The sequence below is a fragment of the Pholis gunnellus genome (assembly GCF_910591455.1).
Source record: "Pholis gunnellus genome assembly, chromosome: 19".
NCBI lineage: Eukaryota > Metazoa > Chordata > Actinopteri > Perciformes > Pholidae > Pholis > Pholis gunnellus.
In genome coordinates this window covers 17,703,653-17,775,741 of record NC_136546.1, presented here as the reverse complement: position 1 = coordinate 17,775,741, position 72,089 = coordinate 17,703,653, and the positions used below count along the sequence as shown (strand labels likewise).

Genomic DNA, 72,089 nt, shown 5'->3' with positions numbered 1-72,089 from the left:
ACGGACATTAAATATAACTCACTTTGTTTACTACCTTTCTCGATTCAAAATAACATTTTGGTTACTATAGTCCAAATAAATATCATTTTAAATACATCAGAGACGGCTCCTAAAAGTGTATTTTTCATACATACGGCAATAAACAACCCCTCAACCCACAGATGTATTGATGAATCTTTTCTTTTCCCTTTACAAAACTAACAAATGTGATGCAGCCATTGTGGATGCCCTGTCGGACCCAAAGAAGTTCTTGACCATAGCAGAAAAAAGAGCTGACCAGATGAAGGCGTTGGGGATCGACACGGTACACACACACACACACGTGAAGCTTCAGTTTGAGTTAACAGGGAATGCTGAGCTCCATACTGGTTTGAAGAATTGTAGCTAAGCTTTTAACTCGGATATACCTGCTTCCTAAAATATAAAAACAGTGTCCCGTACCAACCAAGTGAATAATTTCCCTTTTTGTAGAACGACATAGCAGACGTTCCCAGTGGAAGCTCAAAGAACGACAAGAAGGGAAAGGGTAAAGGAGACACCGTGAAGGCCAGTGTGACACCGCAGACCAGCTCTGACATGGCCCAGACCTCCAACTCCGCCCAAAACAACACAGCAGAAACCAAGAAGGGTAGATACCGACGTCAAACATACACATTTTAAAAACAGACATGTGTACACTATGTGCACACAGTATTAAACTTGACTTTTCTCTGCTGTTTCAGATACTGCACTCGTGCCTAATGTCAGCATTGATGACTTAAAACTAATGAAGGTAAACAAACACCATAGCGAGGCTGCTACGGCTCAGTCTGTAAGGCTTAGTAAATGTGGAAGAGTTAAGTAATAATGCAGTTTATTATTGTTTAATTAAGTACCAAGAATGTATGCTTTTATCAGATAACTATACATATTTACAAAGCAGTATTTATCAGAGTTATTGCTAAATGATGATATTGGTGTAATGTACAACAAAAGGTCACTTTACGTTTCTGTTTGAAGAAATGTCCACGAATTAAACTACTGTAACCACCCTTTTGAAGCAACAATGATCCCATAAGATAACTACTGTACTAACTACTGATACCCAGCTATTGTGCCTAAAAGACTATTCTCAACATGACTTGCACAAGATCAATAAATACATTTCTCTCCCACTGCAGACGTACCTTAAACTGATTAAAAAGCAACAGAAGGAGCTCAACTCTCTAAAGAAGAAACAGTCAAAGGTGGGTGAGAGGCCGCCATTGATGCTCAGAGGGGACGGCTCCTCCTTTCATCTCCCCCTGACCACCGCTTACACAATCTGTTCATTACAAAACATGCATAAATGCAGCCACATAATTAATGATTTGTTAGAAATTAGACTTGCTAAAGCTGCTTTTCCTTTGACCGGAGCTTACCATAGAGACCGTGGCGGAAGCCGGCTCAACCATTATCATCGTATTAAGTCCTATTGCATAACCCATGTATAATAGCACCATCCAGTCTCCATCTGTTGACTGAACATAGACATGAACAATGTTGATACAAAAGCATCAACATTTATTTAAATAATCATAGTTTTGTATTGAAGCTGCCTGTTTTGCTACGATATATGTTTTAGGCTTAATTCTCATATTGTTCATGGAGGAGGTGAATACAGTTTGGGTATTGGTTACAACTGCATTTCCATAGTAGAAATACTTGTACTAATACATGTTATTTTTTCCAATAGGATCAAAATACAATGCAGAAATCCCACTGCACCCAGGTAGACAAGATGGTGTCTCAGCATGAGAAGGAGAAGGCAACCCTGGAGAAACTGTTGGAGAAAGCCATCAAGAAGAGAGGGTAATTCAAGATGTATCATACAGACAGACATAATCGCATTGCTCAGGTTTCTCAAAACATATCATGAAATAAGTCATAGGGCAGTATGTTGAGAAAAAATCTAGTATGTCATTAAAAAGTCTTGTTTATTGAAAAATGCACACACTCAAAAATCTTTAATCATAAAATACTTGTCTATATGTCGAAAAATGAGATGAAATAAAGTCATAGTGTGGTGAAAAAACCCGTCTTAATATGTGGAGAGTCTTTGTACAGTATAGAGAAAGAAGTCATGAATACAAGTCAGAGTAAAGTGTGGTGAAAAAAAATATTTTTTAAAAAGTCACAGTATAGAATGTGAAAATAATTCACGAAAGAGTTTAGAAGGTCAGAAAATGTAATGAAAAAAGTCATAAAAAATATTTGAAAGAAATGACTAGTATGTAAAAAATATTCAACCAAATTCTCTTCTCCTTGAGTCCAAGTTGACATTTGGGCCAAATTTGAACAATTCCCGTCCCGGTCGTCCTGAGGTATTGTGTTCATGAGACAATCAACATTATTCCTCCGGCTCAATTCCAAGCACAACACTTTTACACAAGCTTTTGTAAAAACCCCAAGAGGCCTTTAGCTTGAGATCAACAACACAGGCCTCGTAGAAACCTCTACCGTCCCTTTAAACGCACATGCTTTTAAAATGCATTTGGTTTTCCTCACAGGGAAAACAACTGCCAAGAGCTAAAGAAAGAGACGGAGGATAAGATCCAAACACTGATCGCCGATCACAAAGTCAAGGTAACGCAAAACTTCTCACCCCAAAAACCTTTACACGGTCATTAGCTGTGAAGATGACAAGTGCCTCCGATGTGCACAATCATCTGAGGTGTGTGTGTTTGTAACTTGTGTGCATGTTGCAGGTGAAGGAAATCACAGCGCAGCACACTAAAGAGTGGTCAGAGCTGATTAGCAGTCACAGCAGCGAGGAGCAGTTGATGAAGGACAGCCACGTCACTCAGCAGTGCGAACACCTCAAGAAACTCCTGACCAGCGTCCAGGAGCAGCAGACCATGCAGCTAAAACTCATCCATGAACGGTGAGAGTTTCCAACACACACATGCGGATGTATGTGGACAGTATACATGGATTTACTGTAGGGGGACCAGACCCCCAGAAGGGGCAGCAACTCTGGGAGTTGCTGTTCGCTATAAATGCAGGTCGTTTGTTACACTACATGTGGCTTTTTTTTGGTTCCTCAATTTTAGGAATAGCAAAGAGATGCGTGCCAACCAGGCCAAGATGTCCATGGAAAACAGTAAAGCCATTAGCCAGGACAAGTCCATAAAAAACAAGGCAGAGAGAGAGAGGTGGGTCACACATACGTTATCCATCGTTCTCACGTAATCAGGAGGCTGGGCTGGCTTTTAAACCGTTGTCACACTTGTATCCCCCACGGTGCTGCTCTTTGTAATATTTAGGAGAGTACGAGAGTTAAACAGCAGCAACACCAAGAAGTTCCTGGATGAGAGGAAGAGGGTAGGTTGTGTTTAATTGACTTTTTAAAGAAAACACCAAGAATTCTCCTATTTTAATGCATAACCGATCGTACAAAGGTTTTGGCAAACTATCGCTACTACCGTTTCTTACTCCTACAGTAAAAATGCAAAGAGACAAAGAGACAGAATGAGTGTAATATTGTGTCCCTGGTGTTTTTGCAGCTGGCCATGAAGCATCAGAAGGAGATGGAGCAGCTAGAGAAAAACCAGAGAGAACAGTTGGAGAAACTGGAGAAGTTCAACGAGCAGGTATAGGACCAATAAAAGAAACTCAACCTTACAGCCAATAAACTGCAGATAACGGGCATGTCTGCCATCAGCTGCCTGCTGGTCTCCATCTCAACAGCTGATGATGTTCAACCACAGCATGTATTAGACCCACTTCCTGCATAAACCAGAACACCTCTCAGTGTATGGTCCTTTGAGCTCCACTGGGTTTTTAAAGTGTAAATAAAGGTTCTCTGGCTGATTTCTTCCTCAGATCATGGCTGCAGTCTCCGTCATCTGTGATGTAAACTGTAATTAGTTTAGCAGGAAGTGTTCCACATCGCTGGTCAGAATCGCCTCAAGAGGCTCTACAGACAAACAGTCAAAATGCACAATGTCTCTATACAGTAGAATGACTTGGTATTGAACTATTTCTTCATTAACAGTTGTCTGGACCGTCTCTCTGCCCTACATGCTTTAAGTGTACACAACAAATAGTAGAAAGTAACGTTCACTTGGCACAGGACGGTCTCGTATCTCCATCTGTACATTTTATTTTGCCATCTGCTACACACCATTACCTGTACGTGTCTCACATGTTCATTCGTTTTTTAATATGATTTGCTTTTTCCGGCACAGCATTTGAAATCACACCATGCAAACAAACATGTTCAAGGTAGGCATCTCCATCTCACTCAACTCTGCCTCTGAACCCTCCCGTCTGTCAGTGCATCACCTGGTGATGACGTTTCCTTCCATGTCTTTCCTCTTCTACCTCCGTTATTGTTCCTCCTTTGTTCTGTATCCTAATTCTTGTGCTGAGCCTGTAAATCTGTATTTTGCTGTTATTTAAATAACCCCTATAATGAGCATTCTTGAAGTGATTTACCACAGGGAAATAGTTCACCACTAATCTCCCTTTGAAGAGCAAAAAAGGAAATAAAGTGATTCACTTTTCTTTGTGTTGTGGAATCTCATTCCCACATTAGTAGTCTGCAGCTCTCAGGGTGTCAGCGGTGCCAACGAGCAGCTTGAGTCATTTATCACCATGACTCACCAGCTAGAAGCAAAAACCAGCCAGCTCACAACCTGCCCCACTGTGCTTTCACTCCAGCTCATAATCATTTGCTTTCATAGTATGTGACAGAGTCCCACTGCAGACATTTTGTGGAAACAATTACGTGACACTGCCGACTAACAATGGGGTTTATATTACCTGCAAGGAAAAGCGTAATCTAAATAATCTCTTACTGACAAACTGATTTTAAAAAAAAGGCACTATATGAATGCAAATCCATGCACCGTAACTGAAGATCAAACTTGCACATCTGGTAACAAAAGACAAAATAGGGTTCTTCGTCAAGTGCTACACGTCTGCATTTAGTTGCTGTGTGTTTGTCTAACTGTGTTTTCTGTCTCCTGGAAGGCCAAGGACATGCAGCAGATGGTGAAGTTGGAGGAGGAGATGGACCGCAGACCTGCCACGGTGGTGTGAGCGACTGAGACCAGAAGCGCGCGCGCGCACACACACACACACACACACACACACACACACACACACACATACATACATACACGTGCGCGCAGGTGCAGAAACACTCCACCGCTGATAGCCCTCTACAGCCCAGAGACATTAACCCTGCCTACATCTCTCTGTGCTTTTCTGTCATTCTCTCACACACACACACACACAGTAGCCCTCTGCACCTTTACCCCACACACTAACTGTATACCACTGAGCCACTGGTGCTTATCACTGTTTGACAGGCGGTTTAACCACTGAGAGAGAGAGAAGCAGCACAGAATCAGATGTATCCCCTCCTCCACTGGATGTAGATCACCTTCAATGTTCTCTGCATCCTTCTGGCAACACAAGCTGCAGCTTTGGTGGGCACACACACACGCACACACACACATTCATTCACAGGAGGTGGATTTCCATTTTTCCTTTCTTTTTTTTTATTTCTTTAAAAAAAAAAATCTGTACCCGATTTAAACACTCCAGAAATAGTGTGGAAGAGGGGAGAAGAATACGTATATAAGATTTAATGTCATGTCAGCAAAGATGAAGAAACACTTTGTGAAATACACTGTATGCTACACACCAGTCCTGTCCTGAGCACCTTGTATGTGATCATAACAATGTGGAAAATGTAGCAGTGCACTACTGTAGGTTTTCTGTATTTCAGTAAGAATGTATTTAAAAAAAAAAAAAAGAAATCACTGTATGAAGGAGTGGCAAACCCCGAGTGTCACCTGTACCTACATGCAAGTTGTGACTACAAAGATGTATCACTGACTTTTTTGTTGTTCGTGTAACAGCCAAATATAAAAAAGGCTTCTTATCTTGCTGAGTCAGAAAACTATAAAGGGATCACGATGGATAGATGTTTATTATGGCCCTGTGAAATTGTTTTAATTAGGAGGAAATACCCAAGAGATTGTGTAACAGCAGTCCTAAACCTTTACTTGAAAGTAACATGTGATGTGTCATTTTGTGCTCAATCCTCTCAAGTTTACACCTGCAAAACTCATTTTATACTCCTCAAAATCATGTATACTATGCAAAAAAACAAACATGATTCCCTCAAAGTTCAAGGTGTACAAAGAGACCAAGAGGAGTATCAGTAAAAATACTACAGCAGTAACAAAATGGAGTTGATTTTTTTTTTTGTGATAAAATTGTTGATCACTACAAACCAAGACAACGACATGAGTAGTTCCAAACCTTATTGAAAGTATGATGATCTAATAAAAGGACATCTACCAGTAAATTAAGATGGACTAAATGGATAAACTAAATGAATCCACTCGTGGCAGCACTGTAATACATTGTGATAATTGACCAGCACGTCACCACCAGACTAGAACTTCTGCAGACAAGAAGTCAAAGCCACCTCGTCGAGTCGGTGTCCCGCTCATTAAGGGCGTTGTTCAAGTGAAGTGCTCCCTTAATAGCTTCTTGACTGCACGACAGCAACCTCAGCTTGTAATCCTCATTGTTTCCTCAGACTGAATAACAAAGCCCGCGACACGGCTCGCCACGCACTTTCCACACGAGGCCCGTATCCGTCTGTGTCCCAAACCGGTTCCCACTGACTTACAGAGATGGCTGAAGGAAGCACGATTGTGCACAGCCCCGGTGACGCTGACAAAAAAAGCCACTGCAGAGAAAGAAATGTGGGGTGAAGCACTATTATGAAGTAATCCTTTGGGTAATAGCATTTGTGCACATATGCTCATGCCAGGCATTCACATTGCATGGCACACCACTAACAAATGAAGTGACCAAAAGTCATAATGATATAAAAGACACAAACATTGGGATAAAAGCACCTCGAGGTATTTTTGGCCTTGTTAAACGTTGTTTTTCTGTATTATCCTGCTGTAACACACTCAAAAGGGTTGACGGGATGTTCTTGTATATACTGGAATGTATGTAGTCTAATTTACTTTGTGTCATACAAGGGCTCAGGGGGTGGAGTGGGTCTGTTGGGATGTTGGGGAAAGACATTTATCAACCACTGGGTTTTCCTCTTTGTTCTATTTGTCTGTTTTTTTTTTAGTCGGCCCTTACTGCACCACACAACACAGTATAAAGCTCTCACCACATATCTAGTGCAGAGATAAACGAGTAAAAAGTGCTTTTAAATTTTATTCCATCGCTTTCAAAATGTGCCACTCGGTGTATGTTAGGATGGTAAAATTATTTTATGAATGACAAAATGCCAAATTAAGGGGTTATTTATATGAAGATATATATATATAAATGAATATATATATTAGATATAGTGTAGTTTAAGATTATTATGTTTGTTAGAGGCTTTTTTGCACTAGTTGAATGTTTCCGTTATGTGATTACATGTAACCTTTGGCTCTCTAGTTTGTCGAAAAAGCCGATTATTTTTGCAGTGCAAGTCACCGATTTGATTTCCTCAGTTTATACTGTGTCTCCTCTTTGTTTTCTATTTGAACTGTAGCTTGTCAACAAACCATTCTGTGCGTGTTTTTGTATTTATATTGTATTGTTGAACTTAAAGCAATGAAAATACTGTTGTTATCCAGCTCCTTTAATACTGTTTTATAGTATGTGTACCAATAAATCCAGGTGTAAAATGGGACATAACCCTGTGGCTCATTTGTTTCTTCAAAGTACAATTGTAAGTCATTTAGTTTTTTCCATTTATTAAATTTGAGACAGCCATCAATAATGTCATTATATATGGAAGATTAAGTATAGTATAGCATTTAAATATTCTGTCTGGCCCCAAATACTACATAGTATGTAATCAAAAAAGTAATTAAAAACGACAAAGTATAGTATGTCATCCAAAATCAAAGTTAAGAAGTCAAAGTATGTCAGAGAGTTTGTCATTTAGAAAGTCATGGGTTTAGTAGACGTGTAGTATGTAAGAAAACCCATAATATAATATGTCATAAAAAAAGGTCATGGTGTAAATGTGACTTATGTCATGAAAAATAATCTCATTGTATAGTATTTCAAAAAATGCAATGCAAATAGTAATAGTATAACATATAGCCTCAGTTTTCTGCTGAGCCTGTAAAAATGTGTATTTTCCTGTAATGACAATTCTTGAGGTGAATCACCACCGACTTCACTGACGAAAGCAGGGAAATAGTACACCACTAATCTGCCTTTGAAGAGAATACAAGATGTAAAAAAAAAAAGGAAATAAAGTGATTCACTTGTCTTTGTATTGTGGAATCTCATTCCCACATTAGTAGTCTGCAGCTCTCAGGGTGTCAGCGGTGCCAACGAGCAGCTGGAGTCATTTATCACCATGACTCACCAGCTATTACTAAGCAGAAAAGCAGCCAGCTCACAACCTCACTGTGCTTTCACTCCAGCTCATAATCATTTGCTTTCATAGTATGTGACAGAGTCCCACCGCAGACATTGCAACAATTGCGTCACCAACACGCTCTCATTCCAAATAGCTTTGTCAGACCCCTTGGCGTCACTTTCTAACGCCAAGGGGTAGCCCGGTCCCATGAACAGGTGGTTAACACTTCGATTTAGGAAAAACATCGTGTATGGAAACTAATCAAACACGTTACACGTTACGGAAAACACGCCACAACCATCACTAACGTAAGTTTGGGACTCAAACAGCCGTCTTGAACACGTCTCCTGGTTGAAAGTCCTGCGTTTGACCACCTCCCACACACCCTGTGTGGCTTTGTGATCTCTTCACACTTCTCTGAGTGTTCAATAATGACAGAGGGGTTTACATTGTAGTCACTTAACTTGTGAGTCTCATACAGACGCTAAAAGGCACCTTGTGCGTCGCATCAGACGCCGAGGGGCCTGACAAAGCGTTTGGTATTTGAGGCCCTGGGAATGAAAACGGACTGAAGTCACTGCCTGCTGAGCTTGTGGTTTATGTCACCTGCAAAGGTAATCAAGGAAATACCCCAATATATAGAGGAAATAATCGCTTACTGATAAACTGATGAGCAATAGAACATTCAGAACTTTAGCTAAAAGATCAAAATTGCACATGTTCTTCTGCAGGTGCTACATGCGTGTATTTAGTGTCTGTATCTGTGCTTTCTGTCTCCTGGAAGGCCAAGGACATACAGCGGATGGGGAAGTTGCACGGTGGTGTGAGCAACGGAGACAGAGACACAAGCGTGCGCGCACACGTGCACGCTGATGGCCCTGTACAACCCAGAGACATTAACCATGCTGTCTCTGGATAGATGTTCCCTTTGTTCACTAGGATTATGAGTGGGATACCGTGATTGCTTGTAGCCTTTAGATCTCTGGTTTCTCAAAGAAAGCCAATTATATTTTGCAGAGCAAGTCACTGATTTGATTTCCTCAGTTGATGTTGTATGTCCTCTTTGTTTTCTATTTGAACTGTTGCTTGTTTGTATTAATATTGTACTGATGAACTTAAAGCAATGAAAATGCGGTTGTTATCAGTTATTTTAATACAGTTACATGATTTGTGTACCAATAAATCCAGGTGTGAATGAGACTAATCGTGTGGCTCATTCGTGTTTCTCCAAAGAAAAACTGAGTACAAACCTCCTGTTTGGTTTATCCATTTGTTTAATTTAAGATAACCATGAGATCAACATTTTTTACATTTTATATAAAAAAATAAAGTTTGGTGTTTGGGGCAAGCCGGAATATCTAAAGGGCTTAAAAGGGCTTTGTGTACCTTAGCAGCACCACCAATTACTTTATTCTAACGCTAACAATATCGTTCATCCCGTCGGTCTGGTCCCTTCTGACATCAGATCACTTTGCATTGAAAACGTCTCGAGTGGGGACACGCTGTGCGGAGGCCAGATGTATACACAAGCGCAGCGCGCACACACCGCCCGCGCACTTATTTCCCAAACAATGACCACTGCTGACTAATCCCATTCAACAAGTGCAGGATGAATTCATATCCCACATGCACTCTTTTTGACACAGGCGGCTCCAGCGCAGAAGCTCCTTGTTGTCATTATAAGCAACGTATTTCCATTACAAAGGGGAACAAAGCGCAGTTATTGTGTTGCCCAGCAACTCGCTGGCTTCCCTCTTTACTATATAACAGAGTAATGGGTCTGTGTTGTCAGCACTCGTTTCAGGGAAAGGTTTTCCAAACCTGCTCTGTGTTATAGAGAGGCGGCATTACTCCGATAGGTTTTTAATCCATTTAAAAATCATGCTCAAGGCTAAGGGGAAGTCCGATGGGCAAACCGGCACTAAGATCCTCCTGGAGGCGATGTCAAAGGATAAAGTCCACCTGGCTAGGTTCGTTCTGGACGCGCTGGATGGGGAAATAGTGGACTCCAGAACGGAGAGCGCACAGACCCCCCTCATCTCTTCTATCCTGCTGCCCGATAGTAAGACTCGGTGTAAGTTTGCAGAGCTTTTGCTGCAGAAAGGGGCCAGTGTCAACTGTCGGGACGGTAACGGGCGCACCGCGCTCAGTTACGCCTGTGAGAAGGGCTACCTGGACGCTGTGAAGATCCTGGTCCGAAACAATGCAGACCCGGAGATTGTGGACGCCTGGGAGAACACCGCCCTAATGTACGCCGCCGTAGCAGGTCACTCGCCTGTGGTTGAGTTTTTGGTGAGAGCTTTCAAGATGCTGGGTCTCCGGATAGACCGGCAGAATAAAGTTGGCAACTCTGCTGTTGAAGTGGCGAAGTTTCTCGGCCACACAGAGTGCATCTTTGCGCTCACTCACAACTCCAGGAAGGGCCGGGAGGATGAGGGAGGCGCTCAGGGAAAGGCGCAGACGCGACTTAGTTTGGGATGTGGTGATGGAAATGACAAGTTTGAGAGCAGAGTTGGACATTTAGTGAACACACTTGAGGACCTTCAAACGTGTAATCATACAGATTGTCTATTGGTCCAAAAGTGTACCTGGCAACCAAGACCACGGGTAAAGCAGAGTATGTTGGCATCGATGGACTCAATAGATGAGTTTGAAAGAGAGAATGACGGCTCCTCCTCACCTCCAGCGCTGGTATTCTCCGAAATCCTAACCCCTAAAGCCCCTCCGCGGATTTCCGACCAGTCTCAAAACTATGAGCATCCTAAAACCGGAGATGACCATCTCCCCCCTCCTAAACAGAGCTGCGAGGCTCAAAAATCGATTTTCTTCTCACCCAGTAACACCCCCAAACCCAGCGCGCCCTCTGCCCTGGACATCTTACTGGCTCCCATTATTTCCAACAAAAGAGAGAATAAACCAGGGACAGAAAAATCAAAAATGTCAGACTATAGTGCGTGTAGATTTCACGAGAAAAGATGTAGTCTGCCAACCAGTATCCTCAGCCCCACGCCTCGGGACCGCACACTGGTGCCCCTGCGTAAATCCAGAACCGTAAGGAGGCAAGAAGCGTCTCCGTGCAACGCCGAACCTCCTCTGTTTACCGCACCAACTGTCGCTACTTCAACCATGACTTTCTCGGTGTTGAGCAACAAACTCTTACGCCGAATTACCTCCCCGGAGTTTAAAACCGGCGCAAAAGAATTGGAGGAGAATCCGATGATGACTTCAGGGCAGATTCCGCGATCAGAAACTTTTCCTCGGGGAATAAAACATCCCCAGGTGGACAGTAAACTCAGCATCGAAAGCATCAGCTCCGTCAAGTGCGAGTTTGGCATTCTGAAATGAAAACCAAAGTGCCCAATGCGTAAAAAAGTGTTTATCCGTATCGGCCACTAATCTCAACACCATCTATATCTAAAGCTCTCAACAATAGAGTGGTGACATTATATCCGTCCTGCAAAAGTTTCTGCCATTTCACAAACTAAAACGCGAGTAAAACGAACCAAAACGGGTTTTTTAACTACCACTGAATTACTAAAAATTCGACAGCAACTCAGACTACTATGCGTAAAGTGCGTCGATGCCAGCACCTTCCAGTTGGATTCTGCTGCTACAGAGTGAAACGCAAGGTGTAACTTCTAGTTTTAGTATATGTGCTCTTTTGCTCCCGTGTTCAGCAGCATTTGCCACTCCTTTTGGAGAGGGTGGGGGTCACGAAGGTGGAGGGGTGATCAGAAATTCTGAATTATTTAACACAGCATATTTGTGTTGTGCTACTATCTTGTATACGTTTCGGTTTCTTTCAGCACATCATTTCTGTTAGATAGTCTGCCTTCTTCAATTACTGATTTGAATGGTTATAATCGATTAATAAAATCTCAAAATCGAAAATGAACATGTGTCCTGTGTTGGATGAGAGAGAGAGAGAGAGAGAATGAGAGAGCGAGGGAGATCCTCCATTAGGGGACAATATGGTGAACAGTATTTACATTATTATCAAAAAGGGTCAGTTTGTCATTCTGCATGTCGTTTTTGTTCTCTGATTGCGGAGTTTGGTCTATAGCCGAGCACGTGCCATTAGTGTGTGTGTGTGTGTAATTAGTACCAAAATTACGATTCATAAAGCAATGCACAAAATCTGCCCTAGTGGTTCCAGTGCCAGTTTCACTTGTGCCATAACGTTTTCTAACGAGACAAGTGTATTTGTAGAATACATTAAATAGAATATCACTCCATTGAACAGCACATTTAAAAAATCAGATTTTAAGTCGAAGTGATTTTTATCAGCCCTCATTCTCACTAACTCTCAGCTGCAACCCTGCAGAAGTGGAGTTTGAGAGAGGGAGGGAGGGGGTGTTGTCGGCGTTTCCCTCCAGACATACATCATTTCAGCCCAACCTACAGCTGCTACCACAGAGATGGAGACTACAGCATTGCGGGAATAACTTAAGACGGTGGCCGAGTCCTTACAAGAGACAAATTCAGGTGACGGACTTTTTCTTTCAAGAAGGATCTTTATTCCTGATGCTAATGATGTGTTGAAGGAGCTCAGTCCTGCAGCTGTCACTGGGTTAAACCCCGTCAACCTTGGAGAGGGCGGTCTGTTAGGACGGCCAGAAGTCCTCGGAGCCGGCTGCTTCTGCACAGCAACCCGGATCTCACGTCCAAACTGGAGTCATGTTTTGCTGCATTCACGATGATCTGAGCGTGACTACTGGGCGCTGAGCAGAGGAATCCCTCCTCTCTCTCTCTCTTTTCCTTTCTTCCTCTCCCGCCTCCCTCTTTTGCTTTTCTGTCTCTCTTTTCTTGTCGCGGGTTCAGCACAGGCTGCCCAGTCATTTAGCCCCCTTTTTTTACAGCACTGAGGAAGCTGAAAGCGATGGGACGACTCGGTTTCAGCACCACGGAGAGCGCCCGGCTTCTGCTGCTCGGCGTGTTCGGTAAGAGAGAGCGTGTGCGTGTGTGTGCATGTGCAGCTGTCGTGACTCCTTACTGCAGTGAGTGTGTGTGTGTGTGTGTGTGTGTGTGTGTGTGTGTGTGTGTGTGTGTGTGTGTGTGTGTGTGTGTGTGTGTGTGTGCATGCGTGCGTGTGCACCTTCTGTGCGTGTTTAGGCATGACAGAGTCTCTGAGTTCTGGCATATTTCACCGGTTATTTTCCTCTTCAAACATATATATAAATGTCGTTGGAACATGTTGCAGTTCATCACTTTCTGACGTGGTTGAGACTGCAGCCAGTGGCGTGCTGTTGCTCCCCTGATACTGCAGATTGCAGACTCACAGTGTTTTCACCTGATTTCGACTTTGCCGTGAGGAAACAAAAGGTGACATGCCAGTGATCTAAAGGTGTGAGCTAAACTAAGAGTACAACCATGATGTCGCTGTTTCTGCTGACTCTGCATGTTTTGGTGTGCGTGTGTGCCATATCTGTTACCCCGCTGACATAAGTGCCCCCACCGCCAACTTCTCTGTTGTCAGGTGTGCTGGCGCTGTCCGTGGTGCTGGCGGAGCAGGAAGGTGAGAACCTGTCCGGTCTCTCCACCAACCCAGACAAAGCCATCTTCGCAGTCCGGGAGAACGGCACGACATGCTTGATGGTGGAGTTCGCCGTGAGATTCCTCGTGCCATTTGACGTGCTCGCGCTCAATGGGATAGACGTAAGGAATCCCCGTGCATTTTAATACACGAGGATGCTTAAAAAGAAATGAAACGCAATGGACATTTCAAGCATGTAAGATGCATCGAATGTTGCTTTGTGTTGAAGACAATGGTCGTTTCGCTGTGCGTAAAGCTGGTTGCAGCACTAGAAACATTTGTTTTGTGTGAAAAACAATTTGTCATTTATTCAAATCGAGAATGTTTGCTCTTATTAAAAAGGACAGTGTATGTTGAGTACATAATTGTTTTTTGAAACCGCTTTTGTAGTGTGTAGTCGTGCGTAAAATGCTAACGTCGTTGGACCCATAGCTACATACATTTTTCGATATGAAACTTTTTAAGCATCGATTAAATTGAATCTTAATTGTTTCTGCTTCTAAGTCCAATTTATTAAATAATCTCACCTGTATCTGGATATTTGGTTACACCAAATTCGTGCGTAAAAGTGGAATGCTAAAAAAAGTTAAACTCGACCGACAATACCAACCGTAATCTGTCCATTTTGTGTCAACTTTTTTCACGCGCTTGCTGTATCCGTTTGCAGCTGATCACCGAGCAGGCGGCGTTCACTCTGCCCCGTGGTGCAGAAATCGAGGGGAAATGTGGGAGCACGGAGTCAGAGATCCACATAACCTGGAAGAACAACGCCTACACGCTTCGCATCTACTTCTCTAAGGTGGGCGAGACAGCGCCGGAAGCGACAATAATGCATATACTATATCATCCCAGGCAATTTGTAAAGTCTGAATCATCTGCTGGGAGAATCAAGACGCAAACGCATCCAAATCAATTACCTAAATATAAGTTCTCAAATTCACTTTGAATATATTGTTTGTTGAGTCATTTGACATGAGGAAATACAATATCTTGAGTTTCACATTTCTGTCAAAGTTTGAATTATTTCCCCTGAATAAAATGCTAATACTGATTGTATAGTGCAATCATGTCACTTTTATGTCTTTAATTAAGGGAATGTTGTAGTTAAAGTTGTTACTTGTCATCGCTAGAATATATTCATGTTTCAACAGTGGACAGGAGCCTAAAATGACTCGTCAAGATGGCGTTGCTCCTCAGTATAGGCCAACCAGCCCTCTCCATGCAGTGGAAGAGCCCAGTTTGACGCGTGCGTGTGTGTGTGTGTGTGTTGCAGGAGTTCCGTGACAAGGGCATTGAGGTGTGGAAGATTAGCAAGGTTCAGTTCGTCTATGATACCTCGGAGACATCGCATTTCATCAACGCGTACAACCGTGAGTCTTCCGCAGAGGCATGCGTACAGTAGCCACTCAGCACATTTCCATCCCGCCTGCTTTGATCGCAACTTGCTCTCATTCATGTCACATTTGCATTCAGATGGAATTAGAGGGTTGATTCGCGCATGAATTTGCCATTTTCGCCCACGTTTATCGAAAAATTCACAGGAATTATTGCAGATTTTAGATGCGCCCGGTACGTTACAGCATGCCTTTGAGAGGAAAAAGACCCCAATAGAAATATACAAAGTTGTTTTATTATCAATATCATTAGTATCCTTTATTATTATGACAAAACGTTTTGTGTCGAAACTATTCCAACACACTTTTATAAATTACAATTTACACGTTTTAATAATTTTATCTTAAATTTTAAGTATATTAAAGTTTGTTATATTATTTCATTTGTATTTTATTTTGGAGGGGTATTTCCTGTTATTTTGCCCTTTCTATTGCTTTTGGTCACAATGGATCCCCCCTGATTATATATTGAGAATCCTCTCAAATTATGGAATTTGCATGAATCTCCCTTTTAGCCAGAAGGATCTCACTCACTCACTCACACTCACACGGTCGTGTTTTTATGACTTTTGGGGACATTACATTGACTTATTGATTCATTACCTGCAGACTTACCCTAACCATACCAACCTAGTCAAACTCCTCCTTTCTCTCCAGCTGGGAAGCACACAGCCAACACCCACCGCCTGTCGGCCCTGGTGACCCCCGCCGGGCGCTCCTATGTGTGCATAGCGCAGCAGACGCTCACCCTCATCTCGAGCGACCACCAGAAGGGCGTCACCGTCTCCATGTATGACACCCAGATCCAGCCCTTTGACATCACCTCCGACTTCATATTCAGCGAACGTAAGAACAACCAACCCACCTACAAATCTCACACTGCCACGAGAAAGCCAAGTCAACCTTTGCCATATACTGCCACTGTGATAATGATAATGATGAGAAATCCTGGGGTGAGGGCTTAAGAACTATACATCTATGTCTCTCTCTGACTCACACACCTCTCTCTGGGGGGTTATTGCTGGAGTATGAGGAGAAGCTATAGGACTGCAGAGAGGGACAAGAGGAGGTGGGGGGGGGGGGGGAGGTGGGGATGCAAGGGGGACAAAAGAGACAAAGAGAGAAAGAGAAGGGGTGGGGGTTAGGACTTTATGAGTGCAGTCATATCCTTGCCCTCAATGCAGCTTTTATAGACATACTCAATGTACCCGGCTGTCCTCTGAAGCCAATCACCTTGGAAGAATAATTTGCTCTGAGCTGCTGTAAACTAGGCTGTGCTATGCTTCACTGCCTCCCTCCTAGTGTGCATAACTGCCTTCCACAAGGAGAACCACCGACTTTAAACCCCAGACTGTACAGCCAGTTGTGGTTTTAGGTGTCCTCCTTCCTGCACCAGAGGCGTAAATATAGACAGTGCAGGCAGTGCGGTTGCACAGGGGCCTGTGGCGTGGGGGGGATGCCTACGCTTTGAGTATCAACAGATATCTACTGATCAAGCGCTACCAGTGTTTTATTAATAAGCATATGCCTCACAGTGGGAAAGTGACTGGGATCATCAATACACTTAAAAAAAAAAAATACTAAACAGCTGACATGTTTGTTTTTAGCTCCCTTAGCTATGCGATCTGACAGCGTGCTGCTGACGCATGACGTAGTAACCTCCCATCAGACACACATACTGTATATAAAGATAGAATAGATTTGAATAGGTTGGCCGCATTGTCACAATATCTATTTGAGTCGGTATTGGACTGATATCCAATATCAGTGTTGGATTGGTGCATCCCTATTCATAATTAAAAGCAGTGTCGTAACTACCCAACGACACCCATGCATGAAAAGATGTGTGCACGCTAACCTTTAACCGAACACATAATAGAGGGGAAAAAACAGTGACTGACTCATTGTACAACTGAAAGAGAGAAGAAGCATCTGTGTGAAATGTGTGTCCTTTAGTGAATAACAACCTCAACGGTTGCTTCTGTGCAAACACACACAGATGCTCCCTCCTTTTTTCACTCATACTACTCACAGATGCATGCACACAACTATGCACAGTGCACATACGGAACGTAAACCTCCATCGACCAATGCTGAAGCCTGCAAGGGGGCACATGATGAGTGTGGGGTTCATACTAAAATCTACACCATACATATAATAACCAAGACTGTAGCACTGAGCGATATCATAAACATATATTCAAATAAAAGACATGCAAACGATCACACTGAGGTTCAATTGCATCAAGAAAAAAAACACTTTACTTGTGCAACAAAAACGTAAGCATTTTAGTTAGTTGCAGCTTCTAAAATGTGAATATTTGCTTGTTTCTTGATTTTTTCCAGAGGAGTAAACTTAACATAATTGGGTTGTGGACCCCACAACACATACATCTGAAGACATTACTTTGGGCATTACCTTTTTGGAAAAATGATATGCTGAACAATTAATAAAGAACGTAAACAGTTAAAGATTTAACAACAATAAAATTATTGTGTGCTGCAGCCTATAATTTAGACATCATTTTGTAAAACAACATGATCTGATCATACCGCCTCAATCCGATTCCATTAGAAAAGAATACTGAATCATCATCCGGCCCGAAAGGAATAAAGGAAATGAATAAATCTACACAATATCTTCTGGGACCCTCGGCAGTCATGTTCAGTCACCTCTGCATGCTGACTGTGTTCATTATTTCCCTTTTCTTGCAGCCTACAAGTGCATCACTGACCAGCGGGAGCGCCTGGAGGAGACCCTCCCCCTCATTCTGGGTTTCATTTTGGCCCTCATAATCGTCATCACACTCACCGTCTACCACTTCCACCTGAAGCTGACGGCGCCCCAGCCCCAGCTGCCCAGAGATCGCTCCATGTACAAGAACATGTAGCCAGCGGCTCCCTCAGCTCTCTCCAAAGCTAACCTGAAAAAAATAAATAAAAAAAAGACTTGTCTCCTCGATGTCCCAGGCCTAACACCACAGAGGAAAGAACCATGCGATGGACTGAATCCCTGACGGAGAAATGTGTGCAGCTTGTACTGAAGGCCTACTGGAACCTTTGAACAGCTAAAACACAAGTTAATGGGACGGCTTGGGGCCTAGCATGGATGTAGTTGCAGGGTAAACCCACCAAAACCTAATTTTCCCGGCTACTGAATTGAATCTTAATGCCATAAATTCATAGTCTGTATTACAGTAATTAGAATTTTAATGAAAAGAAATTTATGCTTTTATGAAAATATAATAGATTTTTGTTCAGACTGGTGGGCTTCTGAAAATCTCCAACTTGAGGTTACAGTGTTTATTTACCTATTTATTTTTCCATAACATTACTGGGATCCAGTTTATCACCTCAGCTACTTTTATCCGACTTGTCTTTGAAAGAAATGTCAGAATTTGCCAGAGCTTCTGCTGTCATTCGTCAACCGTTTGTTGTCTCCTCCTCTCTTTCTCTCTCTGAAAGTGCTGCTAAATAATTTGAATACCTATTGTTGGTTCTGTATTTGCTAATCTTGATTTTATTTTTGTTCCAAGAATCCCTTTTATTAAATGTTTTGAATGCAGCCATAGTGTTTCACAGTGGACAAGTCTTGTAGTGTGTGCAGTGCAGTGGCATTCAGAGTTGCGATGTTCTTGCTTTGACTTCAACAAATCCTTTCTCCACACCGATGTATGGAACATATCAAAAAAAGGAAGAAAGAAATACATAAACATCTGACAAAAATTCTGTACTAAAAAAGGGAAGAATTTTATCAGACTGCCATATGAGAGTGTTTATGAAAAGAGAGGTTAACAAATTGAAAAAAGAATATGTGTATAATATTTTCAGAATCAAAGTCTATGCATAAACCTCTGCTGATGCAATCTTGTGCAGTATTCTTCTGTTCATTGAAATAAATTGCTGGAATCATCTCTACACACCTGTCAAGTTATTCTCATTATCTATCACATTACAGCACACCGTCTTCAATCTTTTAAACCTTTACATAAAAAAAATGTTTTAAAGAAATGTAAAAAGACTACAAATTAAATAGCACAATGATTAATAGAGGTGACCGATCCTCCCGTCAGAGGAGGAGACAGGGATGAGGTATTGATTTTGTCGACTGACTCTGGGACTTTGAAGGAAATGCAATATGAAAAAGTCTAAATTGGAAATAAATAGAGCATTTGTGTCAGCTACACCTATTTGTTTCAGCAGCGTGGGCGTGATGCATCATCCTCAGTCACAAGTCATCAAAGTCAAAGCCCTTCATCTAGTTCTTACACTCAGATGAGACACGTCATCGTTGGAAATGATCTTGAAGAAATGGTCTTTGTGTTGAGAAAGTGGGTCGGAAATCAATCACTTTCCGACCGCATCCTTTCCAACTTGAACAAGATTTTATATGATACCCTAAGAGAGAGTGTTAGAACATAGTTAACCAGAATGACCAACCATTCAGGAGGCAGGGGCCCTCAAAGTTGACTCATAATGGACACATATCTTCAAAAATGACCATATCAGTTTGTTCTTTTTGACAGAAAGCTAACAAACAAACAAGGTTATTCACAATTTCAATACCTTTGGTCGAAAATAACTAAATATGCACATTTTGTGATTTTCTTTTGTCCTTAATTTGCAAAAGAAATCCTGCTGATTTGGTTGATTTGCTCACATCAGTGGAGCCATACACAGCAACAGGCAGAACAAACCGTCTGAGTCCAAATGAGATAAAAAGTCAAACAAATCTTTTAATCCTTCAGGCTCATGTTATCGGTGTGCATGCAGGGGTCTGTGAGTGAGTGAGTGTACACCTCTGTGTCTGTCCACGGCTAATCTCGCATTCTGTATGCAGCAAACTGCATTATATTTTGGGTGGCCAGTTATGGCTGCATGTTCAAGGACCTCTTCTAGTTGCAGTGACTCTCACTTCCTCCAAAACACCTTTTATCGCCAGTTTTATACTGCAAGTTACTGCTGACTGCCAACTCTTCACTCACTACACTCAATCCTCGTGATAACAGCTCATCGCTGACCCCCAGCCGCTAACCTGAGTCCAGAGACACAGTGGAAGGAAGACATTTTACTCACTTTTAGTGTTTGGCTAACAAGTAACAGCGAACAGGACTACCAGTACACACACTGCTGAGTACATCACTGCCACTCAGTCGCTGCTAAGCTGCTGGACAGCAGCTTAGTGAGGTTAATTTGTTTTGGCAAGATTGTATCACGCGTCTCGTCTTATACGATGACCTCAAGACAATTTTGGTTTGCACTCATTCAATCGCATAATACAGCAGTGTGTCTGCAATGACCACTCTGGAACGCACCGTGCTCGTGAGTCATGCGATGATAAACAAATGGAAAAACTAAAGTACAATTGAGATGAAGTAGAAAATCATTTGCAACGTTAAGGATTTGCATTTTAAGACTGACCCACCATCTACTCGGAAGTCTGCAGTTGGAGAGATGTAGAGAAGTGTCCTAAAACATTTGAGTTTACGTGTTTTTTGTAAATTAAGATTTAAGGTTAAAAATAAAAAACACATAATTAGCATATTTACATATTTTGGACCCAAAGAACTGAAATTGTGGATAACCTTGTTCTTCAGCTTTCCAATAGACAGAAAACCTTACTAATATGTTTATTTTTTAAGATGCGTCTTTAGGTGGAGTGGTCGTCCAATATGGGTACACTTTTAGGGCCTCATGCCTCATGTTGAACACTCTCTCAAATGTAAATTAAAAATTATTGAAATCAAAAGAGATGAGGCCTGACTTGGTCTCTATCTGACTTTAGTTGTTACTGCCAACTCTTACTTAATTAAAAAAAAAAACTCACCTGTTGCTGAGCTTCATTCATTTCCAACAGTGGAGCCGCTGTGTGTTCAGTTTGTTTAGTCTCCGGGTGTTCACTGTTGGCTTATATCCGTTTTTCTCCTCATTTTGAAACACGTTTCAAGAGCTTTTGAACGGTGACATGGTTTAGGTTTCTCCAGCAACAGTCCTTGCGCATCACACGGAAGTAGCCATTTCCCCCCTAGAATAACTGGCTAATTGAGCTTAAAAAAAAGGTAAATAAAAATCATAATATTCCATATTTTGACATTGTCTATCATGAAACTCGTTGATGAATGTGTGTGAAAATCCAGCGTCCGCGACCTTTTCCCCGGCAGATATTCAGAAGCTTGACGTAGCAGGAAACACACTCAGGTGTAACAAATATCGTTAATGAAGACAGCCCGTGTGACGTTCAGGTGACCCGGTAAACAATGCCGCTGAGCCATGCAGTCATATGGTCAAAACCCACCAGAGACGTCTCCACACTGCTTAAAATACAATTTTGAGAAAGAAACACTAAATGTCTTGTTATTTAATTTTAATTCAACTTAATTGCTTTGACTAAAAACAGACACATTTAAAAATAATGACTCAAAAAACAGCTTAAAATCACAGAGCATGACCTCATTGGCTTCAATTACATTGCCCTGAATGAAGCTATTAATTAATGATATTAATTACACCTGCCCTTTTCCTTTAGTGAGGTGTCAAAGGGTAATGAAAATGATTTGAAATCTATAAAAATATATGTATATATATTAATTATGGCATTTGAAGCTTGTGTAAGACCAACAACGCAAATTCACTGTCTTGAGTCACCTGTGCCTTTAATGTGATGCTGACTTCCTGTGTTTGGAGCAGTTAGCCTGTTGAGAATGTGTGGATGTATTACACTATTCACCTTAATGGTAACTCAGTGACTCTACAGTCTTCAGTTTTTATATGCTCAGTGATGCCCTGCAGACACTGGCCCCCAGTACTTGTGCTTTTATTTACTGGGCCGTCAGCAGAGGTATCTCTCTCTCTCTCTCTCTCTGAGAAAGAAGCTCCATTGTCTGTCCAAGCTAAATCAATATCCCATTATAGTGTTTCAGAGGGAAATGGCTTAGAGGGAAGAAAGAGAAATAACCTCATATATTACGGCGACGCCGATCCACGGACGTGTCTTTCTGCTTCTCTGTTCGGAGGTAAAGTTAGGGTGAAATAGTTGGAAATGAGAACTGTTGAATTTAGAGAATATGGAAGACCCAAACAACAAAGAGAAAATAAAACTGTTGATGGCTGAAAGGGACTCCCTTGAATAATCTGACAGTGTGCTGTTAAAAAAAAAGGTAGAGAGAGAGGGAGAGAGAGAGGGAGAGAGAGAGAGGAGAAGAAGAGGAGACTAGAGGGTGATGAAGGAAAAATCCATGCAACACATCTCAATGTTTTTATGGGCGTTTTTTAATTGAAACCAGCTTCACTGAAAACAAACATGCAATATCACTGTACAAGCCAACACCACAGATAAGTGTTACTCATTCAAGTCTTGACACATTGTCAAGGATTAGCCAGCAGCACACGCACACACACTTTCAGATGTTGTACAGAGATAAACACGCTCTACCTCTTTTGCTCTTTGACATACACAGACACACACACACACACACACACACACACACACACACACACACACACACACACACACAAACACACACACACACGTATGCACAGTCGTATTTACATATCACAGTGAATGATGGGTAAAAAACGATGCGGGGAGGAGGATTACACTGTTCTCCCGGTTCCGACCAGAGATGAGAATGGCAGCACAGTTCCAGTGATAGCGAGTAGTGTGTCTGACTGAGGTGAGGATAAGGAGTGAGATGATGACAGTGAGGATGCGAGTAGAAAACGAGACCTTTTATCGGCATCCTAAAATCTGTGCGGGAGGCGGGCGTCTTGGATGGGCGCCTCTTGGCATTTATAGAAACAGGATGAGACTCCTAATATAAAAGAAAACAGGTCTGCGTCGATTAAATCTTTTCTTTTCTTTTCTTTTTCTCCCCAGTCAAATCCACTCCTTCTTTGCTACATTTAAATGCATGGTGTAAATACAGTATCATAAATACAGGGCTTCATAAATAGGATCGGGGTATTGCTTGGATGATATAACAACTGATAGCACTGTCTGTTTTAGAAATGTAAAATCAAAACAAACAAAAACAGAAAAGGCCGCACTACCAAAAAAAGAATCCTTCTATTCCAATAAATAAATAAATACTTTAAAACGTCATACAAAATTCTGACATTACCCTTTTTTCCCAACATTTAATGGAAGTTCTGTCTACAAATGTAAGATAATAAATATATTTAGTATTTTTAGTAACAGTTAGGTTTAGGTGGGTTTATTTGGGATATTTCTTATATCTTTAAGCAAAAACTGGATTATAAACAGTAGGAAAGATCTCTGCAGAAACTCTATTTAATACTGCTCATATCACAATGGTTACGACACGATAAAATACTGCAAATTATCAAAACTGTACAGAAAAACTTACAAGTTTCTCTAAAATACATTTTCACTGTTAGTGTGTGAGAGGAGAGATACAAGAGAGCTCGTCTCTGTTTGACCAGCAGCCGTCCAAACAGTCAGCACCAGTCAAAGACCACCTCTTCCGCACGCAGCTGATTGCTCTGCCCTCCGCTGCTCTGGTCTGGAGCAGAGCGCCGCACCCCAAGGTTCCCTCCACCACGTCGGCAGCTCGCCACACCCCTCCGGAGCTCTATCGCCGATGGCTACTACAACTCTACGTGGAGCAGAGGACTCACAGTCTAGGAAGAGAGAAGACGAGGCGAGCCAGCCCACACGTTTCTACTGGACGTCTAGTGAGTTCCTCTGGCACTCCTCTACTCAAGTTCATTTCTAAATGGATTTTTTTTTATTTTATTCTTTTCTCTGTCGTGTGTCTTTTTTTTTTTAAAGTGTAATTTCTTAGATATTCCTCTAGCTAATCTACTTCACGGTTACAGGTGTGAGTGTTAGTGGCGCTCCACCGGGCGGTGGGGTGGTTGGTTTCGGCTGGGTGAGGGCAGTGCCACCCTGGTAGTGTGTGTGTATGTGTGGGGGTTTTTCTTTTTTTGTGTGGAGGAGGGCAGGTTTCGGGGGCCAGCAGGTCAGCGGTGGCGATAGTGTCTCATGAGGGGCACGATGCAGGACGGGGGTCCAGACAGCTTGAGGAAGGGGTGCTGGAGGAGTTCCTGGGCAGTGGCTCTCTGCGAGGGCTCCCTCACCAGCATCAGGTCCAGGAAGGACCGCAGCACCGAGGACACCTGAGGACGTAATGAAACGCTTTCATTCTAGTCCCAGGGTTCCCACACATTTTCACTAATTACATACTTTTCCAGACAAATCTGTTGATGTTTAGACCACATTTGAGCTAAATGTATATTATGCAAACAAATATAAATGTAAAAGAAGTAAACTAAATTAGAAAAGTCATATTTTTTTGTACCTTGTGCGACTCTTTTAGCCGAGGGGGCAGGTTGTCTCGTATCCTCCTCATGGCCTGCAGAGGGGGTTCGTTGAAGTAGGGCGGCTCTCCGTCCACCATCTCGATCACCATGATGCCTAAAGACCAGATATCCACCTGGATACACGAAAAACAGTACGCAATCATACAGTACGCCGTGAAGTCTCTCACTGTTAATCTATGTGCGTGTGTGTGTGTGTGTGTGTGTGTGGTCCTCACCTCGGTCCCATAAGGTAGTCTAGAGATGACCTCCGGTGCCATCCAGTAGGGCGTGCCCACGAGCGACTTCCTCTTGGGCACCTCTTTGGAAACTTGGGCACAAAAGCCGAAGTCTGATAGCTTGATCTGCAAAATACACGAGCAAACAACGCGCCGCCTTCAGGTTCCACTCTCTACCGTGCAGGTGTGTGGACGTACAGTACAGATTGCATTAGTGCAGAACCTCTGTGCCTGATGTCAAGAAGTGCACTGACCCATTGTGAGGAATCGCTTTCATAGAAGACACTAATCTCCTGTATTAGCTGTTAATTAGCCTTCAATTAATCACGTCTTATCAGCTCGTTAGGAGGCATTAGGCGGGATTTAATTACTGGGGCATGAGTGGTAATTGATGATGATGAGTTTCTGGCACTGGCTGTTGACAAGTGGCACCCATGGAGAAGGTCAGTGAGAGTCTGTGTGTGTGTGTGTGTGTTAGACCGAAATCCTCAGTGACAGGAACAAGGGAGTAACATTGGTTATTAATACCTGATGTAACAGGGATATCCGGGTTTAATAACATCCCAATGGGAGGAGTGTGAATGAATAATATATCTATCTTCGTGTGCACTTACCCTGCCGTCACTGGTCAGGAGAATGGAGTCGCTCTTGATGTCGCGGTGGATGACGCCCTGCGTGTGCAGGTAGGACAGAGCCCTCAGCACCGACAAACACACCGTGGCGATCTGCTCCTCGTTCATCCTGCGAGGAGAAACGCACATAAATACGCGTCAGCAACGAGTTTAGACTTTCAGTTTAGACTGCCTTGCAATATGAAACATTGAATCTGGACAGAAATACACAAAATAACTGGATGAATCAGAGCGGATGCTTTATAACTTTCTGTGTTTTTCAGGCGTTGTAAACCCCGACAACCTGTAAATGTGAGAGGCGTTTAAGGACTGTACAAAAACAGAGGGGGAGTCATAAAAGAGGAACGATACTGCAGTTTTTATTTGGGCTGAGGTGAGGATAGATAGAGTAAGAACAAGTAAAAACAAACTAGTTTTCTAATCACTAGTTTTCTAATCACTTATTCATCAAATTATATTTATTTGATAGCTACTTACAGCATCAAGTTTCTTTTTGTAGTTTTATTGTTTTAATCCATGTGTTGTTATGTAATTTTCCTGTGCTGTCTTTTTTTGTGGTGCATTGTGGGAAGGGTAAAAGTAAGATAAGTGGTTTGTGAGTGAGGAAGATCAGATTTTTTTTTTTTTTAAGGAAAAAAGAAAAGTTGAGTGTCTTAATTCAATTGTATTGAATCAATTTGTATTTATAAATCTACACGTCACACAACAAAAGGACCATACAGCCAATTCCTAAAGAAGATATAATTTAGCTTTACACTTTTCTTTGGTGGTAGAAATATCACTGTTCCAGATTTTGCTGTAATATTAAAGAGATTACAGTTCAACTCAACTAAGATGGAGCAGAAATGCTCCCCTGTAGCCGGCAGCGACTGGAGCTGTGATGTACAGGCGGGCGGGGGGGGGGGGGGGGGGGGGGGGGGTCCCATATGGACAGACAGGGCGATGCAGTGCGTCTGACTGAGCTCACACAGAAACTCCCAGCTCCACTGAACATTAACATCCAGACCCAGCTGGCCGGGTCGTGTGTTTGAGTGTGTGCGCTCTGAGCTGCCGTCACATACATGTACAGAAATAGAGAAATGCTCATTGGCGAGCATAGGAAACATATAAATATGTAGTGCGTGTACATGCTCATATGCATATAGAGTACACGCACAGTATACATATATACATATATATACACATCGTTAACTCGCTCAACACACACACACACACACACCTCTCTTTTATATTTCATTGCTCAGTTTAAAACACCCCATTGTTGGAGGAGTCACTTATAAACTTGCATTATGAGAAACAACCCCCAGGCCACACACACAGACACACACACACACACACACACACACACACACACACACATATAGAAACACACGTACACACTGCAGATCGCAGCAGGTTTTATAGTCACACATGTATGCATTTACAATCACAAGAGATAAATGAGCCTTCTGCTGATGGAAAAACAACTGGCTAACTCAAAGTGAACGGGATGGAGACGTGTATGCAAAAACAATCCACCTCTTACTGCACCGTCTTACCCCACCCCCTCCACCCCTCACGTACACACACACACACACACACACACACACACAGAAGTTAACACACACACACACTAAACAGGATCGCTGATATAGAAAATTGTTTCAAACACAAAGTGAAAAACATTTAATGAGCCTGAAAAGGTTGTCATTGGGAGGAGAATTACACACACACACACACACACACACACACACACACACACACACACACACACACACATTTGCTTTTGCACTTATTTTGGTTAAAATCCCTGTGAAGTGCAGCTCATTAACAAACTCTTCAGTATAATTGAAATCTAAACGCGATTGCAATAGTTCAAGAAGACGGATGCCCATTCTACCACTGCTAACGTGCATGTGTGTGTGTGTGTGTGTGTGTGTGTGTGTTAGATGTATGTGTGTGTGTGTGTGTGTTCATGCTGATGAGGCTTGCACGACGCGAGGCAGGCAGCATTTATTTCCACAACAAAAGGCTTAACAGAAATAGCACAAAGCCGTCACCTGGACAAATATGGCTGAAATTATAAAGTAAAAAAACACACTCCCATATTCCTTATGTTGTTACCATGGCGTCGTAAAATGCCTGATAAATAAATCAAGTGGGCAGTTTGTGTGGTTGCTGAGGAAACTAAATCTAACAATAAGGATGTTTTAGCTACTAAGATCAATTTAACAAACATGTTGTTTCCTCTTTCCTTCTTAGTCTTTGTCCTGATGTTGAAATGTGCGTCTTATTGAAAACATAAAAAGGAACACATTTACTTCCACTTAAAATTAAACAAACTGAAGAAGAGAAAAAGGGGCGATTAAAAGAGAACATGTGTGCCCAATAATGTCCTCTTTACTGAGATTTTCATTAGTACTTCTAAAAGTGCTCATGTGTGAACTGAAACTCTCTGAAACACACACCCACACACACACACACACACACACACACACACAGAACACACAAACAGACAAACATCTGTGTGGGAGACCGTTCAGAATACGTCGCGGCAGCGGCGGTGCTCAGCCTCACCAAAGCGTGTTATTAGCACCCGACACCGCGCAGCGCTAATGCTGACACTCCACGCAAATGACTGTAATTAAACACCAAGCACAAAGTAAGCTTAAAACAATGAGGCGGCGGCTCAGAAACACGACTCAACATCAGAGAGACAATTAGGAAAAGTTGGAGAACAATAATCCGAAAACTATCAAACGCACGACTGGACCGCAGTCTGCTGGCCTCTCCTGTGTTGTCTTGTGAAATCCTCCAATCTTTGTGATGTGCGGAGCGAATTAAATGACCTTGTGATTTTATAACAACGCAGCTTTACTTTGCTGGTTACCAGTTCATCCATTTGATGCCACCACCATCACCAGAACATCATTCGGTCATTCAGAATGACGCGAGCCTCCCCCCCATATGGTGGCTTCCTCTGTGTGTCGCAGTTATTAAACACACACTCAAGTCACTGAACACCAACACACGCGACACACATAAAGCCGCGGCCTTATTACTTGGCAGCAGAATTTTATCAAATCAGGTTCTATGTATTTTACACCTGAATACAGTCTAAAACACAGCTGTAGATTGACTCTCATGTCCGTCTGTTACAGTCAGCAGACAGTTAGCTTAGCTTAGCACAAAGATTGGAAACGGTGAAAACAGCTAGCATGGCTCCGTCCAAAAGTAACAAAAAGGTTTTCCACCAGTACCTCTAACGAATTAACACGTTTGATAACGTTTGAGTCATCCACACAAAAAATAAAGTGTAGTTTCCTACGTGAAAAATAAAAAAAAACACTTTTCACATTGTAGTTTTTGAGCTTCAGGGGTTCTGTTTCCTGGCCTGTAACTTCATATTCAAACGTACATTATAGTAATCTTTACCAGAGGGAACTCAAATTCACTCGGAGCATTTCGCTAAAAGGAAACTGAACAAAATAGCTCACAGTAGTTTAGATTTTACATCACTTTAGCTCAGACAGAGTGTCAGACGCTGCTCTGGGTCAATTCAATCCTGTTTTTTTTTGTCCTCTACCTGCTGGATTATATTCAAACCTTTTGTTAAAAAGGTTGCATCTGTTGCATCGCTGCTGGAATCAATAGTTTTGATACAAAAAGCATGTTCATGTTGTTTACTCGTCACACCCTTTCAACGCTTTTACTCTGGCATCCCTTTACTGATTAATTCATTTCAGAAATGATTTAAAGGATCTTAATAGTTGCATTCAAAGTATGGAGGGTCTTGGTGGTATTGTCACACTGCTGATATTCGATATTCCAGTTACCTGGTGTGAGTCACGATGTCAGTGAGAGCCCCGCCCTCGAGGAACTCCATGACAACCCACAGCTCGTCTCCCACCAGGTAGCTGTTGTACATGTCGACCACGTTCTCGTGATGGTAGTCCCTCATGATCACCACCTAAAACACACAGACACAGACAGGAAATGACCTTATTCTGTATATCTTCATGTAACATTGTTATTGTAAATATTATTATTAACAATAAAACAGCAATAATAAGAGCAATCACGATAATAATTATAATTGCTGAATTCAAAACTGTTTGTTTTGATACACTAAATCAAATATATGGATTCATGTCATGAATGCAATAAATATGTTACAAATAAATCATATACTATTTCAATAATGTATTCAATTTAGTCATGTCATTTTTAATTATCTGTTCATTTAACTTTCCTTTTTCTAATGTGAACATGTTCTGGCGGCTTAACTATAAAAGGATTACATTCAGAAATGAATAAGATTACACAAAGCAAATTAGCTCCCAACTGAACACATGCATGCATGCATGCTTTCCTTCTCTCTCTCCTACACACACACACACACACACACACACACACACTCAGACCCAAAATAGGGTCAGTGCAATATTGCTTGATAAATGAAATCCAAGGTCTGCCCTTCATTCAATTCATATTTTCTCCGCTGAACAAGCAATCATGAAGTTTGTCTGCAAATACAATTTATTTCAATTTATTTAATATTTTGAAGTGCAAATGACATGGAGCTCATTTCTCAATAGTTTGCATACCGTGAACAGAGACAGCTGTGAATAATTTCCTTTCATGGGGGTTTTTCAGTGCGACTTCCTTTTTTTTGCAGACGAACGCAATTACACATGTAAAAATGTGCTCGTGGTTTGATTGCCATGGAAATGTGTCAGGGAAATAGAAGCAAAGTGAACTTGTGTTTTCTTTATTCGTAGGCAAGCTGCTGTTTTGCACCAGTGTGGTGGTGAGATATATTTATATCTATTTTTGCAGAAAACAAGCTAATGTTTAATGATGCTATTTAAAGCAGTTTCATCTCTGCTGCTGCTCCTTGTTTGAGCTCGCAGCAATCTGACGAACGTTTGCTCTGATCTCACGTGTGGCGAGTGGGCGTCAAGCTCTGTGTGGGTCAAGCTGACCTACGGCAGCAGTTTAACATCCAACATCAAGCCTCCAAATGAATAAAAACTCTACTAATTCTCACACGGGTAACACACAAAACCAGACCTACAGGGAATGCGTTGTATGAACTAATAATCCAGGATTATTAGTCTTTCGCACCTCATTAAAGAGTAGCTCTCTCCTCTGCTGTTTCCTGAGGTCCATCTTCTTCACAGCCACCTGCTTGCCGCTGTGTTTCTCGCTGGCGATGCACACGATGCCCGTGGAGCCCTCGCCGATTTTGATAAAGCTGTCCAGGTATTCCCGAGGGTCGCCTGTAGGCGAACACAAAAGTGGCTCAACTTCGATGTCGCGACAGAATAATAAAAGCAGTTTATGTCAGCCGAAGCGGTGTCACTTATATATTTGTCCATTTCCCACCTGGGTTGACCACCAGTTGGAGTGCAGCTCTGAATTGCTCATGGGAGACTCTGGAGGGTTGAGTGTCCGAGCTGGACCCCCAGGAAGGAGGCGGGTAGGCCCCCGGGGGGATGTAGGGTGATGAAGGCTGTGAGTAGGCCCCCTGTGTTTAAAACACACACACAGAGTGACAGAGAATCAGAGAGATATTGATATTTTCCTACATAAATCTATTTTTAAAGGGACTTTAGAGCTGACCCAAAAACCCCAAATTTGTGTGCAAAATACGGGGAACACACTGTACCTGAGGGGTGTACGGTGGGCTGGGCTGGGAGGGGGGGTGATGGTAGGGTGAAGGTTTGTAATGGTGAAAGACAGGAGGGTAGGGCAGGTGTGCTGGAGGGTAGCCCGGCGGCTTGATGTGGCTCTGAGGCTGCTTGAAAGGCCCTCGGGGGTAGGTGTCACCCCCCGTGACCTGGGGACTGCCGTCCCGCGCAGGACGCTCGTAGTCACCCTGGAGAAGACAGAACACGGTCAAGGTTACTTCAAAGCGTAAAGAAAAAACACTGTCCAGCTACACAGGCTCTGAAACTGCGCGTGTACTGTAAGCATTGCCGCAGCGTAAATCACTGGAAGATGTTACTGTGTTGGATGCATCAATGTAAATGCATGTCTGCAGTGAAATGCCATGCTTTACTTCCAGGGACGTCTGCAGGTACATTAGCCCTTGACAGGCCTAACAGAGGACATTTAGCCCACAGGACAGGGACCATACTTTATCATTACCACCCTATGATGCTCCTCAACTTCTCCATTCATCAACCAGGAGCCCAGGGAGCATCCGGATGTGGGACACACCTACTTCTTCCTTAAGATCCTAGAAACACCTGAGTCTCCTTTCAGCCTGACACATAAAATACATTCACACACACACACACACCTTTGACTACAAATGACCACACCAGAAGTAATTTCATAATTCAGTACTAGTTGTAAAATGCTGGTGGTATCCTTATTGGCATGTCTAACGTAGAGTGATATGGCTGGCCAGAGGAAAGTAATGTAAAGAAATCGATGCATGCATGCTGGTATATTTACAGTCTATGACAATCAGTCACGTTAACACGAGCAGAGCACTGAATGGACTGCAGCAAGCGTATAAAGAGATAATGTTATTTTGATTCAATTTATCTTCCAAATACAAAGAAGATGACAGTGTAATAGCTAAATATCAATAGTCCTTTCCAATATCTTTTCCACTCATAATGAAAATACTCCCCCTATTTCTCTTTCCTTTGATTTGTTTCTCTCTCTGTGCCTATCACACGCACACACACAAACACACACACACACACACACACACACACACACACACACACACACACACACACACACACAGGGCAGGAGGAGGAGCCCTGATATGTTGGGATGGTGTATAATTACATGGTGTGAACTCTTTTAATCAATCACTCTCAGGCAGGTGGGGGTGCTGCTAGGACGGCCCTGTCCTCCCCCCCCGTCCCCCCCCCCTCTACCGTTGGACGGCACCGCTGGCTGGCTGTCAGCCAGGGGTCTCCTGATCCATGTTGGTTAAACGCGCATTAATCTGAGTTTGGCAGGGTAATCAACAACCTAACTCAACTGTGAAATTGAATTCCGCGGTGGAACATCGTTCGGCCAGTTTTATGCTAAGGCTGCAGAAAGGGAAAGTGCCGCAACATCAATTTGTCACCGAGAGCTGCGGCACTGAGCTCACACTCGCCACAAAACACAGAGAGAGAGAAAGAGAGGAAATAGTGAGGAAGTGTGTGTGTGTGTGTGTGTGTGTGTGTGTGTGTGTGTGTGTCTGTGTGTGGCCAAGTCACTGTGCTGTCTACTGTTACATCCCCACTGGCTCCCAACAACAGCAGGGAAAAAGAAGGATTTACTTCAGTGGTGTGAGTGGGCTGAATGAGGGAAAGAGAAGAAAAGGTAGAGAATGAGAGCGGAGAGAGACGGGTGGGTTTGTTACAAGGTCCATGAGCCGAGAAGAATAGTGATTCTTAAGCTGCCAGATGACTCCTTGTTTCTTCTTTTTTTTCATACCACTGCTGCGAAATCTCCAAATATCACAAGGCAAATTAGGATGCATTGATTCCTCAGCCCACTCGTCACTATGGCCTATATTTAATTTGATTTAAGATTTGACGAAAATAACTACATAGAACATCAAACCAAATACTAACAATACACTTAATATAGTCAAATGGAATTCATATCTTTTCGGATCAAAATACAAGCTGCATCCCGTTAAAATCTTTGCATTCCCGACACACGTTCTGTTTTCAGCGAAGCAAATGTGCCTCGACTCCAAAAGTGGAAATAATAAACCATATGTAAGAAAAATGACCTTCTCCTGCATCACTTCCAATCCTGCTACTCTTGCATTCTCCGTGGCAGTATTTTTTTTTTTTTTTCTGAGTGGCTATTTACTGAAGCATGCAGGTTAAATGGTTTTTCATCAAGGCACCCTGGGATCTACATCAGCAAACCCAGTTTTCCTCTCAGCTCCTGGTCTTGCTGCACGTGAAGCAGGGGATGCTGGAGAAGCTGTGATAGCGGTACACACACCCCTCTAATGGGCCTAATGGGGCACTGAAAGCTCTGGGGAATGATTTAAAGAATATATATAAAGAAATGATATGAAGAGCGCCTCATAGAATGACCACTGTTTCTGTGACTTCCCCCCCGCTGTTGCATTGCAGCACCTTTACCCCCTACTATCCTCTACCCTAGCAAATGCAGTTCTGTTTAATAACACTGCTACGAAAGAACCGCCACGAGTAAATTGGAAACATATGGTTACATTACACAGCCACTAATGCACGGAAGGTTTGTTTGCTGATGTCGGAGAACAATCTCTTGGGCATCTCAGTCTCTCCCACCGCTCCACTGGAGCACATCACAGCTTGCATCACGCTCTCCCAAAGCCAACATACTTACAGTGCAGTTGTTTCATACCCGATGGGAAGCTTTATGCTATGAAAAATGACATAAATAGCACGTCAAATCTGTACGTTTATATTAACTGTAATTTTTTCCCCTTCAACAATATGTTGCTGGCAATCTGCTGAGTACAATCTTACTTCAAAATGTATGCTTTTATCATCTTGAGGTGGTAATCTGCGGTAATCTTTGGTGAGGAGCAACAACGATACGATGACGTACGGAACTGGTTAAGATTCATTTCTGTGTCTGGTTTTATTCTCGACACCCATAACACTGTAAGTAGCCTCTTGGCAAACATGCTATATAACTTCTATGCAGATGACACACAGCTGTGATGATACAACTTCTCTAACAAATTTGATCTGACCTAAAAGGAAAGACATGTGACTCTAATTTAAGCCTCTTTGTTATTACAGAAATACTATTGTTTGCTCATGACACCTCAGGAACATCATGCTTGAGATAGTTAAACTAGCTAAATCCATATTCTCTTGTAAATGAATGCTAAAAGTGTACTTTTTTGCTTCATGTTCTATTTATTCTTTGCACTTTTTCTTTGTTGTTTTTGTACATTTAGCTTTTATACAATTGGATCACAATAAAACCACAGAATTACTATCAAAATATGGCAGATTATTGCATGTTTTTTCCTGCTTTGACTTTCTCTGGTTTTGGTATTCATATTTTCTTCCTGCCATGTCACTGGCTCTCACTTCTTTCTTTGTTCTTAACATTCATTTGTGCCTCTCTTTGTCTAGTCTGTTGCTCTTCTGTAATTAAGAGCTTTCTGGTCGATGGTCAGCAAGAGCATTAATTGATCTGTGTGCAGAGACAGTGGCCAATATCGAGGGTTCATTCTGTGAGTGGCTGCGCCAAGCCTCCTTCAGGGAAGAGTAGATTAATAGCTGACACCATCTATCTGGCAAGAAGGCCAGGCAAAAATGTATAGAGCGAGAATGAGAGAGAACTAGAAACACAGAGAGAAAGAAGAAAAGGACAGAATATTTGAAAGCGACTGCAGGTGCATGGGAGGTGGGATTAAACGTGGGGACACATCTGTGTAATTTTCTCTGAAATGTTTCTACAGGCTTGTCAGGGGTGTGCTGCTGTGTTGAAACACGTTTCCTGTTCAGCCCGCTGTAGCCATTTATACAACATGCTCTGCAGTTTAGAGTAAACACTGTCAAAATCCCTGTCACAACTGTTTTCATGTTTTTTATAAGGAATCTTTGTGTTTTGGTGCAGTTACCTTGGTCAAGGTCTGTGAGTTACCGAGACTCTCCGAGAGGCGAGGGTAGGTGTAGGAGCTGTACGGGTGGGCCTGTGGGGGGTTCTTGAAAGCCCCGCTGGCCGCATAAGGGACATTTGGCTCCTGCAGCCCAGAGCCTGAGCGAGACCGCTGCCTTATAGCCGGCGTGGGGCTGGTCTGCGTCACGTAGGAACTCTTGGGTCGCTTTTCGTATTCGTCCCGCAGGCCGCCGTAGCTCCACTCACTGTCTGGGTAGTTGATCTGCTCGCTGTGTAGCGAGGCACGAGACGGCGTGCCCACTGAGGTGTCCCGGTAATCCTGGCTGGACGAGCCACCTACGGACGCCCGATAGTAGCCGCTGGAGCCCACACCACTCCCCACCGTGGAGGCCACTTCATCGGCTGAGCGCCCTTTGCTCTCCAAGTAGGTGTGGTAGTCCGGGGGAAGCTTGCCATAGTCTGATTTTTGGGGCATGGCGTCCGGGTAGAAAGGGCTGCGAATGGGGTACGAGTGACCATTCTGCTTGGTGAATCGATAGTGCCTCCCAACTGCCCAGTCCCCGTCTATAGAGAAGCTTGGCTTGCTGGGATCGAGAGAAAAGTCCCTGCTGGAGGTGTCTAGGTCACAGGAATAGCGGGAATAGTAATGGTTGAATCCATTCTCCTCCGGGGCGTTGGGGTGACCGCTGCCGGAGGGTTTGGAGCTGCTTCCAGCCTGGTGGGGGCCCGGTGGGCTCTCTTTACGTAGGGAGTTAGAGCGCGTTACCGAGATGTTGTCAAAATCCTCCAGGAGGCCGTTGATGGAAGCGTCTTTGGGTGGCCGGTTCCCTCGCACAATGGTCTACGAGAAGAACAAACACATTTACACTTAACATAAAAGAGAGTCTGCTGCATGAGGGTCTGATGGAGGTAGCCCTGATACGTTGGGTTGCAGTGCATTCAATTTCAGTTTAAATCATTCCTGGCTGAAAACTGAATGAGATGAATTGAAATTCCTGTTTAATCAACTTCAATCAACTAAAAACACGCCAAATTTCAGGCTGGAATTTCAATTCACCTGTATCAGGGCTTCGTGACAAGTATGAAATCAATCATCACTTGCAATAAAACGAACGCTGGAATTTGTCATCGAAAAGAACGGCAGGCATCAGTCTACACAACGAGTTGTTGCGAGTTGGGATGCAGCTACATAAATGCATGGGGATAAATGAGCGGGATACCTCAGATGCTAAAATGAAACCAGTGGTGGACTGCAGGAGCTGATTCCTGCCCCCTTTCCCTCGCAACAGATTAGCTTCATTTTCAGTGAGCTGATCAGGATACATTAATAGTCGTGACGTTTGGTTTGGCGCTCGTGAGGTGCATGAACACACCAGCATGCGCTATGCACACACAAACTGAACACACACACACACACACACACACGCACACACACTCACATCTGCTTCAAAGCAAAGGCAGCTTAAACATGCTGCTTATCCCCTCCTACCTTGTGTTAAGCCCTTTACACGGATGTGTCGTGAGTCACGGGGGAACTGGTGCTACAGCGTGACTCGCTGAACTACACTCTGTGCGCATGCATGTTGTTGTGCGTGCACATAATGCTGTGTTTTTGTGGTGTTGACAGTGAGGATCACCACCTCCGTATACAGTGAAAATCAGGGGCGACACACCTGTCTCTCTACTCGGACATTAGAGGAGACGCTGCACTAGAACAATGGAAACATGTTGTGTGACTGCGACGCTGAGCTGCAGGGATTATTGTATGAATTTTAAACTCTTACATAATCAATCCGAGAGCTGCAAAGTTTTATTTTTTGTATATCTGACTGTGTGTTCTGTGATGTTGTCCTAGCATTACAGCCTCTAACAGAACATCAAGTACCAAATCCATCAAGTCAACACACATTTTGGACTTTCCACAATCTCAGTTGTTTTAAAAATCCCCGTGTGCTTTCAAACCACTACCTTCCGCTCTGGATTAACATCCTTGGTGCACCTCTATGAAAGTGCCCATCATACTTTTAGTGTATTTGCACCTTGATGTTTTTATAGTCTCAGTCAGTTTTCAGCTCCCTATCCACAAAAGTTACCCACCCACCTGTCAATGCTAACTCATGTGGCTTTTCACAAGCCTGTAGAGACCGGCTCAAAATCTAGTTCCCTAGATTACCATGAAATGAGCGGGTTTGTTAAAGCTGTAGCGACCATGGGGTACAATAAAGCTGAACAGAATTCAAGTAGCTAAATTAGCTAACTGTAACGCAGCATGACTGTTCCACAGCGACAGCTGTTTAATCCTCACTGCTAGAGATGTCCTGCACAGTCATCACAATGTGAGGCGCTTTGGATACAGTGGGATAGCACATGAGCCATGTGATGACTTAAACTAACCACAACTCACGTGATTCTTTCTTTTAGAGATGAACCCCTGATGGTAATTTTGAGAAGGCTGACGATACTAAACCCATGGTATTACTCAAATGTATACTTGTTAGCCTCTTCTACCTCTGAAGGTGTTTGCTGATCCTCACCCTTACACCCCAACAAACGTCGCATCAGCAAGTTCTTTGACGCCCTTTGACAGCGACTCGTGCCTCGCTGTCCGTCACATAACTGTCATGCTCGTCTCCGCTGTAGTTCGTCCATGTCACACGTGCTGAGGTCGAGTCTCACAGAAGCCGCGATAACCATCAACTCTCTGACATAATGGATACATGTAGACGCCTTCACTTAGCTACCTGCAAACTGTCACCGCAAAACTTCCTCTCATCTCATTCATCTTTGAGATGGTGGCTCAACCGGGCTACCACAGTTATTTAAAGAAGTCTTTTTCTTTCTCTTTCTGAATGATAGTTGTCTCAGACTAAAATAACACCTGTGCTCAAGCCTTGTTCATATTTAGGCTGTTTCTTTCACACATCTTCTCGTCCTTTTCTATTTTGTTAATTGGTTCGCCTCCCCTCTCCCTCTTAAACACTCCAGTGTGCTCTCCTCTGTTTGAGCGCCATAGGCTGTTTGGTGCCGTGACCTGGAACCCAAGGTGGAATGGCCAATAAAAAGCGGGCGAGTAAAGTCTAGCTGAGAGGCGGAGGCTGCAGGACGGATGGTCTTTTAAAGTAGTCGGCGAGGGGAAATCTATCATGCCTTGGACAGATGTTGCAGAGCACAGAGCGAGCTTGGACATTAAAAAAAAGACATACACTCTCCTCTTCAGGTTGTTCAGCTGCATTCTCCTTAAAACATAGTGTTCGTGTAACGTTAATGTTGTTAACCGCCGCACATAAAACCGCTAGAACTCATCATTGCCACTGGTTTTGTCATTGCCTTCACACTTCCTCTGAACTGTGCCGTGAATTCGCAAGCGGCATGCTTTGTGTGGAAAACCTAAAATGAGGCACATCGTGTTACGCTACGTGGATTTCGGTGATTCAGAGCTAATTCAATTGGCACACAACAGTAGGGAGTGTCAGTTATCTAATAAAACATCATCGTCTCCATTTGGTTCATAATCAATAAGACTGTGTCAAGGAGCGTGACAGGTACAGGGGGGAAAGAGAGAGTCGGAGAAAACAAGGCGGCGAATGAAACCGAGGAGGTGACGGGAGTGCAGAGGGGAGAGGGAGACAAGGTTAATTGTGTGCCAAATCACTGTCAAACGGTCGGCATCAAGCCTGAAAATCTTTCCATTAATTTGAATTAGGGGCCTGATACCGGCTCCTACCCACCACCTCCCCCCTTCCTCCACTCCCCCTCCTCTCCCCTCATGTCCTTACAGCTCCGCGAGCTCTGTGTGCACGGGTCGTGCTCGGCGGCGGCTGTGACAGCAGCCATATTTCACCGGCGTGCAGCGTTGGCCTGTCCTTTAGTGATAAGCTGTAATAGATCTACTCTCTCCACTCACCACGGCCTGTTCAAGGTAAGCACAGGAGGGAGAGGGGGAGAAGGGAGGGGAGGAGAGGAGAGGAGAGGAGAGGAGAGGAGGAGAGGAAAATGGGAAGATGACAAATTGGAGAAGAGCAAAGGAAATAGAAAGTAAGTGTAGGAGGAGTGACCAAAAGAAAACAAACTGGGTGGGATGATGCAAAACTAGCAACAGAAAAGTAGAAGAGAAGAAAGAGGAGTCATGGGTGGAAACGGACGGAGAAGGGGTGACGAGGGAAGGGAGGGAGGAAGTGTCGTAGAAAGGGAGCCATGAAAAATGAGCCTCATTGGGAGATAAGGGGGGATTAACCTTGCTGGTAATGAAGGGAGGGTGTGATGGGAGGATGGAGGGAGGAAGAGAGGGAGAGATAATTAATGAGCTTGCCCTTCCCGTGACTCCTAGCTAGAACCCTGGTTTGGAGGCTTCGCTTCACTGGCCAGCGGGGTCCCGGGACAGCTGAGGGGCCAGAGGAGGAGGAGGAGGAGGAGGAGGAGGAGGAGGAGCGTCGCTGCTCTTCTGCTGCATGGCTCCTCTGCACTGCTGTTTCGTTTGATTTTGGTGCTGAAATTGCTTTTTTTTGTCAGGAATCTGCTACGAATTAAACAACTTCTCCACACTGTTTTAAACAGAAACCTTCCATTATGGGTTGTCCTCGTTCAGAACTAGTTTGTGTCGTTCATAGTTCGTAGGCAAAGTGAAACGCCTTCTGTCATAAAGGAAGGAGATGTGGTATTGTACAAAAACGTGGATTTTGAGAGACAGTCCCTCCTGGATGACATTCATAGTGTTGCACCCTGACTCCTTTCACACCTCCGCGCACAGCTGACCAATCACAGCGTGAAGTGAGTGTATAATAAATGTCATTTTATCAGTTTGAAAAAGTCACAGAAATAGTCGGACACAGGCCCTTCAAGCTAACATCAGAAAGACGTGAGGTGAGGTGGTGTACGAAGCTACTCAACCATCTAACATGCACTTTATCCATTGTCAATATTATCTATTTGTCTCAAGAAGAGGGTCAGAACTAAAGCTGCAACATATTTACCATTACACCATTCATTCATTTATTGATTATTCTTTTCTATTATCAATTAATTGATTTAATGTCAGAAATTAGCTGAAGAGGTTCAAACTACTCCTTTTGTCCCAGCAACAGTCCAAAACCCAAATGTATTAAATTCATAATATGTTTGGCCTTTTCTCATTTTCTGATAAATAATGAATTAATCATCAAAACAATTGATTCTCTGCTGATCCACTAATTGATTTATCAACCAATCGTTTCAGCCCTGGTTGAAACGTTGCCTTCTTCAGCCCATTAATGTTTGCTTCATGTGAATATTCTCTTCTTTATCCTTCACTGAATTTGCTAACCTACTCCTGTATTATCTAAGCACACACACACACACACACACACACACACACACACACACACACACACACACACACACACACACACGCGCACACACATACATACAGTACACACCATGACTGAGAAATACACACGTGCACGACAACAGAGGCAGATGTGTAACTCCTCCCAGTCGTGAGTCTTTAGTCAGGCATGAACGCTCATCACCTACCACACCCCCGCACTCTCTCTCTCTCTCTCACACACACACACACACACACACACACACTGCAGAACATCGCCTACTCAACACGCCCACTCTCAACTCTCAGCTCTGCCAGAACACGACCACATAGAAATGATGTGTTTTTTTTTACTATAATATAATATTGTACAACAGAAATATTTCTTCTTATCCACATTGCACTATTTCCCCTTCATGTGTAAAGATCCCAGGCACCACGTCCACTCGGTGAATCTCTCTGTCACGACTCACACTGCAGAGGACAAGCACACGTGGGTCCACACACACACACACCCACACACACACACACACACACACACACACACTTCTACTACTACTGCCGCCACCGCTGCTCCTGAAGTGCAGTATCATTTTGCATCGGTGACCAATTTGTGAACAGCAGCTTATTCACTGCGTCTGAGAAAGATAATATCGGAGAGCCCTTGAGACGGCAGACAAAGAGACTACTCACGACTCTCCTTCGAGCGTCTCGCAGAGGACCAAACATGACCTGCATTGCTGATTAATCAGCAACTATACCACATCTGATGCATAAACAAAGAGGGAAGATATTGTTTGTGTTGAACTGAAACATCCATCATTCACACGGAGATAAAAGAAACAGCAAAGGTGTATCGTTACTGTTCTGTGTGAGCTCTCCTCTTTGATGTAGGCGATACCGTGTAAGACGAGGCCTCTTAACAACGATGCATGAATTCACAGCAAACATAACATTGATCTCAACAGATAAACTCACAGGATTCAGGTAAGCGGCAAGATAAAGGTGTTATCTTATGTTCTAGCGCTCTCTGGTGGAGAGAAGTGGTAAAAGAAACCAGCCGCTTCACTGAAATGTTAATGTCACTATCCACCATTACTGTTTATTTCACAAATAATCCAAGCCTAGTGGTTGATACTAAAAGTACATCTTGTAATATAAAAATGAATATTGAAAAAGCCTCATTACTTTCCTGAAACAGCTGGGCACTGTATTCTAAAAAAACAACAACAACAAAATGACTCAAGCAAGAGTAAATGGTTCATTTGTTGGGGACTATTTTCAGCTGTGGATTGATACACAGGTATGTGAGCATGAATCTAAATACACAACAGGGCCCATGTTTATGTGCAAACCAGTGCAGAGGTGTAACTGAATAATATTATGTGAAACCTAAATTAAGCTCTTTTGCACAGGAGAATAGATAATACACTTTGTAGTATCAATATCTTATTTGTATTGTTTAGTGTCAACATTTGTTGGGATTTGTTGACAGCAGCGATTTGGACTTGGGACTTAGAGTCAAGTCACATTTAAGAAGCACAAACAGTGACTTGATACTTGACTTGGAAAACATGACTCGTGAGCATCTCTGGGTTTGTGTTACGTTCCAGCACATGATAAGCTGTCATTGGTAGGAGAGCCAGTGTAAATATACAATACGTTTTATTCTCTGTAATGAAAAAATAGGTTACAGTTGTTATTGCATGCCTAATAATGTTTAATGTAAATAACATTTTCCTTTTATCTAAGTAACGTTAGTCTTTATCCATTTTAAGGGCGAAACACACTCATTTACTTTAGAGACAAGCTTTCATTGTGTGTTTTTTCATATTGCATTAACTGTTTAAAGTGATGATACACCAAACAACTAATCAATGCTGATACTGTATGCTAATAGATAAAGCAGTGATGTTAATACAGCAGCCTACATGCTCTGAATTCCTTAGATATAGCTGTGCTGTGTTCTAAGCAGATCGGATGACATCAAGCAGATGATTGGACTTGTCTGGCAGACAGTAAGAAGAACATATTGAATATTACCCGCCCTTAATTAAACAAGTTTTAAGATCTCTAGGGTGTCAATTAAAACCAGGTTATTTCATCAGAACAGTGATCACTTCTTGTAAGAAAGGATCATCTTGAAGCCGACGCAGGTTTAAATGTAATTGTACCAAAAGTAACAACACTTTTCAGCGTAAACCAAATGTCACAATGAGCTGTTGTTTTCCCTCGACAGCCATGTTTTGTGTGTAGTCATGTAAAGTCTTGTGTTCTGCTGCTCTCTGCTGGTCTGACTCAGCGTTTCACATCTGAACCGGCACACTCATTGTGAATTAAACAACCGTGAATGAAAAACGATGTGGCTGTTAATTTCACTGATTAAGGGACAAAGTAGAGTGAAGCTTCTGGTAATATGATTCCCTGAGGCACATATCTCCCATCTCTGTTATTAATTACGACGACTAATCCTGACCTCAAAACGCACTCGAATGTGACCTCAGATCAGTACGCAAGCTGACGGGTTGACCCACCTGTACCACCGAGCGGAGGATTTCACGGAGCAGTTTGGCTAATTTCTTGACATGTTATTAGCCGAACTACGGATGAGGTCCACGCAAACACGAACAGGATTATTCAAGGAGCGTATTTTGGAGCGTTTCCATGATTAATAGGCTGTGAGCTGACCTGTTTCCTCAGGCCATCCTTCTGCCTGTTAGTTACAGTAGCTAATAACCATCATCTCAACAGGAGGAGAGGCTGTACACGAATAGGTGGATACCATCTTAAGACACACAGTGATGAAAGCTGACCTGAAAATCAATCTGCTAAAGCTGATTATCTTACAGCAAAATGCTTCTGTGTCTTTGTAAAAGGGATAAGAAACTAAAATAATAAGGGAGGTAAAGAGGATTCACTGTCATTACATGCTGAAATTATCCTAAACTTCAACCTATAGGTCAAAGAATCTGTAAGAGACAAATGTAATCAGAAATGTTTCTACTTTAAATGTTGTTATCAGTTGTTATTGTGAGAAATACACGGTTTTTACGACCGTGTCGTGTGGATTATGCCGTGGAACGAGTTGTTGATTAACCGGCGGAATATTAAAGTGTGTCGAGATAAAAAAAACAGCATTTTTAGGAAGAAAATAATTTGTTGTAGCCAACTTGTAGGAGGGAAATTGGATCAATAAAACCCCTTTTTTGCTTTCACCTACGAGCGGTGTTGGTGTGAGCTGTGTGCATACGACCACAAACACGTGTCAACTTAAGGTTTACACTTGGACGCTACAGAATCTTTAAATAAAAGAAGCTAAAAGTAGCTTGACGTTTAGGTGTTCTGGCTCCAGTCAAGGGTTTTTAAAATAAGGACTACAAATCTACCCAGAATGCCAACACTCCAGCAGGGCCAATAGCAGGCCTGCACAGAGCCGCTGACATGTCAGGGAAGCGTCACATCAATCATCACGGCTTCATGCACAGCTTGTCATAACTAAGACTACCCAAAAGAAAGGCTGTGTGAACCGTTTTAAGTGATAAAATAAGAGTAACACAAGGGTCAACCTAAAAATAAAACATTACATTAAAAGGTTTAATGGCAAGTTTATATATTTAGAATCGGTTTAATTTGTAGTTTCTTTGTTTTATTTTTATATTTCACACTTATATAAATAATGCAATGTAATAATATATAATAAATAATTGTTGGATCCATCATTTCATAGCCACTCCTAAGTGGAACTAGAGACCTCTTAACAAATGTAGGAGCTGAATGCTTGGGAGCATTCATTCATGGCACTTATTCATAATTGTGACAATAAGGACAGAAACACATGCTTTTGACACATTTAAGACCAAAATTACTCCGAGCAGCTTGATATGTACCGGCCCTGGTCACATGATGAACATAAGGGGTTGCGAGATAATTATCAGGGTAGAAAATAAAACTAAATTCTGCAACAGAATTATTTTTAATCTCCGTTTTGTCTTTTTAAATACTGTGTAGTTTGACTTCTTGACACACCGTGAGTTATAGCCAAAACTCACGAGTTAGAGGTTGGGATATTTAAATAACAGTTTATATCCCATTTTTGACATCTCATTAGCATATTTCTCCAGGGTAAGAACTCCACCTTTTAGTACAGGTTAGCACACAAGGAAATAGTAGAAGCCTCTGGTGGTGTTCAATGGCATTAATGCATCAGTGTACACAGCATCGGTAAATGTATCGTGTGCCAACATGCTGCTGAAGGCAGACTGTGGAGCCCCTTCGCTGGGAGAAACGGCGGGATGCCTCCGACCCCCACGGCTCCCGAGCCGGCAGCTCAGACCGGTGTGACCCAGTCACCTTTGACCTCCGCTGGGTAGAGCCTCAGCTACAAGCTCCGGGATCCATGAGTCACACAGGGTGCAACGCGTGGAACGAGGGATGATTTCCAGCAAAATGGATTAGTGGCGGAAGCATAATGAAATACAAAACATACAATCGGACCAAATCCCCGACCTTAGGCATATTAGCGCAGTAAAGCCTGGACACCCTTCTATTTTTTTTTTTTTCATCCCTCTAAGCGCTGGCAGATTTATGTTGATTCAAAAACATAGCCAGCAGGAATTGCTCGGAAATATAATAAGTAGAATAAACAAACTGCAGTAGTGTGTCTTTGCCATTGTGACCAATCACGTGAGTTTCCCAAGTGAGTCCGTCACTGTCAAGGAAACTTTCTGATCTAAAGGAGAGAGGAGACGGAGAGCAACAAGACGAAGAGGAGGGGATCAATTAGGTGTCCCTCAGTTATCTTCTTGTCAAGTCTCGAGACGAATAAACAGACAGCTGCCCGCTTTAGATTAATTACACAGCGGCGCTCATTAATCTCAGGCCCGTCAGCCAGTCATAGGCCTCTACATCACATCTCAGTCAACGCTCACTTTCTACTCCTTTTACCACTCATTAGACCGCTCTCATGTTGTCTTTTCTCCTCTCACTTCTATCCCACTGCTGTCGTTTTCATCCCCCCCCACACACACACACACACACACACTTTCATCCTATACGTTACATTTTCAATTGCCAAGGTCACTATCGATAGATTGAAGCCGTTTTATATCTACACGAATGTGAAGTTTACCACTTTATGTGCTGATTTGCAAATGTTAGCGTGCCAACACGACGCTAAACTAAAATGGTGAACATGGTGAACGTATTACCTGCTAAACATTAGCAATCAAGCATTGTCATTGTGAGCATGTTAGCTCACTGGCATTAGCATTGAGCTAGAAGCACCACAGTGGCTCAGTGCAGCCTCACAGAGCAGCTAGCATAAATAAACGTCTTAGTCTGTCACTGACTCACAGCTTGATATTGTTTGTGTAAAAAAAAATAGATAAAAACAGTAAAGGTCCTGCAGTACGAACGGAAATCAATAACAAGATGTTAGCCAAGACTTAGCTAGAGTAATATTTCAATTTCTACAGTGGGAACTGTCTTTTGGCCTTTTACATACAGCGATCAATCCATGTGATACATTCGAAAATATGAAAAAGATAATGTAACTGTTAAGTACTTCATTAAATAGTATTTTTTGCATGTATGAGTGTATGAAAATAGTTTTCTTCAGGAGTTTCCTGCTCTGGTAACCAGTCCTAAAAACAGATGTAAAAATAGCCCGGCTGAAGCTTATGAAATAATAAAAATGATGCTCACTAATCTGGCCTGAAATGCTGATAGATAGATCTAAATTGTCATTCAATATTCTTTCACGGGGATAAAGGAAGTGTAGGGCCCCATCCCTGGGCCTTAAACCCTGAACGCTCAGGGACTTAACTGACGTCACCTGTTAAATGTTTGAGTGTGAGAGGCTGAGAGGACTTGAAATGGTACGAATGACAGCACTTGACGACGTCATAACATGTTATGTACAATTGTCGGTATTTATTTATATTTTTTTACTCCCTGAGTGTTCCAGGCTCTTGCCTTACAACAGCTTCAAATTAAATGTTTGATGAATAAAGCTGTGTAATATAGTCTTTGTTTGCATTTGCACTTCCCCCTAGAAAACCACGTCTTTAGCTATGAATTATGGGTAATTCCTTTAGGCGAAGCCTGCAGAAATGCAGACTCGCAGAAAGTGTTCATAAAGGGCTCAAAATGTCTGCGAGAGAGCCCTCAAACACTCGACAATACGACAGTGGGACAGAAACTAAACCTTCACGGACCTTTGCAGGGAGTCCATCCATACGTGTGGAGAACATCTGGATTGGGCATATTATTTGAAAAGCTCTAAACTGTGAGTTGTAGTTTTCTATCTGGCCACACGAGGATACTGCAGGTCCAGTCATTAAATCACACCAAGTGGAAAGTATCATCTGACTGAGAAACAAAGAAAAGACTCACTGGCTTATGTTAACAGCGATGACGCTGATTCTTAAATGCAGCGGTTCACTTTAATAGGATGCAAATATTCTAACTACTGTTATTAAGAAAAAGAAGAAGATTTAATGCAGTAATGCTTTTCTATTGTTAAATGTTTTGTCTAATTGTGCTTATATTGTGTAATTGTTGTTGAGGACCCTCTTCTAAAGGGGTTATTCCTCATGAAGAATTTCCATATTTATTCTAACTCCACAGGACACAAAGTATTAAAGTGTTCAAGAAGATCAAGCACTTCCAAACGATTACAAACTGTTAAAGTATGACACGGCAGTCGTCTCAAATCAGTTTTTACTGCAACAATCCTTCCCTATTTAAAATTCACAGCCTAAATGTTCTTCCAAAAGAAACAAGCGAACCCACATTCACACACTGAAGGATGGATGGTTGTTAGCCAGGACATTTTGAGCTGCCCTGGCAAACGCACGTTTGCGGAGGGCCAAAATTCCCCCGCCGACTGCGGCTCCGAAAGCCTCCGCGAGAGGTGATTTGCCGAGTGTGACTGTGAACGGCAGCCGCGAGAGAGAGACAAAGTGAGAAAGCAAGGGAGGAGGAGCAGAGTGGAGGAAGGAATGAGAAAGGTCTAAATCGATGCCATCCACTTCAGCTCGCTGCCAAGAAAGACAGATGCTCTCTCTATCTGTTTGTGCGTGCACGAGGGTGCACGAGGGTGCACGAGGGCGCGCGCCTGCGCGGACACGCATCAATCAGGAGTTATTTTCCTTCAAGTCTATTTCTGCTTTGACCAATTTAATCCCAAAATCAATGTAAGATCGAGTCAAATTCAAATCAAACTTGAAATTAGACGCGTATCGATCAAAGTGTTTCGACTTTCTTTTCTGTCCTTTAAGAAGTCGAATGAATGCCGCAGTCATTGTGCATGAACGTGTGTGCCTGTATCTACACGGTGATGGAGGAGCCACTCAACTGTCTCATTTCAACAAATACAATCTGACAGAAGTTTGGGTTACATCAACACGTAACGAGGGGACATGCTAGAGATTCTGGACTTGCTCCACATCCAAGCACTTGTCTAGACCTCGTTCGTTCTCAGTCTGGACACTCATCTTGCCTTGGAGCTCACCCAATATCACTAATACACACTGCATTAAAAATCCTACTCAAATTAGCAGCTCCCTGCTTGCACATGTAAGAACCGCAATAGCCCACTTCTATCTAGTCAATCAAGACACGAGTTTGCATTCCTGCCCCTGAAGCAAAGACCGGGTGACCCTGTTCAATCAGAAACGCTATCTCTCTAGACTGCGTTTCCATATGTATACATACAGCAAACCCAGCAAAGCTACCAAAATAACTCAAGCCATGCAGTGCTCAGAGCGCATACCTGCCCTCTCCAGAAACAACCCGCACTCTGAACGGCTATAACTCACGGTGTGTCACACTTCAGTGTTAAGAATGCACCAGAAATAGAAACGCAGTCAAATATGTGACCTTCTGAACGCAGCGTCTCTGTTAAGGTCGGCACAAAAACGAGTAGAATAAATGCTGAATGGAACAGCTGCTTACCTGCACCGTCACTGTTTGGTCTAATGTGTTTTATACTAAGTGTTTGGCAGTGAGAGAGGAGACCTGTAGCGCACACAAATCTGCATAGCCAGCATACCAGCATGCAGTCTTGGCTCAACAGAAGCAGAAAACAGTCGAGCGCCCCACCTGTGACTGATTATGAATCGTCTGCGCCTGGGTTTTAAACACCACCGCCTCCTCCGGCTTCACCGCTCCCACCAGCTGCCTCCGCTCCGGCCTCAGCTTCCCTGTCTCCCTCCTGCTCGCTCCGGCCCCGATCTCCGTTGTTCCTCGACCCCCCGCCATAATAAGTCCCCCCTGCCCGGTAGCAGCTGCATCCAGCCCCGGCCTGGACTGGAAGCCTGGCCGTCTGCGCCACGGCAGCAACTCTTTCGAGAGACCCAGTGATCGAGTTTCCACCTCTGTCACCTGCCAAAGAGCTGGTGGGGGGGGGGGGGGGGGGGGGGGGGGTCCTCTGCTACCACTGACCCACTGACATTTAAAGTACCAGTTATCACCCTGCGTGTCATGCCCATTGTCACGTGCCTTATACTTGGCAAGTTAAGTCCTTTGTCTCGCTGTCACACTGGGACAGCTTTGTCTGACCTGGACTAAATGTCTAATGTCAATATATATGAATATTCAGTGTCATTTAAGTCACTTAAATATGACATTTGTGGATGATTACAGTTAAAAAAAAGACTGTATTTCATGATATTTGGCAGCATAACTGTTATTTTCCCCAAAGCCGCAACGTAAAAAAGTGTAAATCTGCAACCATGTACTGTTCTTCAAACAGCACATGAACAAATCAACCCTGAACCCTAAATCAACAGGACACATTTATAAATAACAGCCGGGCCTGCTGGCGGTGTTTCTCACCATTCTGGGCGCATTTTGTTGCATTATTTCTTCCTCCAGTGTGATGTAAGGATGAGATATTTTCAGTGCAGCTATAGTGGGCTTGACAGCGCAGAGATGTTCAGCTACCCAAAATATCAGCGAGCTCTCTCCACCTACACTACCTACAGTACATGTAACCCGCAGCTGAATGCAAGAAGTTTAGGCATGTACTCTGGAGGTTGTCAGCAGCCATTTGGGGAAATGCAAGAAATCACAAACAGGAGAAGAGAAGGCAGGCTGGAGGGAAGAAGCACATCTTCATTGTGTAATAACTCCTGGAATGCACTGCTCAATCACATGTTTATGTGTCTGTACTGTATGTGTCCATCCAGGGGAGGATTTCTACCTCTTTATTACAGAAAATATCATCATGCACATTTCTGATTCATATGCATGGACCTCAACAAGTACATGCGTAGATGTTGTGAAGTTCACACCATGCACGTCGTACTCTCACTCGCCACATGGTCCCCTTCCTGCAGCGCCTGCAGCAGCAAACAACACCCTCCTGACTCAAGCAACAAGCAACATCATCCTTAGTGCCATCTTCCCCTCCGGCTCTGAAAAGTGAAGCCAATGCTGAAGTGCCTTAAACAGCAGGGGGCGACTCCTCTGGTGGCAAAAATAATTCAGATTGTATAGAAGTCTATGAGAAAATGACTCTACTTCTCTCTTGATTTATTACCTCAGTAGACATTGTAAACATGAGTTTATGGTCTCAATAGCTAGTTTTAAGTCTTCTTCAATACAGAATGAGGTACATTTAGTAAATGATGGTCCATTTAGAGTCAAACAGACCATAAAGCAGAGTCTGCTTCAGGGCGGGGTTAGCTTGTGATTGACAGGCCGTTACCAGAGCCGTATCACTCCTCCGCAGTTCAAATACGGTCACTTCCGTTCACTGGTTGCAAAGAAAAAACAAGATGGCGACGGCCAAAATGCAGAACTCGAGGCTTCAAAACTGCAGTAAACAAACCAACGGGTGACATCATGACGACCACGTCCACATATACAGTCCATGCTGAGAATCAGAAACCTAGATGTTGCTTTAAAGATATTATCTGAAGGCAGCTTTAATTGGCCAGGATCCATTCTGTCTGTAATGTTATTCTCACATGTGATTTTGTCACAGCTGCGTTCGAATGTCTCCATTCCTCACTGCTCTTATCTGATTCGCTTGAGGAAAACCTGTGGATCAACTCAAGGCCATTAAACTACTATCACATTAACTTCCCACCCACATGCCGCCAGACTGAAATTGACATTATTACGCAGCCCCACTGTAAGCGTCAAACGGCATATAATTCAAGATGAAAATGATGTTCATTATATTTTTTGAAAAAAAGAAGCAGCCAGTGCTGTGTTCGCTGTAAAAGACCGAAGGGAGGGGGGGATTTGATCTTTATCCAGGAGAGGAACATGATATTTGAGGAAGGTATTAGAGATGAATAACTACCTTTAAAACACGAAGAGCATAAATTATTCCTGTGATACCTCCAGGTTCATCTCTCTTCTACAGCTACTGTGGGATTAAGAAGGATAAACTTTGAGTTGGTCTCATGATGGTCTTTAAATCCTTATAAATTATGTTTCTCTCTCTAACTGGCTTACTGATGCTGATGTCTATGTCTCGGGGGCTGTTTGATAACCATGGGATCAAGACAAAGAATTTAAATTGCCTTCGAATAAAACATGCGATAGGATAAATGAGCATTTCTCTTTTTATTCTTTTACCCATTTGGCAGCACACTGACACCAATATACATGTATTCAGGTGGACTATAACTTCATTGGCTACTACTTCATAACTCAGTATATTACTGTCTTTCTGTGTGAGTTGGCCACGTTTACCGCTGCCCTGACCTTGTGTAAAGGATATAAACTTTACTGCTAGTGTTTAAAAAGAATCCCATTATAACAATGATGTTATTAATTCACTGCAGGCACGGCGCGCTGCTTCTTTCTTGAGCACCTTATTTTGTCACAGTTATTGTCAGGTTATTATGGCTCTAACCCCATTCTCTAAACACTGCTAATTCACTGCAGTATTTGTTATTTAGGGAATAAATCTCGTCGTAAGTTTCTCTGCACCTTCCAAAAAGCCCCAAATCTAAATGCAAATGACACAATAAGTGGTATCCTGTGAAGTGAGGCAGCAAACCACCGAGAGAAGAAGCTGCTCCCACTAAACTTCTTTTGCTTTTGCATGTGTCACCTTTTTCACTTACAAGAACTGGCTCAGAGGAAAACAAGGAGATTAGCATTAGCAGGCGTAAGCACACACCTGCACAAAGACACACACGTGCATGCCAAGACACACTGTACATACCCATTAACAAACACACACACACATACACACACCATCATGGTAAATTACTTCCTCGGCTCCATGGGAGTCGGCAATTTGAGAGGTGTCAAAGTCAAGGTGCAACATGAGTCTGCCATTAATAATGGCCACGGCTCTGCCCCAGCCGGCGCTAATGAATGCATCACATTAACACACATGTAGCCTTGCGTCACACGACAGCCCGCCCACGTTCACGAACCATGAGCGTCAACATCAAAACAAGAAGTGCAACATCGAAATGAAGACGTTTCCCACGGAGATAGTTACGGCGCTCTTACTCATGCACCGCCGCACTTCAAGTTGTCAGACTGCAGAAGCTTTACAAGCACAATGTTTTAAACATGGAAATGCTGTTAGGGCATGGTGTTAGCCTATACTTCTGGATTAGCATGCGTGCTGAGGGCTGGTGGTTGAGGAGGAAGGAGGGGAGAGAGAAAGGAGATGAGAGCCAAGGCTTTAAGCAACACTAATGCTCAGCTGAGATGAGCAGTCTGACAACGAGGCTACAAGCCTTGTGAATAAACGATGAGCGCACAAGCCAGAGGGCAGGGGTAGTAGTTATTTCAGCATCATGACCACGCCAGCCTCTCTAAACCGCACACACACACACGCATACGCACACTCGGAGAATACATGTTGACGCACGCAGAGAGAGACAAACATGCACACACGCCATGTTGACCTTTTACTGTATTCTGTCCCTCCGTGCTGTTTGGAGAGGACAGCACTGGAGGTCTGCCAGACTGGAGGCCGCTTCATCCATGCTCACCTGGCGTGTGCACAGACGCACACACACACATACACACACAAACACAAACACACACGCAAACACAAACACACACTTCGTAGACAGAGCTGGAGGAGTCTGCCAAGCAGAGGAAGCCTCATGTCAATCAAGTGTCAGAGCAACCAGGAGGGAAGGATATCAGGCCATCGATGAGACACTATAAATAACCCAGCCCACCTTGGGAGTCAGGGTTTCACACACACACACACACACACACACACACACACACATGAGAAGCAACTAAATACTGTGATACAGTATAAATACAGTGATTTTAATCCAGTTCAGAGATCTTATGTTTGTGATTCCTATCCCTGTATCCAAGTAGTAGAGGAGAGAAGAATAAAGAGGATGAGAAGACAGAACAGGAGAGAGGAGGAGAGGACAAGACAGGACAGGACAGGACAGGACAGGACAGGAGAAAGAAGGAGAGGAGAGAGGAAGACAGAAGCAGAGGGGAGGAGAGGAGAGAGGAGAGGATATAAGGACAGGACAGGAAAGGAGAGAGGAGAAGAGAGGAGGGGAAGAGAGGACAGGAGAAGAAAAGTGGAGAGGAGAGGACAGGGCAGAACAGGACAGGAGAGAGGAGAGGACAGGAGAGGACAGGAGAGAGGAGAGGAGGAGAGGAGAGGACAGGACAGGTGAGAGGAGGAGAGCTGGACTAGTCTGGTTTGGGTCGGATCAAGAGGTGGATCAGCAGGGGTTCTTCTAACACATGCGGACCCTTTCTGACCTAAATTCCACAGAGTGGCCTCCAGCAGAGCAGAATCAGCTGTCATGGCAACATGCACTTCACATCTCAGCACCCATCATCATCATCACCATCACCATTATCATCATCATGATTATCATCATCATTATCAAAGGCGCTCCATAGCAAAAGAGGGGAGAACCAAGGGAACATGCCGCTACAGTTTTAATCTCGTCATTTCTGGGGAGGCTCATGCGAAACGAAACAAAAGGAGAGTGGAGATGAGGCCTAAGAAAAGACTTGGCAGAGCGATGTAGTTATGTCATGTGTGGAGTCATTCTCAGCGTCTCTCGCTGCTCCTGCTGACACACCACCTCCACCTGAATGCATGGCAGCAGGCAGCGGAGGAGAGATGTGGAAACAAAAAAAACAACGGAGTTGTGGCTGTGTGAGAGCGACCAACAGAAGAAAAAAATTGAAAAAAAAAAGGAAGGGAGGGGAGGTTAAAAACAGAAGGGAAGAGGAAGTCATACTTTGGGCAACGGCGTTTCGGAAGACCGGACTTTCTTGGGAGATATCTGTGAAGAGAGCAAGAGAATTATTTTCTTGTTTCCCCCTCTTCAGAGATATCTCCTGTGGCATATTGCTGTTCTCTCTTACAGGACTTATGTGGATGTCTGATCGTGTATTTTTTACTGTAAGTGGTTCCTCTGGGACTAATGTACAAGTTCGCTTGATGATTAATGCCCACAATGGTGCTTTTAGTCTTACTGTTTTAGATTTATACAAAACAAAATGCAACCAAGTGCTGCAGTGTTTTGATGTCAAGTTAAAAAAGTGGCGTGTTTATGAGGCAAGTGTTTTTTAAGATTTAACCAAGGTCGACAAAAATGGTGTAAGCAGGTGTTGTAACACACACAGGAGAGGCTCCTAGTTCTCAAAGCTGAAGGGCAGTGGTTCACACATGCAGTATGATGGGACCACAGACAGCACAATGGAAGATAAAAAACACCACATCTTAAGCAGTGCCTCTGTGAACACCCATGAGGCCTAATACAACCTCCAATACCACCAGTATGCGAGAGAAGAGCCTCAAAACAAATCACATGTTCTGCTACAACCCAGAGAAAGGTGCAGAGAAATACTGTTATTTTATCAAACAGCTTGGTGTGTGGATGACTATAATCAGTTGATCAAATCGATGTGATGTGTTAAGAAGAACCAATGAACAACAACACATCAGAGGAGACACTCAGAAGGTTCAGAGACAAGGGGAGACACGCAATCACAGTCACATGGGGAGGAAAGAAGGACAAGTTTGCACGAGGGCTTCTGAGATTGTGACATCGTCTAATGGAAAACAAACGAGGTCGTTGTCTTTAAAGCTGCATTGAGCAATTGTTGACCAGCAGGGGGCAGAACGCCTACGGGTTCATCAAGAGTTTATGGCTAGTATGTTAGCAAACGTAAACGTCATAAATCTCTATTTTTGTAGCATTTTGTGCGGCTTTTTGTCTTTCTTCGATGGAGAAGGTAAAGCCACCGTCTGACTTTATTTCAGAAAAAAATATGTACACAGCGAGAGACAAATAATTATTTGATCCCGTTTGAATTGTGCCATGAATTACACACGTTTGTCCATTTAAAATATAATTTTGCACGTCAAGAAAGACTCATTTTGTCATAAAACTATTGAAGTATAAGACTGAAAATACGTTATTAGGATGACTTAACACCCAAAAGACGCATATATGACACCTCTCTCTCTGAAGCCACGATGCCTGTGTGTTTTGTGTACTCACAAAAAGAGTCACAGGATAAAACACACCATTTTTTACAGAATAAGGTCCATGGGGGACACCGGAAGGGGAGGGACTTCGCCTCTCGATACTTATAATAGTATAATGGTGTAGAGGAATTACAATTAAGTCTTGCTAGAGGCAACAGAGCTGGTTCAGTTGACTGTTAAAATGTGTATATATATATAACGTTTGCTACTTCTTGTTTTGCTTTTGTAATAAAGCCACTGAAGCCAACATTAGCCACAAAAGGCTACTGGTCAAACAGCATCAGACCGAGCTAAACTGCAGCAGCTGAAAGCACCGAATTGAGCAACAGTTAATTTTATTGCTTCTGAATTCAACATTAAATTCGTAAAAGGAAGGCTGTGGTGTTTTATATGGTCTGGCTTTTAATACTCAGTGAGTTTTCAATATTACTCCAACATCATCAAATTGCTTAATGCAGGTTCAAAGCAATATAATGTAAATGCTGTGATTAAAATGTCAAATACGTGGGCGATTGGAATAGTGTGAAGTGGCCAGATGGCACTGGAGTACGGTCTAAATCCTCCTCAGAAGAAAGACAACAAAGTATAGAAAGTGGAGGAAGGAGCGGTGAAGACAGTGAAGTGAACCATAGCTAGATAGAAAAGTAAAAAAAAGGAATGTAAAGTTCCTATAGACAGAGAGAGCAGGGGGTGTGGGGGAGAGTGGGGGAGAGTGGGGGAGAAACAGAAGGATGAAGAACAACAGAGTCACAGAAAAATGATACCGATTTGTCCCCAGTGCTCAGGCTTGACGCCCTCTGTCCGTTCACACTCTACCTTCATTGGTGCCAGCTGGATGGGGGTGATGTAGGAGGGGTCCACCATGGGCTTGGGGCGGTTGGCAGTGTCCGCCAGGAGGCTCTGCCATTGCTGCGGCAGCCCGGTGAACTTCTGCTCCCGCGGGTCGAAGCCCGTGTGGACCCGGTGCTCAAAGTTTGACGGAGCTGAGATCTCCAGCCGTTTCTTCTTCTTCCCAAACATGCTGGAAAACCCTGGCAAACCTGGCGAACCACAAAAGATAAGACAAATATTTTAACTGCAGCATTGATTGATTGACTTTATTACACAAATACAGAGAGGAAAACTACACATTGCCTGTAACGTGGAGTATAGGCGGAGTACCATTTTGAAGTGCAATTCTGTGTCTTTTCGGAGGGTTCATCACTGTGACCTTGAATGCATTTAATATCTAACTGCATACAGAAGGTGTGACATGACACCAGGTCGAGTGGATGCAGGCGAATGTGTTATTAATATAGTTTGCATCATGTGCACTTTCCCTCTAAAAATACCATATAACATAAGGCACGCATCAAAAGTTATGTTGCACACACCAGAGCACAGATACGTATGAAAGCTTTGACATCTAATTAGTACGTACTGTTCAAGGGGTTTTGATTAATGACCTTTCCAAGTTATGAATATATATATATATACATATGATATATATATATATATATATATATGTATACGATTTAAAAATGTGAAAAAAGGTGAAGAAAACGTTTGTTCCCTCCTGTTTGAGTTAACGAGCAAACATGAAAAAACTCCCTTGAAAACGTGTTTATCTTGAGTATAAATTAAGAATAATTTGTAGAGATTTAATGTGCAGCAACATCTTAAGTTGTCTAAAAAATGCCTGAGGATCTTTCAATATCTCACCAACCATTTCTCACCAGCCTTTCAAGCTAATACTGAGCCTTACAGATGGTCTGGTAAGAAACATACAGGTATTCATTCTACAACAGCAAACTATATCACATTAATAATACAGATAACTGAGCTGATAATCACCCTGGTTATTAAAACGTCTGAAGCATAACAATCAATTAGGTTTTGCTTGCCATGCCCGCACGCTGCACAGTTGGAAGTATCCCACATAAGTCAGACTGATTGGCTGTAACAACAACGTCCTATATTGTGCTGCTATACACTCTGCTGGTCAGCATGCTAATCTCAGCCCTCTAATGCCGCAGGATACAAACAAGGGAAGAACAAGCAAGAATGTCCAAACATGCCAGAAAAACCAAAGTGTCCACTTTGGGTTACATAATATAAACATCAGAAGAAGAAAATCGGATGCAGTGAAGCGAAGAGAAGAAGAAGAAAACTGATGCCAAGTTAGGGTTGGTGTTTTCTTTATGTAAGGTTTGCTAGTGATGTAGACACGCAGACGCGGCAGCGGTGCTTTTACTCCACCACCAAGAGGAACTGTGTGGAGATCCCACCGAGGTATTTGGGCGGATGCATGACGTCCAATCACAGGAACAAAATGTCATGATGTTGTTGGTGAGGCTGTGAATGGAGTCCATTGTGTTATTCCCTTAGGAGGCATTGTCCTCAGAAAAAAACAAAGTCATCCAACCACCCCCCCCCCACACACACACACACACACACACACACACACACACACCAGATACTGTCCGCTGTGCCAGGCCCATACCAAATATTTGATTTGTTTATTTACATATGTGTGTGGTACATATGCACAAAATAACCAAGAAGCCTTTATTTAAGTAAACACATAAAAAAAGGTCTTGTTCATATCAAAGTGTTCATATGAAATAAATATGTGTATACATTTTTCATTTGCACTGGCTGTCTTTGTAGGCCTACCGTAGAGAACGTGTAAGTAAACAAAAGAAGAACTCTCATTTAGCCGAGGAAGTGTGGATTTTACAGACCCTCTTATAGGAGAGGCTGGAGGCAAACATGAATCCCCTCAGAGCAGAGAGATAAAGCTACACATGGAAAATGTCATCCTGCTGTGCTGTTGGGTGCTAGAATCACTGTTGCCTACATTTGAGATGATAAACTGTGATTTGAGGTTCTAGCGAGCTTCGATATCGGTGGAGCATATAAGTGATGGAGAGGAAATGTTGCTAATAGTTTAGCGTAGCCTTCTGCTAACCTCCTCAGCCGTCATGGCTAAATTATTACAGAGATGCAGAGAAATGTTGCTAATAGGCTAAACTATTAGAGAGATGGAGGGGTGGCCTGCTCTTATTTGCTAAAAAGTGTGAATGAAGTTTAACTGTGAAAAGGATTAAGTGTTTTTGACTTGGTAGTACCTTCTGCAGATGCAACGACGGAAGTCACCAAAGAGTGAAACTAAACGCAACTTCAAACAGAAAAAGCAAAACAAATGTAATCACAGAAATCTCTCTCAATCATTTCCCTTTTGCTGCCCTGCAGGAGAGCCAGACAGACCAAATTAGTAGCCTCAAACAGGAAAGATGGAGAGATAGATGGGAGAGAAAGGAGGGGGGGAGGGGGGAAGATGAGAACAGAGAGATAGAGAAATAAACAAACGGAGGAAACAACGGAAAGAGAAGAGACAACAATGTAAAGAGTCACGGAGAAAGGATGGAAGCCGGGAAGGCTTAAGGCCTTTGTGAAGCATACAGCAGCACAATCGGAGCACAAGAGATTATTACAGTATGCAGCACACTGCTGCCCTCAGAGAGCTCAACGCTGGATCAAAAACGTGTTAAGTCATCGAGAGAAACCTTGTGCCACAGGCTTGTTTACATAACTCTGCTTTCCACGCTGCATTCACTGTCAGCCTCCGTTTAGACAGTAAAGAGAATATGCAATGTTTTAAGTGTCAAAGCAAATACTTTTTAAATGATCATGCAAAAATCCAAGTGTGCAAAGTATTTCAGTCCAGTCCAGTATCTCATGAGCTTACCATTACACTACTGATAACCATTTCCTAATTAACACAAGTTAAATTTAAAAAAAAGTCATTTGTGAATCCCTCCTGGTGGTGCATTTAGGTGCTGAAGTGAAGGTCTGACAACAGAGCTTCACCATTCAGCTGCCACAGAGTATTGCATTCATAAACAGTCTCATTTGGAATCTTATTAGCAGTTATTTACATTGAATGGTCAACGTTTCATTTCGTCAACTTCAGAGTTGAAGACAGTTTTAGCTACACAACAGCACAAAAACTCATCGTTGCTGTATGTCGAACTTATTGGATGATCGGGGCTGGAAGACCCGCACAGTAGTCAGTAAACACAAAGTAATTACCAGAGAAGTAACTCTGCAAAGCAGCCATGCTTTCACAAGGAAATGTCAGATGCTGAATATTACGATGAGAAGATGAGAAGATGAAGAAGACGATTACAATTTGTTACTGAACAACTTTTGTACGGATATTATTAACATTGATTTTAACATTCTCTTACAGGTACACAGTAAATTGGACTACTTTAACTAGAATGCTTTTTTGGGCCAGAAACGTGACTTTGAGCAGAATCTGTCCATTTGAAACTACGTGGGACATCTGTCCTGCTAACCGATCGTTATAAATGCAGATGTGTGTTTTGGAAAGCATTGACTTTGAAGATTGAACATTTTATTTTGGAAATTTGATTAAAAATCCAGGAAAAAATATTACAAAAAACGAAAAAAAATGTCTGCATGTTTTGGGGACTGACTGGCTCTTATGAAAGATAAAAGCAAATAAAAATGATTTGGCTTAAACATGTAGAACCACTGGTTTGGTCATTAAAGTTAAAGAAACACATGATTGCTCTTTGTCCCGGTCCATCACATGGTTCACAAAAACACAAGACAGACTCTCCACAGGTGTCAACCTTAGATAACCAACAAGAGCAAAAGCTTAACAATCCTTAGCTCTAATCTTTTCTAAAGCACAAATCTTTAATGCAACGCAGACATCTCAGCAACCCTTTCCACTTTTGGCCGATGTCCAACTAAACCTCCACAAATCGACCCTGAGGTTTCTGACCTTGTTACTTTTTCACAGCATGTACACCGAGTGGCTCCTGCGAGATGAAACACTGTGACATGCTGACGTTCTGCGGATTAGAAATGACATTCCCAAAACAAAGTCGATAAAGACAACGTCAAGGATGAAGCTGAACAACATCCCCCTGGGAGAAGGAAGAGTCTGACAGAAGGCGAAGCTCAAATATTTTGTAAATATCGACTGCAAAGTTGCCGTCTGCAGTCGTACGGAAACACGCGGTGACTAAACTGGGCCTGATCGCAGCCTTTTGCGCTGAATCATCAGCTGACACATTGCTGTAGCTGAGGCCCTTGTTACCTCGGAGCAAAGTACAAACAAAAACACATCCCATAATGCAACATCCAACTAAGAACCGGATTAGACGTGTAGAGGAAGTCTAAAACCTCTGAGTGGTAGATTACTGTTCACCGCTTGGTGCCGCGCTACAACGGCAGCAGCAACTAAATGAGGCGTGGTTTCCTGTTTATTGGGTAGATGGGGGAGATTTATTAGACTTTCATTTCATGACGGGCATCAAAAATGTTTTTGGGACACCATCGTTCACCCTCTCTGAGGTCTGTAAGCAGCCACAGTGAAGATGGAAACCCCTGACCTAGATGGTATGTCTCGAGAATGAGATTATTTGAGGCTAGCGGGGCTTAAGTCGTCTAGGCCCGGCTCAACTGCTAAGAGACACAACAACACATGCACACCGCCGAACGCGTGTAAGACAGCAGATGGAGATGCTCGCTCAGGCACGAACTTATGCTCCTGCAGAGCTTTTAGCAGCTCCCCTCTCACAACAGTGGGAACTTTGGACTGAGATGGGCTTTAAAAGTGTGGAGGCCTCCGGGAGTTCCCTCCATGTGGCGGCCAGAGGAACGGCTTGCCGCACAACTCCTCCCGGCTGCCACATAAGCACCTCTTGAGCTGAAATTTACGGGCAGATCGTAAAGCACTTTGTGAACTCGCAGACTAATGCCTGCGACGTTATTCTGCCAAAGAGTGACAAATTGCACCTGGTGGTCTATACGGGAGAGCTCATGAAACGCCATTATTCCAGGTGTGTGAGACCGGAGTGAGCTGCGACTGCATGTGTGTCTCCCTGTGAATGTGTAGTCTGTCGTGAACCACGGCTCTAGAGCTCAGTGAAGCTAACTAAAAACACATATTGTTCAGCCACATGAATACTTGTCCTTGAATAGGTAAAAGCAATGCATCTTGTGTTACATAACCACATGGACGTGTACACAATCTGCACGTTTAATAAGCTGCACACACAAAACACAGAGACGCTCAGCCACGCATAGACACACACACACACACGCTCCACATACTGTACAATCACACTAATGCATTGACACAAACATACTTAAAGGGGCTTCTAGGCCCAGGGCAAAGATCCTGACTCCCAGGCTGATTTGTCTTCAAACCATCTGTCACCATCTGAGCCTCCACAGGCATTTCCCCTTTTGTACATCACCTCAACACACACACACACACACACTTTCACTGGAAACCTGCCTCACGCTACAGCAAAAACAGCGACTCTATTTGTTGGTGTATATATACCGTGTCTATTTTTGGTCCCTGAGCGCACGCTAACGCTCTGCGGCAGCGTGACGTATTCATGTGTTTTCCAAAACACCACATCAATTTTGCATCCTTTAGATTGTAATTTGGAGGCTTAATTTGGTATTGAGATGCAGAAGCATTCACTCATGCGCAAACATGCAAATACATTTCATACATAATTCAAAATGCAACATGAATAGGACACAAGTTCCCTCTGATAAAAACAAGTTTAGGGAGAGGCAAAGTTCCCTGATTTGTTTGCCGCTACAGGGAAAGAGGAGGAATTCCTAATTTAATCAAAAGGTCAAATGTTTCACAAAATCAAAACCCGATGGTACATTTTGTTTGTTCAAGGAGTTATCCCTTTTCTTGTGTTCCTGAATGCAGCTTGACTTGGTTTGAGTGACAGAAAAAATGCACAAAATGAGGCGAAATGTGCTCCTCATCTCTAGTGTTTGGGTTCTGTTATCCTCGCCTCCTTTGTCCTTGTGCTTTGTTGTGTGCTGTTCAATTTTGTCCCATTTGCATTCACTTGTTCTCCCCAGACCTTGTTCCTTCAGATGATTTAATTGGCTCAAAAAACTGTTTACACAGACATGCATTTCACCCCCCCCCATTCCCCGTAGATGTATCTGTGGAGCGGTAAACAACTTCAGCTGAAAAAGACGCTTTTTATCATCCGCACAGTGTTTACAACACGTTGAGTTTGTAACATCCCTCATTCACATCTTGTTTGAAGACCTGGGACGATCAGGAGGCTGCTACGTGTTAAATTACAGCCGTGGTGATGAATATATCTCATCTAAACATTCTTCAATATTTATTCTGACTCATACGCCAAACTCATTAAATCGCCGCTCTTACCTGGCAAAAAACTCACGGTTTCTTTCAACCAATCAAAGTGCTCTGGGTACGCCATGGCGAGTCAGTCCAGGACAATCAGACGGTGCACTCTGATGTCAAATTGCACAATCCATTATGCACCTCAATTTTCCTTCAATAAAACATGAAACAGCGAGTCCCCTGCCCGAAACCATGATTGCAGAAAAAAGAAGCCAGTGATTCCCCGGAGGAGCGACACTTCAGTGAAGTTATCGAACTGACAAATCGGGTCAGATCCAGGACCCTCTGCAGCCCCCAGCGAGCTGCTTCTACTACTACTGCTACTGCTGCTGCTGCTACAGTATGACTCTCCCTGCCTGCACGCTCTGATAACTCCCCATGTGAGATGCACAGGGCACAAAAAAGTGCCTACGCCAGCAGCCTGGGCCAAGGCACGGCCAGACAGCTTAAGCCCGGACCGGTGCCATTTCACTTTCATTGTTTGTCTAACTGGGTTTGACCGGCCGCGTCCCAAACTGAGCTCCCTCTGACCTTCACTGTCCTCTTTCCTACTTGTCGGTCTGTCACCAGCGCCACAAAAAAACAACAGAGAGTGTAAGTGTCCTCTGTGTTCCCACAACCCACAGGACGGTGTTTGTGTCCCGGCTGCCCTGTGAAACACACACACACACACACACACTAAAAACTGTCTACCCCTGATGCCAGCATGTGCGGATATCAACGTTGGTGTCAAGTGCTGCACCACCAGGCGCCCTGTCACTGCCTCTTTCACAGGGAGGAAGACAGATAGTGTGACGGAGGAGATAAGATGGAAGAAAGAGAAAGAAACAGCTGGTCCAGTCAGCGGCTGTGACAGAGTCTGGCCATTTGCCGACGCTGAGGGGACATTCAGCTGTGGCAGCCAGGGACGGGCACTGTGGTGAGGGCAAACACACACACACACACACACACAAGCAGGGCGAGGCTGTCACAGAGGGAGAGTGTGTGTAGAGAGTGCATGGGAAATTACACCTCTGCAAGGGCCTAATACAATAAAGCAATTTAATAAAGCATTGAACATTTATATTGAGAGACTAAAATAAATGACTTCTGACCTTCTATGTAGCCAATCAGTGTGAGTGCTCTGATGGTTTAACAATGTTACCAGTTCCACTCATGAAAGCAAGAAGCTGATATAGCTGCACATTTATCAGCTTTTATGAATGAAACCTGTCAAAGAAGCAAAATAGAGTTGTTTTTGGCGGGTTCTAGTGGTGAGGTTAGAGATTGCAACCAAATGAAACTTCTCCCGCGTACCAGGGATGTAGGAGAACTACGGTGGCCGACGCAAAAACGTGAATGGTCCTTTCCAGGGCCAGTGTTTTGTTTGTCTGTTCTGGGCTACTGTAGAAAGATGGCTCCGTGAAGAGGACCCGCTCCCTATGTCGATATAAAAGGCTCAGTCTAAGGTAACAAAAACACAATTCTCATTTTCAGGTGATTATACACTAAATAACTTAACATTATATACCATGTCTGCCAATAAATCCCCCTAAATGCTACACTGTTCCTTTGAAGGAATACTTCACCCACAAAATGTCCATTTGTATATCAATCACTCGGCCCGTGTTGAACTCGTGGAGAAAACTCTGTTTTTCTTGCATGCCTCCATGGAGAATGGAGAATACATTTAAATGACATTACAACACTTGAATAGTAAGGTTTTAGAGAAGATGCATGTGTTTGGGAACTAACACATGACTGTACTTTTCTCTGTTTCCTGCAGTCACCATGGTGGCGTGTGAGAAACACAAAGATACCTTCAAGAACTCCAGGTGAGTGATTGATGTATAAATGGTCATTTTGTGGGTGACGTATTCCTTAAAATGCAGTGAAGCTTTGTTTCTGCAGAAACCCGGTTCCACACATTCATAGAATTCATAGAACTCTTACATTGGTTAATTTATCCCAAAGCGCATATTGTATGAAATATTCAAAATACACACTTATGATGAACTTCAAGTCCACAGAAGTTCCAATTTTCGACGGGTTTGTGCTAGAATGAACCACTATGAAGGTTCAAACGAGAGATCGTCTTTCCTCCACAAATAGCAGAAAATAAGATGAGAAATGTACGAGGAATTGTGACATGACAACATTGAAACATATGGACCTGGCGTTACAGGGAAGGAGGGAAGTGTCTTTCAATAGAGATCCTCTGCTCAGACCGAGAAGACCGTTTGTGTATGTTCATAACAATCAGGAATGACTTGTGAGCAACAACACATTATGTTGTTCATGACAGAGCCTATGGCGTATAGTTTAGTAAAGACGTTACATGAATATTGCAGGATTTCTAGAGGAGACAGAGCTTTCATCCTTCACTGTGAGGATTACATTCTCCGATCCAGGACGTGTGACATCCTTCCACACAGAAGTCAGATGGTTGGGCGTGTCACCAAAAATTATTTTGATTATCCGATAACTGGAGGGTTGCATGTGGCTGACTTCTGTATCATGTGAAGCTTTCATATCAGCCCACTTGCCCACGAAGCTGCTTCAGCATTATGGTGAGAGAGAATGTGTTTGATGGTTAAGAGATTTGAGCAGCAGACACACCCCTCCACAAGTACTGGGATATAAATACACGAGCCACCTGCAAGGGTCTCAATCCCGGCACAAACACACATGCAGAGGGGTAATGTAAGTGCTCTGGAGGTGGGGAGCTGCAGGGGCAGCTGCAGACTAAATACAGAAGCAGACAACTAGAATTACGGCAGTTGAGGCTGATTTGGCTATGCTAAGTGGGGCCACTCTTTAACAGCATCACTTCAGCACCCTCCACATGGCTAATGGGCGGCTACATCATAACTGTCACAAGACGGCTGCTTGTTAACGGGATAAATGGTAATTTTCTGCAAAGTATTTTAGTGCAAAGAACAGGCTGTTATTCTCTTGGCGGTGTAGCAACATCAAAATCATGGAGAATTTGAGATATCCGGTCCAGACTCAGTCTTCGGGTCTCCCGCTGATCTTTCAGTATCGGCTGAAAGGATCAGCTGAAGCTGTTTGCTATCTCCTCGCGTGGCGACATAATGGATGAGTTCAGCAGGAGAGGGCGACTCTGGGAGGTACCGAGAGATCAGGGGGAGTTATCTAAATGAGATCTCTGCAGTCCCGAGGAATGAAGAGTGTGTGTCGCTGTCTGACAAAAGACTGCGCGCACACGTGTGCAGCTGTGCATCCCGACTTTTAAAAGGCGTATTAAAGGCAAACTAAAGCGCGCCGAAACTGCAGCATCTGATAGCGTCTCTCTCCTCCGTTCAATGAGTTTTATGTGGATCTTAGATGAAATCTCACCGGAGGATTCACGGTGTTTTTGGTATTTCAGCCTTGCGAGGAAACCATGCGAGGCATAGAGGAGATGCTAAAGCTTTCACGTGTCATTTGAGAGACCGGGATTTCGTTAAATGGCCGAGCATTCTTTTTGCGCCACCGACCCTGGTCCGGGTCTTCTGCTGGACACCTATTAGATTAGCCCAGGCATGCTTGTCCTCCCGTTCCTCCTGAGGCGTTTCTAGATGGAAAATGTTTTCCCTCCAGCTTGTTCTGGGTTAGGGGAAAGACAAATAAGTGTTTTATGTGTCTATAACTCAGACCTGCATGTGCATACACTCCAAAATGTCAAAGAGACTTTCAATACCTCAAAACAAATAGCAGTTTGTCTATTGCCAACATTTAGCTGAAACATCAGATAGCTAAAGGCATCTATTGGTGAAAGATCAAGTTTTAAAGTCTGACGTGATGCATTCTTTCCCCTGAAACCCACCTCCTGGGTCCGAGCCCGGACTTTGAAAAAATGCAGCTTTCCAACACATTCAATCGGAAAGAATTTGCAGAGTTTGAGATGTGGAACGCTAACACAATAACACAACAGACACAACAACCTCCACAGTGGTGTGTTTCTTGTGGTTGTTCACACACAGCATGTAAAATAATACACCATACTGTGTGCCATAAGCCAACACGCAATAGCAGACAAAGTCATGTTTCAATTCTGCACAGCAGTGCCTCATCCCTGATAAAGAAACGAGCACTACAACCATTTCTCAGTCCTGCCATCAACACTATTGAGCACGTGAAAAGAAGGTCCTGCCATATGGTATTAGTTTCAGTGCCCCGGGGCAAACATCTGTATGCAGACGCCATCCACAGTCAGACTGCAGAGACAAATGTTTTTTAAACTGAGAGCAGTCTTTTCATAGACTTGCCGTTTCAATGAGAAGCAGTCAGACATAAAGAGAATGACTGGCAACGCTGCAGGGCGCTCTGTGACTATGTGTTTATGTTAGCATCTGAGTGAGTGTGTGTGTGTGGATTTTGGTGAGGGTCAGCTATTGAAGCCCGTTGAGCAACACCCGCTGGACAGCAGTGTCCATAATGTCTAATCAACGGCTATGGAACCTTCCCTCTTATTGTACATATTGCAAAGGAGAAGTTGTATCACTATTGCTGATTTGCTCCAGTGCACATTATTCACATGGGGTTGAGAGCAATGAGCTACAGCTAGCTATACTGTACTATACTCCTGAGCTCAACAGTTGGGCTACTGTATGTGAGAGTCACAAACCCAGTGAAGCGCTCACACCTGGAGGAGGACTTACATATCTCAAAGTTTATACGAACCGCTGAGAATAAGTTCCCTCTGAACCCCAAAACCAGTCGGCGGGATTGAAAAGCATTGTTTTCTATAAGCAATCGCCAAAAATAAACCGTTTATCAAAGCCAGCCGCTGTAAAAGCTCACATAATCATCGGATTTTCCACTTTTCGACGGCCCCTTGAACACATCATCCGTCCAAAAATAAAGCAAGCAAATTGAAACTTAAAATTGTGACAAGATCCTGTAAAAAAAAAACATTAAATTCTACGCTCCTCAGCACAACCGCGAAGAAGAGGTTGTAAATATGCAAATAGTTTAGAACGAGGATCCTCAGTTTGTTTTTTCAACATTAATACTTGTTAGCACTTGTAAATGTGTTGGATATGTAGATTCCTTTGTTTTCCAATTTCTGTGAAATTAATTATCAAATAAATTCAACTTCTTCTTTGTTATGATTGATGGCATTATAGTTCTTTCATTCATTCATTTATTTTATTTCTGTGTCATGCTAAACACTTGGCCCATCCCACAGAGGTGCAGGACTCATATATGCACATTTAAATGACTTTATTTCAACATTAGGCAGGTGACACGCTGAATTTAAGTCATTACAATAAAGTTGAAACAACGGCTGAAGTATAAAGAACTTTAGTTTTCAACCAAATTTAGTCTTGTTTCAATCTATACGAAGGGTCTTTTTACCTGGCAATTATAATATCCCAGTTTACTGGGTTTGTATCACAAGGGGCTTCCACAGCAGGGACACCTGAACTACCACAGAAGAAGAAGAGATATTCCAGTCTTCACAAGGGACAGAAGATGCACTGGCCAGTTTTTGAGCATTGATTGACTAACTTCTTTGTGAATACATTCCTTAATGTCCACCGTTGTCCTAACTTGTCATATAAATAAATTATCATACATAAATAATTTTTTGGGGGATATAAAATGATAATCATACATTTTTCATTAGTCATTAAGCATGTGGGATGGATGATGCTTGAAAAGTAGCCCCAGCCTTCTGACCATTAAAAACTCTCTTCTTCCTGCTGGTGGTTTTAAAAGCACTCTGTTCTTTGAAAGCCTCCTTCTTTCCGCCCCATTATCTACACCAGCACGTTAAAACCCTCCACTTAATCGTTCATTATTGATAGCACGGCAAGAAGCCTTCCCTCCTGGTGTTATGGGGAAATGGTTAAGTCTGAGATGTAAAAGATGTAGGTTAAGGATTTGAGCAGCCAGACGCTGCACGGCGAGGCGGCGATTCATCGGCAAGAGCTCCACGAGCCGCGCTTTTACGCACGGGACGTGTTGTTGTGTATGAATGTTCTCCAGCTCAAAACTGCTGAGGAAGTGTGCGTGGAAGTCAACGACCCGGCATGTCTCATGAGTGTGTGGATGAGGAAAAGCTTATATGTATTTACAGTGACAAACAGGGAAGAAATGCGTGGAAAACGCCAGCCGTGCCGCTTTCACCCTCTGATCTAAGGTGATTGAGAAACTAAGCAACTAAAACCTGCGATGACGATGATGATGAAGTTGTGGTAATTTCGCTGTAAGTCTCATTGACTAAACTAAACAAAGATAAATACATTTTTTGAGCACTGTAAATCCCTCACGGTAGCTTGACTGCTCGGTTTGTCTGTGTCTATTTGGCCGACCTTTGACCAGCGATTTGTTTGATGAGCCAAACTGCAAACGGGAAGAAACAGTTTTTTGTGGCGTGAGGTTTTGCTCGTGATGGGACGGCAGATTGCGGCCAATCACCTTCTCAGCAGAGCGAACGGTACGCTGCAGTCTGCCCTTGTCCTTGTCCGTGGCTGCGCGAGAGGATGGACTCAGTTGCAATTGTCACTAAAATGTCTTGCTGGTGCCCAGCAGCTTTCATTATTCAAACTGCAAAACATTTATTCAAAAAACATGAATATTGAGTAAGAGAGGTGATTTACCGTAAATGACACAACCAGCCAGAGCAGCAACACAACGCGAGCCTCTCTTCATTTTGGTTTGTGGACCTAAGTGGACCCTGGACCCCCCCTGATTGCCCCCCGAGTATATGCACACTGCTCCTAGTCCCTTATATTGTACCTTTGACGTAAGCCCACAAAATGTAGGACAGGCTCTATGTGGGGGACTGCTACACTAGGTCATGCCTCCGTATCACCTGGGGCAAGGCCTGCTGTTTATGAGCTGGATAACACGGCTCTGACAGCGTATCAATCCCTCACATTTCAACCAAGGATACAAGACAAACGTCAGCTCTGACAGATGATGCAGCCTGGGATCTTCGCCACAGCGGCAGAGGACGATCCAGTTCACACCACGTCGTCTAATCCCCAGAAAGCCACACACACGCAGCGGAGCGGCCCCTGTTGTGACCTCATTTTTAAAGAGCAAAAGGTCACGTGAGCATGTATTGGTGGAGCGATAAAGAAGATGAGCAAAGAGGGGAATAATGAGGAGATAATGTTAATGTTAATGATAATGATAATGCAATCAAGCGAGTGATGATTTTGCAACAGTGGCCAATGTGCAGTATCTGACTTATTGCACTTCTGCTTACCAAATATATCAACCACTTGATGTGAAACCTTACCAAAAAATGATTTACACACAAGCTTTAGAAATGTAAAACCTCGCGGTAAAACAAAAAAACGATATATTTCAGCAGAAAGACACATCTGTAAAGACATCTGTATCTGCTCTACGTCACAGCACAACTGCAACCTACGTAAACAAACCTGGCAAGATTGCTGTTCGACCTCCGGTCTCGTAAATTAAATGGTTTCATTCTCTCGAAATGAAACGCGATGTTGGTTGATTGTATTGCTGGTTAATTGTGTTGGGGGAAAAAAACACATTACTGGGAGTTATCTTAACAACACAGGCCAGTGTGACTCACATCTCCAGCATTAGCCCACACATGGGAGAGGACAGATAAGTCTAACAGAAGCAGTGATACTTATAAAACATTAATCAGACCACCACTACAGTCTGTGGACCAATCATGTGCCTCTCTTTCTCATCCCCCCTCCACTATCCATTCTCTCTGTATGATGCTTACATCCCACTGCCTCCTCTTCCACCCCACTTGTCTTTAGCTGCAAATGGAAGCTTATACCTGTTGACCTACATTACCGCTGTCTTGTCGGGCTGGAACAGAGGAAGCTCCTTCTGTCCTATTGAGAGCACAGAAATATACAGGAGAGAGGCCAACCTTTGACTCGCCTGGGTTCAATCAAGCACAGACTGTTTGACAGCAAGCAGGAAGTCAGGCAGAGCTTCAGGTGCTGCCCGTAAACAACGAAGACGACCATTGGGATCCGCTTCCTGCTGGTCGCTTACTGCGTTCTGCTTCCTTCTGCTTTCCTTTCTGGCGCAGTTTTCAAAGGAAATCATGTCCGAAACATAGAACTGCACATACTCAAGTTAACAACATGCTTGTGATGGAAAACCAGGCGGTAACGTCCGGTTCTGAAAGGCGAAGCCAATGCAGAAGTGCTTTAAGCTCTGCATTCTCTCTAATGACCAGCAGGGGGCGACTCCTCTGATTGTATAGAAGTCTATGAGAAAATGACTTCTCTCTTGATTTATTACCTCAGTAAACATTGTAAACATGAGTTTATGGTCTCAATCTCTAGTTTCAAGTCTTCTTCAATACAGCATGATGTTCATTTAGTAAATTATTCCATTCCAGTCTATTTAGAGTGAAATAGACCATAAAGAAGGGTATGTTTTAGGGCGGGGCTACCTTGTGATTGACAGGTCGCTACGCCGGCGTTGTCCGGTCTGAGAGTTGTCTGTGTTTTTGTCTCAGAACTTTAACCCTTTCACACTGTGTTGTCAGTTCATGAAAGTCAAGGCTTCAGAACAGAAGTCCACAAACTACTGGCTGATGGCACGGTGACCACTTCCAGTGGTTATACAGTCTATGTGTAAAACTTTGCCAAAAGCATTGACTCAGGCCATCTTGCCTCATTTTGTGGTTTACCTTTTAATATATTTAGTAAGGCTTGCTGGCTGATTATCAAGATTAGCTTTGTGCAAAATGTACCACCATTACAACTATTGTTGCACAAACATGCATTAGTAGGTTTTTAGAAGAAATTTCTTCTTCAGAACTGTTGGTGAATGAGGCTTTATGTCCCCTACAGGCGTTGTCTGTTGTCCAAAATAACTATATCAGACTTATTTTGGATTGTGCAAAGCATTTCCTCAGTGTCGGCACAGTGCAAATACAGTGTAAAGATTCAGAATGCAGGTGTGTGTCCAAAGAGACTCAAATATCTACATTATATACAAACATACTGCGTATAAAACAAACTGTAATATATTAAAGTGGATTTGGTGCGAGCAAATATTGAAAAACCCAAAGAGAAACCTCGACATTGAGAAAATACAGTCAGTGGCTAAAAGTATCGGCTCTATTGATCTAACGAGCAGTAATTCAATTTAGGCACCGGTCCAAAAATAATAATACAGTCTCTCAGTGCAGACTAACAACGAAGTAGCAAACTCACCCAGTTCCAAAAAACAAAGCCACGATTCAGCAGCGCTCAATAACACACATCTGCTTCGCTCCTCTTTCATCTTAATGCTGATGTTCACTTTAATTTTTTGTCTTTGAAATATTCCCTTTCATTTCAGCAGTCGCGCTTCCCTCCAAAAAGAGCTTTGGAGCTTTTGTCTCTCGAGTTGTCTCTTAATGCAGTTTCAGTTTTGTCTGTTGGCACTTTGATGACGGTTTGACAGAGTACTATGTTATATACAGCCGCGTTATAGAACGGCAAGTCTGAAATGTTTTTTGTCACGGATCAACACTTTGCATGAGACGGTCAACGCTGAGAACTGACCTGCATGTACAGGGTGACAGTTTCACATTGCTGGAGGTTGTTCGAGCGCACAAAGTGAGGGACGTTTCCAGAAAACTGATGCACATCGTGCAAAACGATCAGTCGATACAGAGACAGGCTCATTTTCTGGCTTGTGCCATCACATAGTACAATGTTCAATGGCAACAAACTGAAACATTCGCGAATTAACAAAATCTGCTCTCTATCCAGAGTCTCTCGGGCACGAAACAAAGTGTCTCTTTTGCCTTCTGGAGGATGAAACTAATGGCACACGTCATTTTTGTTCCATGCGGCAGTCAGAACTGTAAAAGCCTGAGAGTTGTGACTACATATGACTTTTGACTGGTGTCCTAACTACAGAGTCTCTTGTCTACATGAAGCTCTAAAAATAGCCGCTCCTCTCTCTCTCCACCAAACAGCTCCGGAGCTAATGTGGGCTGCTAAGCGGCGGTGGGTCCGGGGTGTGAAAGGATGACATGCGTCCAGCGGAGATGCTCTCATCAGCCGATCTCAGAGTTTGAGGGCTCAGCCCCCC

General features: G+C 43.2%; 3 protein-coding genes across 6 annotated transcripts in view; 2 read left to right on the top strand and 1 right to left on the bottom strand.

Moving 5' to 3' along the window:
- plcb4b (phospholipase C, beta 4b) overlaps positions 1–7,677 on the top strand; it is a 59,854-nt gene extending 52,177 nt beyond the window's left edge. For 3 of the 4 annotated variants that reach the window (XM_079180319.1, XM_079180317.1, XM_079180318.1), the window contains 12 exons: positions 216–304; positions 472–628; positions 723–772; positions 1,161–1,226; positions 1,715–1,830; positions 2,529–2,604; positions 2,727–2,902; positions 3,072–3,173; positions 3,285–3,342; positions 3,525–3,611; positions 4,209–4,245; positions 4,996–7,677. In XM_079180319.1, the coding sequence (XP_079036445.1) occupies positions 216–304; positions 472–628; positions 723–772; positions 1,161–1,226; positions 1,715–1,830; positions 2,529–2,604; positions 2,727–2,902; positions 3,072–3,173; positions 3,285–3,342; positions 3,525–3,611; positions 4,209–4,245; positions 4,996–5,072 (1,091 nt within the window). In that variant the 3' untranslated portion in view covers positions 5,073–7,677. The remainder of the gene's footprint in view (positions 1–215; positions 305–471; positions 629–722; positions 773–1,160; positions 1,227–1,714; positions 1,831–2,528; positions 2,605–2,726; positions 2,903–3,071; positions 3,174–3,284; positions 3,343–3,524; positions 3,612–4,208; positions 4,246–4,995) is intronic. The other variant, XM_079180320.1, reaches the window with a different exon arrangement.
- Positions 7,678–13,253: 5,576 nt separating this feature from the next.
- On the top strand, positions 13,254–18,192 carry lamp5 (lysosomal associated membrane protein family member 5; the record flags this gene model as incomplete). The annotated part of the gene is made up of 6 exons (XM_079179924.1): positions 13,254–13,314; positions 13,851–14,029; positions 14,575–14,706; positions 15,181–15,277; positions 15,959–16,147; positions 18,017–18,192. 6 exons carry the CDS (start codon positions 13,254–13,256, stop codon positions 18,190–18,192), a joined length of 834 nt encoding a protein of 277 aa, XP_079036050.1.
- A 4,576-nt stretch (positions 18,193–22,768) lies between these two features.
- pak5 (p21 protein (Cdc42/Rac)-activated kinase 5) lies at positions 22,769–62,136 on the bottom strand (the record flags this gene model as incomplete). The annotated part of the gene is made up of 12 exons (XM_079180882.1): positions 22,769–24,439; positions 24,622–24,756; positions 24,859–24,984; positions 25,473–25,599; positions 29,306–29,439; positions 30,597–30,751; positions 30,858–30,999; positions 31,141–31,350; positions 35,074–35,913; positions 53,589–53,633; positions 55,661–55,884; positions 62,082–62,136. The coding sequence occupies 12 exons, from the start codon at positions 62,134–62,136 to the stop codon at positions 24,284–24,286; spliced, it is 2,349 nt and encodes a 782-aa protein (XP_079037008.1). The 3' UTR covers positions 22,769–24,283.
- Between the last annotated feature and the right edge of the window lie 9,953 nt (positions 62,137–72,089).